Source organism: Primulina huaijiensis, chromosome 5 (assembly GCF_012295235.1).
Source record: "Primulina huaijiensis isolate GDHJ02 chromosome 5, ASM1229523v2, whole genome shotgun sequence".
NCBI lineage: Eukaryota > Viridiplantae > Streptophyta > Magnoliopsida > Lamiales > Gesneriaceae > Primulina > Primulina huaijiensis.
Genome location: NC_133310.1, coordinates 9,922,941 through 9,984,457, shown reverse-complemented (window position 1 = coordinate 9,984,457; position 61,517 = coordinate 9,922,941). Strand labels below are relative to the sequence as shown.

Here is a 61,517-nt window from a genome sequence, read left to right as displayed (position 1 = left end):
AAGACTGAATCAGAACCGATTCTGGATCAGAGGTATATGATCAGAGGAGGACTGAGACAGATTGTATAGACTGTATACTAATCCGTTTGATAATCAGATATGCCTCCTCGACGAGTAATGCAACCAGTAGCAGTCGGGCACCAGAACAGGGCAGTACATCCAATGATCCGATGGATGTGACCGCTACGCCGATGGAGACTTTGTTAAAGCGGTTTCAGTCATTTAGACCACCTACACTGAAGGGCACAGAGAATTCAGTTGAGTGTGAAAGCTGGTTAGATGACATCGAGATGTTATTTGATTCTCTTGACTACACTGAGGAACGACGAGTTAAACTGATTGGGCATCAACTGCAAGAAGTTGCCAAGAATTGGTGGCTTACCACAAAGAGGGCCTTGGAGCATCGTGGTACAGAGGTCACTTGGAAGGTGTTCAAGACAGAGTTCTATCAGCGATTCTTTCCCGTCTCATACCGAAAAGACAAAGGTGCTGAATTTGCCAACCTGAGACAGGGACAGCTGAACGTCGAAGAATATGTCGCTATGTTTTCCACATTGCTCCGATTTGCTCCCCATGTTGCTGGTAATGATGAGGCCGTTGCGGATCAGTTTATCAATGGCCTGAATCAGGAGATATTCACCTTGGTGAACACGGGACGACCCAACAATTTTTCTGATGCCTTGAACAGGGCGAAGGGAGCAGAAGCCGGGTTGCTTAGGCAACGAAGCACTTCTTATACCACTCAGACTGCTAGACCACCCCAGCCCTCGGGTCAGTATCAGCAACCACCTCCCAGATTCGAGACTGGTGGTAGCAGCAGCGGGAGGAAAGACAGTTTGAAAGCGAAGGCGAAACAGTTCAAGAAATCAGGGAGCAGTTCGTCGAGCTCCAATGGGCCGACACAGACAAGGTCGGGCCAGAGATCAGAGTATACAGGGGTTTACTGTAGTTCTTGTGGAGGTAGACATGCCACCGAGCAGTGTCAGGGCGTGATAGGTGGTTGCAATATCTGTAGACAGCAGGGACATTTTGCCAGGGTCTGTCCACAGAGAGGGGCACATCAAACTCAGAGTGTAGGAGCATCTGGCTTAGTAGCTCAGCCTGAGAGGCAAGCTTCATCTGTTCACTCCTTTCAGCCGCCACCTGCACAGACCCAATCCCGAGCCAGAGGTGGCCAGACAGTGAGCCAACCTCCTAGACAGCAGGCTCGAGGATTTGCACTGACAGAAGAGCAGGCCCAAGATGCGCCAGATGATGTGATTTCAGGTAACTGTTTTCTTTGCGGTGATCCTGCTTATGTTCTGATAGACATAGGTGCATCACATACATTCTTATCTGAGCGTTTTACATTGACATATGCATTGCCTATTGAGTCGTTGTCTACTGTAGTGTCTATCTCTTCTCCTTTGGGGACAGGGTTGATATCAGTGACATCTGTTAGTTCATGTTTACTACAGTATGATGGGCATGAGATAGATTTAGACTGTATTGTACTTGGGTTATCTGATTTTGATTGCATTATTTGTATCGACATGCTAACCAAGTACAGAGCGACAGTAGACTGTTTCCACAAGATTGTTAGATTCAGACCAGAGATGGCTGAAGAGTGGAAGTTCTACGGCAAAGGGTCTAGAGCTAAGATTCCTTTGATTTCAATATGGTCTATGACTCGATTACTACAGAAAGGAGCAGAAGGGTTCCTTATCTATTCAGTTGATTTACTGAAATCGAGTCCTACCTTGGCAGATGTGCCAGTGGTTAATGAGTTTGCAGATGTGTTCCCCGATGAGATTCCGGGATTGCCTCTAGTCAGAGAGGTAGATTTTAGCATCGACCTAGTACCAGGTACGGTTCCTATTTCTCGAGCTCCTTATAGAATGACACCGATAGAGTTGAAAGAATTGCAAGAACAGCTTGAAGATTTGCTGGCCAAGGGATATATCAGACCGAGTGTATCTCCTTGGGCGCACTAGTGCTACTCGTTCGAAAAAAAGACGGTTCGATGAGATTGTGTATCGATTACCGGCAACTGAACAAGGCAACAGTAAAGAACAAGTACCCATTGCCTCGCATCGATGATTTGTTTGATCAGTTGCAGGGATCCTCTGTCTATTCCAAGATCGATCTGAGATCAAGATATCATCAGCTGCGAGTCAGAGATTCAGATATACCGAAGACTGCATTCCGAACCAGGTATGGACATTTCGAGTTTATTGTCATGCCTTTTGGTTTAACGAATGCGCCAGCGGTGTTTATGGGACTGATGAATCATGTCTTTCAGAAATATCTGGATGAGTTTGTGATTGTTTTTATAGATGATATTTTGGTTTACTCGAGGAATGAGACTGATCATGCTGAGCATTTGAGAATTGTGTTGCAGACGTTAAGAAATGAGCAACTGTATGCTAAACTGTCAAAGTGTGAGTTTTGGCTGAGACAAGTTGTCTTCTTGGGTCATATCATATCTGGAGACGGTATTTCTGTTGATCCGAGTAAAGTTGAAGCTGTGATCAGTTGGCCGAGACCGACTTCTGTACCAGAGATACGCAGTTTCATGGGTCTAGCAGGGTACTATCGATGATTTATTAAAGATTTCTCCAGTATTGCGAAACCGATTACTTAGTTGACACAGAAGAATACTCCATTTGTGTGGTCAAAAGCCTGTGAGTCGAGCTTCGTAGAGTTGAAGAAGAAATTGACTAGTGCTCCAGTCCTAACGATACCTTCAGGTACGGGTGATTTTGTTGTATATTGCGATGCATCTCACAAAGGACTAGGATGTGTTCTTATGCAGCGAGTACATGTGATTGCCTATGCTTCGAGACAGTTGAAGCCACACGAGATTCGATACCCAATTCATGATCTTGAATTGGCGGCTATCGTTTTTGCCTTGAAGATCTGGCGTCACTATTTGTATGGTGAGAAATTTGAGATCTACTCTGATCACAAAAGCCTGAAGTATCTATTTTCTCACTCAGAGTTGAACATGAGATAGCGTAGATGGCCTGATTTATTGAAGGATTTCGATTTTGAAATCAAATACTATCCAGGAAATCGAATGCAACAGCGGATGCTTTGAGTCGAAAGGTATGTTCCTTATCCTTGTCGACGATAGGTGTTTCGAATATGATAGAAGATTGTTGCTTTTCTGGATTAGCATTTGATACAGATAGTAGGCCGTTGCGACTTGCCACTATTCAGTGTGAACCAGATTTGATTGTTCGCATCAAAGAGGCACAAAGAACCGATCAGAGTGTTCAGAAGTCGATTGATATGGTCAGATCAGGACATATTTCTGAGTATCAGGTACGTGATCATGCTTTGTATGTGAATAACCGTCTTGTGGTGCCAGATGTTTCAGATTTGAAACAACAGATACTGTCAGAAGCGCACTGTAGTCGGTTCAGTATTCATCCTGGTGGCAGGAAGATGTACAATGATCTGAAAACACAATTCTGGTGGAAACAGATGAAGACAGATATTGCAGAGTTTGTGTCTAAGTGCTTGAATTGCCAACAGGTGAAGGCCGAAAGAAAGAAGCCCGGAGGGTTACTTCAGAGTTTAGCTATTCCTGAATGGAAATGGGATCACATTTCCATGGATTTCGTTACGAAGTTACCACGATCATCCCGAGGCTGCGATGCGATTTGGGTTGTGATAGATAGATTGACCAAATCCGCATGCTTCATTCCGTACAAGATGACCTACAGATATGATCAGATGGCCGAGATATATGTCCGAGAAGTGGTCAGATTACATGGTGTGCCGAAGTCGATCGTATCAGATCATGATCCACGATTCACTTCACACTTTTGGCACAGTCTACAGCAGGCTCTAGGTACGACTTTACACTTGAGTACTGCTTACCATCCCCAGACAGACAGACAGTCAGAGCGGACTATCCAGACTTTAGAAGATATGCTGAGAGCTGTAGTACTAGATTTTTGTACTAGTTGGCAAGCTTCACTCGCTCTTTGTGAATTCTCGTACAACAACAGCTATCAAACGAGCATTGAGATGGCACCGTTTGAGGCATTATATGGGGGGAAGTGCAGATCTCCGCTGTATTGGGATGACATCTCAGAGGTACCAGACTCAGGGCCAGATATGATTCGTGAAATGACAGAAAAAGTAAAGATAATTCAGAAGCGAATGAAGACGGCACAAGATAGACAGGCGAAGTACGCGAACATCAGACGTAGATCGTTAGTGTTTGAGCAAGGAGACATAGTATTCTTAAAGATTTCTCCTTTCAGAGGCGTAGTCAGATTTGGCAAGCGTGGGAAGTTGTCTCCTCGATACGACGGTCCGTACGAGATTCTTGAAAAGATTGGCGATCGTGCATATAGACTTGCTCTTCCTCCTTCTCTATCAGGGATACATGACGTCTTCCATGTATCGATGTTGCGTAGATATATGCCAGATAGTTCTCATGTCATTCAGCCTGAAGAAGCCGAGCTAGATCAAACTTTGAACTATGTTGAACAGCCGATTCAGATTCTTGATCGAAAAGAGAAACAGCTCAAAACAAAAACTATTCCATTAGTGAAAGTTCAGTGGAGTTGTCATGGTACTGAAGAAGCGACTTGGGAGACAGAATCAGAGATGAGACAGAGATGTCCCGAGTTATTTTCATGATGTGAGTTTTATTCAGATTTTGACTATATTGCTTCGTTTACATGCTTTGATTGATTGCTTGCGAGTTCGAGGACGAACTCATATCTAAGAGGGGTAAAAATGTAATGCCCAGGAATTGTAGGTTGCTTCGTTTACATGCTTTGGTTTGCATGAAAGGAGACCGCACCCGCGGTCCAAGACATACCGCACCCGCGGTTGTAACTCATGAAACGTGAAGAATTACAGTAGGGTCACTGCACCCGCGTTCCAAGACATACCGCACCCGCGGTCGCTGTTTCTGAATTTTTAGATGGGGCTGCCGAGAGCTAAGCGCACCCGCAGTCAGAAGTGAGCGCACCCGCGGTACGACGTGTTGAGTGAAAAATAAAACATGTGTCCCAGCCATGCATATATAATGTGTACTTAGTCTCATTCCTTCGAGATTTGCAGCCAGGAATTGAGAGAGAAACCTCCATAGCTAAAGCTTCATTTCGCCTTGGATTTGTGATTGTACATGATCCGGCCATCCGATTTTCAATCAAAGTGTAGATTCTTGCTCTTCTCATTACTAGCTTCAAGAGGATGTAAGTATCTTTTAGTTTCAGCATGTTTGGGAGTTTACATATTGGGGAAATTCTGATATGCTTGTAATTATGTGTTCTCGAGATCATTGACATCGTAGAAACGTAAACGAATCGAGAAAGTGATACCGTATGTGATTGTTATGAGTTTTCAAGCATGTATTGGGTGGAAATGATGCAGATTTGGAGATTTTGATATATAGATTATGATGGTTGTGAGTTGAGGATTTGACTTGTTGATATATGTTGCGATTTGAGTTGATCTGTATTGAGAAATCATGCCGTTATGCCGTCGAATTGTATTGAGATTGAATAATGAGTTGTACAAGGCTTGCTTTGAGTTGTGTCTTGATAGATTATATCTCTTCATTGTCATTTCAGATTTGTTGTGATAAGCTTCAACATCGAGACCTCGAAATTTCTAAAGACTACGACGAGAAAGGTATAATTCAATGCTGATTCGGGAAAATACAACTCAAGCGAGATTCGACTTGAGTTTCCCTAAATCACATACTAGATGATTATTACCTTGTTATGCTTTATTTATTGATTTATCTTAAACCATTGAGATAGGAGAGTCCTTGGTAGATTAGCCAAGCCGGATGTTCGGTTGTGTCGATGGGCGTAGGAGAAGATTCACTCCTATTGTAGACATTCGATACAGAGAACCGAAGTCTGGGAATAAGACGTACCTCCACCCCGATTGGGAGAGTAGGTGGGAGACTTGTTACGTCTTATTCACCCCGGGATCCCTAGACTTAGATATGAGTCGAGTCAAAGAATAAGAGTCGAACAGTTTTATCTGTATTCACTAGTGTGTCATAATTACTGATTTATGTGTTATGATTTGGTATTTAATTGCATGACATGCATGTATACATGTTTTATACTGAGATTTGTTCTCACCGGAGTTTCCGGCTGTTGTTGTGTCTGTATGTGTGCATAACAACAGGTGGGGCAGGATTAGGGTCGAGACGAGGATGATTGAGAGATGATAGCGTGGTGATCACGAGCGTAGCAGAGTAACTAGTTGTTGTATTAGACATGTATTAATACTTTTTAATACTAGTTTGATGGTATGAATGAAACAAGACATGTATTTGCTTTTAAATGAAATACAATAAATCTTATGTATGTGTGTTATGTTAAAAGCAAATTTTTGACCCACATTTTCTAGCAAAGATCCATTTAATCCCAAAGATAATTGATTTAGAGCCCGGGTCCCCACATGCATGGCAAGGATACATGTTTTATTTTTCACTCAACACGTCGCACCGCGGGTGTGGTAGCTTTTCACCGCGGGTGCGCTCAGGTCACGGCATTCCATCCAAAATTCTAAAATCGTCGACCGCAGGTGCGCTCAGTCTTGGACAGCGGGTGCGCTGACCCTACTGCCACTCAACCGCAGGTGCGGTATACTTCCTTCCGCGGGTGCGGTCTCTCTTGTATTCAAAACTCTACTTTCTGCCCTTACACCGCGGGTGCGGTAGAAAATGGGGCGCGGGGGCGGTGGCCTTTCCATGCAAAACTTCATAATCTCCTCTTATTAACCTACAATTTTTGGGCATTACATTTCTCCCCCTCTTAGATATGAGTTCGTCCTCGAACTCGCAAGCAATCAATCAAAGCATGTAAACGAAGTAATATAGTCAAAAGCTGAATAAAACACACATCATGAAAATAACTCGGGACATCTCTGTCTCATCTCTGATTCTGTCTCCCGAGTCGCTTCTTTAGTACCATGACGACTCCACTGAACTTTCACTAATGGAATAGTCTTTGTTTTGAGTTGTTTCTCTTTTCGATCAAGAATCTGAATCGGCTGCTCAACGTAACTCAAAGTTTGATCTATCTCGGCTTCTTCAGGCTGAAAGACATGCGAACTATCTGGCATATATCTACGCAACATCGATACATGGAAGACGTCATGTATCCCTGATAGAGAAGGAGGAAGATCAATCTATACGCACGATCGCCAATCTTTTCAAGAATCTCGTACGGACCGACGTATCGAGGAGACAACTTCCCACGCTTGCAAAATCCGACTACGCCTCTGAAAGGAGAAATCTTTAAGAATATTCTGTCTCCCTGCTCAAACACTAACGGTCTACGTCTGATGTTCGCGTACTTCGCCTGTCTATCTTGTGCCGTCTTCATTCGCTTCTGAATTATCTTTACTTTTTCTTTCATTTCACGAATCATATCTGGCCCTAAGTCTGGTACCTCTGAGATGTCATCCCAATACAGCGGAGATCTGCACTTCCTCCCGTATAATGCCTTAAACGGTGCCATCTCAATGCTCGTTTGATAGCTGTTGTTGTACGAGAATTCACAAGAGCTAGTGAATCTTGCCAACTAGTACCAAAATCTAATACTACAGCTCTCAGCATATCTTCTAAAGTATGGATAGTCCGCTCTGACTGTCTGTCTGTCTGGGGATGGTAAGCAGTACTCAAGTGTAAAGTTGTACCTAGAGCCTGCTGTAGACTGTGCCAAAAGTGTGAAGTGAATCGTGGATCATGATCTGATACGATCGACGTCGGCACACCATGTAATCTGACCACTTCTCGGACATATATCTCGGCCATCTGCTCATATCTGTACGTCATCTTGTACGGAATGAAGCATGCTGATTTGGTCAATCTATCTATCACAACCCAAATCGCATCGCAGCCTCGGGATGATCGTGGTAACTTCGTAACGAAATCCACGGAAATGTGATCCCATTTCCATTCAGGAATAGCTAAACACTGAAGTAACCCTCCGGGCTTCTTTCTTTCGGCTTTCACCTGTTGACAATTCAAGCACTTAGACACAAACTCTGCAATATCTGTCTTCATTTGTTTCCACCAGAATTGTGTTTTCAGATCATTGTACATCTTCCTGCCACCAGGCTGAATACTGAACCGACTACAGTGCGCTTCTTACAATATCTGCTGTTTTAAATCTGAGATATCTGGCACTACAAGACGGTTATTCACATACAAAACATGATCACGTACCTGATACTCAGAAATATGTCCTGATCTGACCATATCAATCGACTTTTGAACACTCTGATCTATTCTTTGTGCTTCTTTGATGCGAACAATCAAATCTGGTTCACACTGAATAGTGGCAAGTCGCAACGGTCTACTATCTGTATCAAATGCTAATCCAGAAAAGCAACAATCTTCTATCATATTCGAAACACCTATCGTCGACAAAGATAAGGAACATACCTTTCGACTCAAAGCCTCCGCTGCTGCATTCGATTTCCCTGGATAGTATTTGATTTCACAATCGAAATCCTTAAATAAATCGAGCCATCTACGCTGTCTCATGTTCAACTCTGACTGAGAAAATAGATACTTCAAGCTCTTGTGATCAGAGTAGATCTCAAATTTCTCACCATACAGATAGTAACGCTAGATCTTCAATGCAAAAACGATAGCCGCCAATTCAAGATCATGAATTGGGTATCGACTCTCGTGTGGTTTCAGCTGTCTCGAAGCGTATGCAATCACATGTACTCGCTGCATAAGAACATATCCTAGTCCTCTGTGAGATGCATCGCAATATACAACAAAATCACCCGTACCTGAAGGTATCGTCAGGACTGGAGCACTAGTCAATCTCTTCTTCAACTCTACGAAGCTCGACTCACAGGCTTCTGACCACACAAATGGAGTATTCTTCTGTGTCAACTGAGTAATCGGTTTCGCAATACTGGAGAAATCTTTAATAAATCGTCGATAGTACCCTGCTAGACCCATGAAACTACGTATCTCTGGTACAGAAGTCGGTCTCGGCCAACTGATCACAGCTTCAAAATTACTCGGATCAACAGAAATATCGTCTCCAGATATGATATGACCCAAGAAGACAATCTGCCTCAGCCAAAACTCACACTTCGACAGTTTAGCATACAGTTGCTCATTTCTTAACGTCTGCAACACAATTCTCAAATGCTCAGCATGATCAGTCTCATTCCTCGAGTAAACCAAAATATCATCTATAAAAACAATCACAAACTAATCCAGATATTTCTGAAAGACATGATTCATCAGTCCCATAAACACCGCTGGCGCATTCGTTAAACCAAAAGGCATGACAATAAACTCGAAATGTCCATACCTGGTTCGGAATGCAGTCTTCGGTATATCTGAATCTCTGACTCGCAGCTGATGATATCCTGATCTCAGATCGATCTTGGAATAGACAGAGGATCCCTGCAACTGATCAAACAAATCGCCGATGCGAGGCAATGGGTACTTGTTCTTTACTGTTGCCTTGTTCAGTTGCCGGTAATCGATACACAATCTCATCGAACCATCTTTTTTTCGCACGAATAGCACTGGTGCGCCCCAAGGAGATACACTCGGTCTGATATATCCCTTGGCCAGCAAATCTTCAAGCTGTTCTTTCAATTCTTTCAACTCTATCGGTGCCATTCTATAAGGAGCTCGAGAAATAAGAACCGTGTCTGGTACTAGGTCGATGCTAAAATCTATCTCTCTGACTGGAGGCAATCCCGGAATCTCGTCTGGGAATACATTAGTAAACTCGCAAACCACTGGCAGCTCTGCCAATGCTGGGCTCGATTTCAGTAGATCTACTGAATATATAAGGAACCCCTCTGCTCCTTTCTGCAACAATCTACTCATAGTCAGAGCAGATACTAAGGGAATCCGAGATCTGGAACCCTTACCATAGAATTTCCATTCGTTAGCCATCTCTAGTCTGAATCTGACAATCTTCTGGAAACAATCTACAGTGGCTTTGTACTTGGTTAACATATCGATACCGACAATACACTGAAAATCAGCTAACCCAAGCACAATGCAATCTAAATCAATCTCGTGACCCTCAAACTGAAGTCACAGATATAAGACCACTTCCCAACGGAGAAGTAACAGACACTACTGCAGATAATGCCTCGACAGGCAATGCATGTATCAATGCAAAACGTTTTGATATAAATGTATGAGATGCACCAGTAACTATCAATACATAAGCAGGATAACCGCAAATAAAACAGTTACCTGCGATCACGTCATCTGGTGCATCTTGGGCCTGCTCTTCTGTCAGTGCAAATACTCGAGCCTGCTGACTGGGAGATTGGCTCACTGTCTGGCCACCTCTAGCTCGGGATTGGGTCTGTGCAGGTGGCGGCTGAAAGGAGTGAACAGATGAAGCTTGCCTCTCAGGCTGAGCTACTGAGCCAGATGCTCCTACACTCTGAGTTTGCTGTGCCCCTCTCTGTGGACAGACCCTGGCAAAGTGTCCCTGCTGTCTACAGATATTGCAACGACCCATCACGCCCTGACACTGCTCGGTGGCATGTCTACCTCCACAAGAACTACAGTAAACCCCTGTATACTCTGATCTTTGGCCCGACCCTGTCTGTCTCGGCCCACTGGAGCTCGATGAACTGCTCCCTGATTTCTTGAACTGTTTCCCCTTCGCTTTCAAACTGTCTTTCCTCCCACTGCTGCTACCACCACTCTCAAATCTGAGAGGTGGTTGCTGCTACTGACCCGAGGGCTGGGGTGGTCTAGGAGTCTAAGTGGTATAAGAAGTGCTTCGTTGCCTAAGCAACCCGGCTTCTGCTCCCTTCGCCCTGTTTAAGGCATCCGAAAAATTGTTGGGTCGTCCCGTGTTCACCAAGGTGAATATCTCCGGATTCAGGCCATTGATAAACTGATCCGCAACGGCCTCGTCATTCCCAGCAACGTGGGGAGAAAATCAGAGCAATGTGGAAAACATAGCGACATATTCTTCGATGTTCAGCTGTCCCTGTCTCAGGTTGGCAAATTCAGCACCTTTGTCTTTTCGGTAGGAGACGGGAAAGAATCGCTGATAGAACTCTGTCTTGAACACCTTCCAAGTGACCTCTGTACCACGATGCTCCAAGGCCCTCTTTGTGGTAAGCCACCAATTCTTGGCAACTTCTTGCAGTTGATGCCCAATCAGTTTAACTCGTCGTTCCTCAGTGTAGTCAAGAGAATCAAATAACATCTCGATGTCATCTAACCAGCTTTCACACTCAACTGAATTCTCTGTGCCCTTCAGTGTAGGTGGTCTAAATGACTGAAACCGCTTTAACAAAGTCTCCATCGGCGTAGCGGTCACATCCATCGGATCATTGGATGTACTGCCCTGTTCTGGTGCCCGACCTGCTACTGGTTGCATTACTCGTCGAGGAGGCATATCTGATTATCAAACGGATTAGTATACAGTCTATACAATCTGTCTCAGTCCTCCTCTGATCATATACCTCTGATCCAGAATCGGTTCTGATTCAGTCTTTGCAATTACATGCTGTAATCAACTCAGATAACAATACAACATATCATAGGGAAAGCAATAAATCATGACGTGTGCTAGCATGATATAAGCAAGGAAGACGACTCGATCTACCCCGCTCACTCTCTTCTATCTTAGTCTATACAGAACCTACTGCTCTGATACCACCTGTTGTGAGGACCCGGGCTCTAACTCGATTCTTTTTGGGATTAATTGGATCTTTGCTAGAAAATGTGGGTCAAAATTTTGCTTTTAACATAATACACATACATAATATTTATTGCATTTCATTAAAAGCAAATACATGTCTTGTTTCATTTATACAATCAAACTAGTGTTTAAAAGTGTTAATACATGTCTAATACAACAAGTAGTTCTTCTGCTACGCCCGTAATCACCACGCTATCAACTCTCAATCATCCTCGTCTCGACCCTGATCCTGTCCCACCTGTGATTATGCACACATACAGACACAACCACAGCCGGATACTCCGGTGAGAATAAATCCCAGTATAAAACAATATATACATGCATATACACCATATAAATCATGAACACGCTATCATGAATGTAAACAATAGGAATATGTTCCATAGTCTATGAAACAAAACTAATCTAAATCAGGCAACGTAAATCAAATTCATATCTTTGACTCGACTCTAAGTCTAGTGATCCCGGTGTGAATAAGACGTAACAAGTCTCCCACCTACTCTACCAATCGGGGTGGAGGTACGTCTTACTCCCAGTCTTCGGTCCTCTGTATCGAATGTCTACAATAGGAGTGAATCTTCTCCTACGCCCATCGACACAACCGAACATCCGGCTTGGCTAATCTACCAAGGACTCTCCTATCTCAATGCTTTAAGATAAATCAATAAATAAAGCATAACAAGGTAATAATCATCTAGTATGTGATTTAGGGAAACTCAAGTCGAATCTAGCTCGAGTTGTATCTTCCCGAATCAACATTGAATTATACCTTTCGTTGCACAGTCTTTGTCGTAGTCGAAGTCTCGATGTCGAATCTGTCAATATCAACTCTGAAATGATACATTCAAGATGCATTCTATCAATCTCTAACTCAAATCAACACATATACGAATCAATAATCAATCTCGATACGATTCGACGGCATAACGGCGTAATCTTGCGATACCGATCAACTCAAACAACATTAATCAATGACAATAACTCACATATCCATTTGAATATAATCTCAACAAGTCATACTCCTCAAGAACATAATTTACCATGCTGATATTTGCATAATCTTTACTCAATACCTGCTTGAATTTCACAATAATCTCATATCCTATCCGTTTTTCAATCCGGTAGCACATACATGTGTTCCATCATCTCAACAACATCTACTATCAAGCATATATGAATTTCTTCAACACACGAATATCAAAACATGCTGGAAAACATTAAAACATATACCCTTTCGAAGCCCTTGTCAAGAGGAGCAAGAATCTACGCTAGGATTCACTTTCGGCTGGTTGGATCTTGCAAAACCAACAATTTAAGCTAGGAAGAAACCTTGCACCTTTTCTGGAACTGCTCTCGGTTCTTCTGCTGGAATAGTGAGGAAATGAAGACACATACATGTTAAATGCATGGCAAGGACTCATGTTTTATTTTTCACTCAACACGTCGCACCGCGGGTGCGGTAGCTTTTCACCGCGGGTGCGCTCAGCTCACGGCATTCCATCCAAAATTCTAAAATCGTCGACCGCAGGTGCGCGCAGTCTTGGACCGCGGGTGCGCTGACCCTACTGCCACTCAACCGCAGGCGCGGTATACGTCCTTCCGCGGGTGCGGTCTCTCTTGTATTCAAAACTCTACTTTCTGCCCTTACACCGCGGGTGCGGTAGAAAATTGGGCGCGGGGGCGGTGTCCTTTCCATGCAAAACTTCATAATCTCCTCTTATTAACCTACAATTCTTGGGCATTACAAGGTGTTTCCAATTTAATAAAAGATTGCTGTTTGTCTGGATTGATATTTGAGACAGATAGTAGACCCTTGAGATTATATGTTGTTCAAGCCGAACCAGAGCTGATTTCGAAGATTAAAGCAGCTCAGAAAGTTGATTAGAATGTACAGAACTCGATATCGATGGTCAGAGCAGGGCATCGATCAGAATATCAGGTACGTGATGATGTACTGTATGTGAATAATCGTATTGTTGTGCCAGATGTTTCGGAGTTGAGACAACAGATATTGTTAGAAGCGCATAGCAGTCGATTCAGCATTCATCCTGGTGGCAGAAAAATGTATAAAGACTTACAAAGACAGTTCTGGTGGAAACAAATGAAAGCTGATATTGCAAAGTTTGTATCCAGATGTCTGAATTGCCTGCAGGTGAAAGCAGAAAGAAAGAAACCAGGAGGTCTACTGCAGAGTTTGTCTATTCCTGAATGGAAATGGGATCACATTTCCATGGATTTTGTGACGCAGTTACAGAGATCCTCCCGAGGTTGTGATGCGATTTGGGTTGTAATTGACCGATTGACCAAATCTGCATGTTTTATTCCATACAAGATGACGTACAGATATGACCAGATGACCGAAATTTATGTGAAAGAAGTGGTCAGATTGCACGGAGTGCCGAAGTCGATTGTATCAGACCGTGATCCTCGGTTTACTCGCACTTTTGGCAAAGTTTACAGCAGGCTCTTGGTACGAAGTTGCATCTGAGTACCTCATATCATCCACAGAGTGACGGACAGTTAGAGCGGACTATTCAGACACTGGAGGATATGCTGAGAGCTGTAGTGCTTCACTTTAGCACTAGTTGGCAAGATTCATTGCCATTTTGTGAGTTTTCGTACAACAACAGCTATCAGACGAGTATTGAGATGGCACCGTTTGAAGCATTGTACGGAAAAAAGTGCAGATCCCCTCTGTATTGGGATGATATCTCTGAGGTACCTGAGATTGGACCTGACATGATCAGAGATATGGCCGAAAAAGTGAAGCTGATTCAGAAGAGAATGAAGGCAGCTCAGGACAGACAAGCCAAATATGCCAATGTTCGACGTAGACCGTTGGTATTTGAGGCTGGAGACCGAGTATTTTTGAAGATTTCACCTTTCAGAGGATTAATCAGATTTGGCAAGAAAGGAAAGCTGTCTCCACGATATATTGGGCCATAAGAAATTCTTGAGAAGATAGGAGATCGTGCCTATCGTCTCGCCTTACCGCCTTCATTATCTGGGATACATGATGTTCTTCATGTATCTATGCTGCGGAAATATCTCCCTGATGATTCTCATATTATGCAGCCAGACGAGGCAGAACTTGATGAAAGTCTGAGTTATGTTGAAAAACCGATCCGGATTATCGATCGTAAGGAAAAACAACTCAGAACGAAGATGATTCCTCTGGTGAAAGTTCAATGGACTCGTCATGGTATTGAAGAAGCTACCTGGGAGACAGAGTCTGATATGCGGCAGTGATTCCCAGAATTATTTCACTGATGTGAGTTCTATTGAGCTTCTGTTACATTTCTTTCTAATATCTGATTTGATTGCCTGTGATTTCGGGGACGAAATCAGATCTTAGGGGGGGAGAAATGTAATGCCCGAGATTTTATTACTGTAGTCAGGCATTGATTAATTGACAAAATTGAGATTTCAGGAGCTAAAATAAGACGTGAAAGGAGAAGCCGGGAGTCGGTGTATTATAAGCCAAGATGTTGGACAGAACATCCGGCGCCCGAGCGGTAGTTTTTGACCGCCCGAGCGCCGATGTTGAACAAGAGGAATACTTGGACAGAAAGTGCGGCGCCCGAGCGGTAGTTTGTGACCGCCCGAGCGCCAATGTTCAATAAGGAGATGTCTCGGACAGAACAGCCCGCGCCCGAGCGGTAGATTGCAACCGCCCGAGCGCCGACTGAAATTCATGGAATTTTGCCACGTTTCTTCAAGCATGCAAGTATATATATATATAACAATTCTTCTTCAGAATTCAGTAGGAAGAAAGAAGAAAAACGGGAAAAAGGAACGAGAGAAGTTATAGAAAATTCTTACGCCTTTATATTTCGATCCGCCCGTTAGATTTTAAATCCGACTTCAGTACGGTGTTTCTATCGACGCGGGCTACAACTGGACGTAAGTTTTGTTACGTTTTGATATGATTTGAAATTATGATATTGTCAGAATCAGATATGATTGATATATGGTGTTCTTGACATATTAGACATCGTAAAATCGAAGTCAGATTGAGAAATGGATTTATTATGAAATTGTTATAATTTTTCAGAGTATATTGATTGATATTGGACAGATTTAGATTATTGATTAATTTCATATTGTATTGGATATGGGTTATGATTGGTAATTGATATCTGTTGATATGATATTTACGGGGATATTGAGATTGTGCCGTTATGCTGATGATTTGAATTAAATTCAGATTAATCAGATTCAGTATTGAATTGAGAATGGAAGGTTGATGTTATTATTCTCGATATGTCCTTTCAGATTTACAGAGACAATCTTGAGTTCAGAACTTTCGTTTCTTCATACCGAGACTACAAACGAAAGGTATAAGTCAATGTGGTATTGGGAGATCGACATAAGTAGGATATACTTGTGTTTCCCTAAATCACATACTATTTGTTATTATTTGAATTGATTTGATTTGATATCCTTGTTCTATTGATGTATAGAGAGCATGTGTTAGACGAAGATTAGATGAGTGATCTTGTGACAGAAGTACCTGATAGTGGCGGGGTCGCTACGGGAACATTGCACGATGTCACAAGATAGTGTATTGGCGATAGTGCCACAGTCTGTGACGGATAGGTCAAGACACTGGATGTTTGGTTATATCGACGTGGATAGAATCGGAGTTTCTTCTATTACTGTTGGTCGATATAGGAATACCAACGTCTAGAAACCGGGATCCCTAGACTAGGATTGAGTCTAGTCTGAGTCGTGGAGTCACGAGTATGATTGATAGTTTGATATTAATTATGTTTCAGAGTTTGATATATATCTGATATCTGCTTCTTGCTTTATATTAATTATATGATTGCATGTTTCGTTGATTTATACTGGGATTTATTCTCACCGGAGTTATCCGGCTGTTGTCGTGTTTGTATGTGTGCATGACAACAGGTGGGACATGTTCAGGGTCGAGGAGATGAAGAGAGAGATCGCGATTAGAGTGGAGACTACGGACTTGATCTGAGATAGGGTTGAACACTTGATATTTAGTAGTTGAACCTTAGTTTGTAAATGATTGTAGATAGTACAAGACTTGTACTTTACTTTTGTACTGATATGTATAGTAGAGTGATTCCATTACGTTCCGCATTTGATATTATATTTAAAAAAAAAAATTTAGACCCTGTTTATTATAATTGATTAATTAGTCCCAATGACGATTAAGAACATGATTAGCATCCGGGTCCCCACAATTTATCTACTGGAACGAACTGATCAAGTATTCGTATTAAGCAACTGAAGTATCACGTGAAGCATCAAGGCAACAGAATCTAGCCGAACTGAACTTTCGATGTTAACTGACTGATCAGTTAGAAACTGATCAGTTGAACCTAACTGGATTCCTAAAGACAGCTGACTGATCAGTTGGAAACTGATCAGTTGATTCACTCAGCGCAAGCTTATCAGCTACTTTCATCAGCTGATCGTTCAGCTTTAACACGTCATCAAATGAAAGGGATGTTCAACCGACATCAGTACAAGTAGACTGCAACTCGTAGTGGAACGCCGCATTTCAAAACCTACAGTGTACTATTGTCAGAAGAATATCGACGTGGCAAATCAACAGATATAAAATTCAAATATTATATCAAGTTACCATTGGAAAAGAAGCCTATAAATAGGTGAACAGAACAGCTGAAGCATACGATACACAAGAACTATTATTTTACTCAAGCTGTCACTCTGCTGAAATCAAAAGCTCACTCTCTTACTAAGTTCTATCTGTAGCATTCAAGGCTACCATCTTTGAGCTTGTTAAGCACACTGTAATCTCTGCTATATTGTTAAGTTGTGCTAAGATCAGTCACGAACTGAAATAGCCTGTTGTAACTAAGAGTTTCAGTTGTGGCATTGATAAGACCAAACTGAAGTGAGTCAGTACAAACATTATATTCGATCAAGGTCTTTTAGTAGAAATCCTATCTTCGTGATAGAAGGGGTGACGTAGGAGTTATTCCATTCTCCGAACATCCAGAAACAAATCGCGTGCTTTTTACTTCAGTTACCTTTTATTTTAGTTATTCTATCTTTCATTCAGTTTACTTCCGCAACTGTTTTCTCAGTTAAACTGATTGTCATTGACTTACGAGACATTAAGTTTCAGTTTGTCGTTAAACTGAACTCAACCTTCGAAAAACGAACATAATCTGTGAGTGTTTATTCAACCCCCCCTTCTAAACACATTTCACTTATTAACCGATCCTTTCACTATAACCTAGTCCGGTTCTATCTCCGATTGGCTTCTGCATTTCATGCATCCTGTTTAGAGAAACAGAGGACTTGTTCCATGTGTTGATTGTATTTATCAACCGTTTATTTTCGTTTATCGTTGCATGGAACAATCTTCGCAGGTCATCATTTTCAGCTGTTAGCAGAGTTAGCTTTACTCTCAAACTATTGACCTCTTTTTGCTGCGAGCAGCTAGAGAGAGTCAACTTGTTTTCCAAGTTTTTCTTTTCTGCTTTAGCTTCATTAAACTACTGTGATAGTCCTTTAAACTCATCTACCATGTCATGCAGTGCGGTGACAAGATCTTCACGTGTAAATTCTTCAGAGTAAAAATCAAATACCATCTCATCTGTAGATTATTGATCTTCTTTGGCCATGAGACATTCTACTATCTCATTTTCGCTTTCACTTGAGGATTCATCAGAGATGGATTTCTTTGATTCTGATTCAGCCCATTTGCTTTTGTCTTCTTCTGCAACCAACACTCGTTGATTCTTCTTTTTGATAAATTTCTTGTTGTCTTTAGACCGTCTTCTATCGCCCTGTTTCTTTTCATCCTTCCTTGGCCTGTTACATTCTGCAATGAAATGCCCTTTCTTTCCACAGTTAAAACAAGCTTGACCATCATCAGTATGGTCCTTGTTGAAGCAAGGTTTATTTATTTTTGATTGATTCTTTCGCATGAATTTGCTAAATTTTTTAACAAATAAAGACATGGCTTCATTGCTTAATTGCTTGGCCGATCTCTTACTCATTGATTCCTCGACAGGAAGAGTCACTGTAGTAGCTGCCAAGGCCTTTGTTTGTTGGGAGGTAGATGGGTCCTCTTCAGTTCGTATTCCTAGCTTGAACTCATATGCTTTAAGGTCGGCGAAGAGATCATGAAGTTCCAGTTTGTTTAGATCTTTGGATTCCCTCATTGCTATAGTTTTTACGTCCCATTCTCTGGGAAGAGCTCGCATAACCTTTAGGGCAATTTCTCTGTTGGAATATTCTTTTCCGAGTGAAGTAAGCTCAATGATAATGTTACGGAACCGCTCGTCAAATTCTGCAAGAGTTTCTCCTGGCTTCATCTTTACATTGTCAAACTTTTTAATAGCCACAGTCAACTTGTTTTCCTTAGTCTGATCATTTCCTTCGCATAGTTGAGTAAGTTTTTCCCATATTTCCTTTGCAGTAGTGCAGGTCTTGATTTTGGCGAACATATTCTTGTCTAAAGTTTTGTAGAGGATGTCTTTTGAAACGTTATCAAGATTTGCCTTCTTTTTATCCTCAGCTGTCCATTCAGATATGTGCTTTTCAACCATATGAGGAACACCTTCAGTTATTGTTGCAGCTGTATTTACCTTCAGAATTTTCATTGGCCCATCAGTGATGACATACCACATGTCGTCATCTTGAGCTGCTAAATGTGCCTGCATGCGAGTTTTCCAATCGTCATAATCTTCTTTAGAGAACATCGGAATTTGATTGAAAGAAGCCATAAGTGATTAAAAATGTCAATGTTTGAGAAAACCCTGCTCTTATACAAATTGTTAGGATCAAGAAAGAGTTTAGAGGGAGGGTGAATGAACTCTTTCAAATTTTTTATTTAAAAGTAAGTTTTCGACCGTTTTTTAGGCGGTTGAAAATTTTTTCTCAAACGGTTGGAAACGTAAACTACTGATTAGTGCGGATAACGGTTCACAATTCCCAATTGACAGTTAAAACTTGTTTAGCAAACTAAATAAATTACGGTTGGAAAAGTAAGAGCTTGCAAGAAGTAAATAACACAAGGTTTTATCGATGTTCGGAGATTGAATACTCCTACGTCACCCCTTCTGCCTTTTTCAAGAAGGATTCCACTAAAAGACTTTGGCTTTACAACGTATTTGCAACAACCCACTCCAATCAGGACTTATCACACTACATGTGTTGGAACTCTTAGTGATCACTTCACACTTCTGGGTATTAAGAACACTTAGTTCACCAGACACCAAGACTTTATCTAATAATTAAACAGTTTCTGATGTGAATAAACACTCTTAGAATGAGTAGCACAAAAATGATCCTAATATGATCAAATAATTTTCTGTTCAAGGCGTGCTGATTGAGCGAAGAAATATGTGATCTTTTAGAAGCGCTCGGAAATCTTTTGAAGTAAGCAAGCAGGCAGATATGTTTCGATTGTAAGCTTCGTGTATGTTCTGCTAGCACACTCTTCCGTTAATATGCACGATTTTCTTAACGGTCGGGAGGGACATAGCAACGTTAACCTGATTTTATGAACAGATGAGTCACTGTCGTCTTTATGAGCATTAAATGTTCTTTAATGAACGCATTTAATCTCCATTTTGCTCAGCACCGTTCTGAAGCGCTTTTCTTGAGGAGTTCCCTTTATAGTAACTGTTTTTGGCGACAGAACATGAAGTCTTTTCTTGGTCTCCCTTCTTTGGGATAGAGCCATAAATGCGGATCATTCTTGGAACAGATGTATATATGTTGACTTCAAGAGGTGTAATACTTTGAATGTTTTAAACCGATCAGAGAATGTCTTTGAGTAATAAATGGTCATTCTTAAATGATCTGGTTCTGATAAGCGGTTGAAACTCCTTTTTTAGAAAGATATACCATCATTTGAGCTGGATGGTTGAACTGGTATATGTTACACATATGAACAACAGAGCTATCTTGTTTTTGTCATACGCCAAAATTCTTTGGGAATAATATTTTCTTCAACAAAATGTAGTATATTCATTAATAATGACAATGATTGAACATTTTACTGGTAGATTCACTGATAATAGTGAACAAATTCGTACTTTATTAAGTAATCTAAAATGTAAAACACATACAGATTTTAGATGGTATAAAGATACATTTTTATCTCGTATTTATGAGATACCAGACTGTAATAATAGTCTTTGGAAAGCTAAATTTATAGATAGATTACCTTTTCTATTTGCTGAAAGAATTAGAAAAGTATTAAGAAAAGATGATACATATATCCATATGAAGATTATACTTATGGAAAATTAATAAGTATTTGTATTCAAGAGAGTTTATCTCTATGTAATGAATTAAAATTAAAAAATCAAATTAAAAGACAGAATTTACTTGAGAAAAAACAATTAGGTAAATTTTGTGATCAATTTGGTATGGACCTACCTAATAAAGGTAAGAAGAAAATAAAAGATAAAGTAGAAAAAGTTTATAAAAAAGACATTTGTCTGATAGACAAAAGGATATAAAGAAGAAAAGAAAAGAAAGCCGTGATTTACGGAAAGTAGAAAAATACAAAAATAAATTAATAATTTGTAGAAGATGTAAAAAGTCAGGACATTATGCTAATCAATGTTAGGGTTAAAAACAAAATTAATAATTTAGACATAGATGAAAATCCTAAAGAAACATTATTTAAAATAATAATGGATTCAAATAATAATTTTGATAGTGAATATGATAATTCTTCAGAATCATATGAATCAGACGAAATTCTAGAAATTGAATCAAATACTTCAGATCTAGAAGAATGTAATAACTGTATACAAGGAAAATCTTGTATAAATCATATAGATGAAAGTAATGATAAAAATGATGAGTTTTATAAACTTATGTCTCAATTTAAAGATTTAAATATTAATGTTTTAACAAACAATAATATTTTAGAATTTCTTAAAGTGATTAAAGATCTGATATTAAAATCTACAATAATAGATCAAATGGAAAATACTGCTTCAACTAGCAGTAATAACCTTCTTGTTAAACAAGAACAAGTTTATTCTATGAAAGAAGTAAAAAATCTTTTACAACAAAAATACAGTAAACAAAATCCAGTTACTATACAGTATTTAGTTAAAGAAATAGATAATCTTAAAGAATAAGTAAAAATTTTACAATACAATAATAATAGTTTAAATTATCGTATTTCAGTTATTGAAAATAATAATAACAATTCAATTAATAATTCTGAAAGTTTTGATAATATTCAAGATATTTTATTTCCCGATACTAATCAAAAACATTTATCTGTTTGAAGTATAATAATATCTCAAAAGTGGTATACTAATATTACTTTATTAATTGATAATTATTATGAGAAAAATTTTATTGCTATGATAGATAGTGGTGCAGATTTAAATGTTATACATGAAGGATTAATTTCTACTAAATAATTCCATAAAACTACTCATTCTCTTTCTCATGCAGGAGGAGAACCATTAGAAATAAATTATAAATTACATAAAGCTTATATTTGCAAAGATAAAAACTGTATTCATACCAGTTTTTTTATTAGCAAAAGATATTTCTAGCTAACTTATACTTGGTTTACCTTTTATCTATCAAATTTATCCTTTAATATATGTTGATGAAACAGGTATTATAGGAACCTATCAAGGTAATCCTATTTCATTTTAGTTTATAACTAAATATGTTCATAGAATTTTAAATGAATTACAAGAAAAGATTGATAGAAAAACTTTTCAAATTAATTCTTTAAAAGAAGAAATAAAAATTCTAACTATAGAAGATACATTAAAAAATCCTAAATTACAGGAAAAGGTAAAATTTAATTATAATAAATTCTCATTAGAAATATGTAATGATCTTCCAAATGTTTTTTGGAATATAAAAAACATATAATATCTCTTCCATATGAAAAAGATTTTAAGGAAATAAATATTCCTACTAAGGCTCGTCCTTGTCAGATGAATTCTGAGTATTTAGAATTATGTAAAAAGAAATTCATTCTTTATTAGATAAAGATTTAATAACACCTTCTCAATCTCCTTGGTCATGTACTGCTTTTTATGTTAATAAACATTTTGAGCAGGAAAGAGGAGTTCCTAGACTAGTTATTAATTATAAACCCCTTAATAAGGTTTTAAAATGGATTAGGCATTCTATTGCTAATAAAAAATATTTACTAGATAGACTAGTAAATGCAATTATATTTTCAAAATTTGATCTAAAAGCAGGATTTTGGCAGATTCAAATTAAAGAATCTGATCGTTATAAAACTGCTTTTAATGTTCCTATAGGATATTATGAATGGACAGTTATGCCTTTTGGTCTTAAAAATACTCCTTCAGGATTTCAACAAATAATGAATGATATTTTTTATTGTTATAACAATTTTATAATTGTTTATATAGATGATATCTTAATATTTTCTAATGACATTGATTCTCATTTTAAACATTTAGAAATGTTTAAAAATATTGTTATACAAAATGGTCTTGTTATTTCCAAATCTAAAATGATTTTATTTCAAATCAATATTAGATTTCTAGGTCATATGATTGAAAAAGAGAAAATTATTCCTATTCAAAGAAGTATTGAATTTATTTCAAAATTTTATGATATTATAACTGATAAAACTCAATTACAAAGATTTTTAGGAAGCTTAAATTATGTTTCCCCTTATATTAAAAATCTTACTCAAAATTCTGCTATCTTATATGATAGATTAAAGAAAAATCCTTTACCATGGACAAAAAAGCATACTAAGGCTGTTCAGATTATAAAAGAAAAAATTAAAAATCTTCTTTTTCTTATGCTTGCTAATCCCCAATTGGATAAAATTGTAGAAACAGATGCTTCTGATATAGGTTTTGGTGGAATTTTGAAACAAAAAGATCCCCAAATAAACAGGAATATCTGATTCGTTTATATTATGGGAAATGGAATAATGCCCAGAAAAATTATTCTATAGTAGCGAAAGAAATATTAGCCATTGTTATATGTATTTTAAAGTTTCAAGATGATTTATATAATCAAAAGTTTATTATAAAAACCGATTGTAAATCTGTAAAATTTATGTTTAATAAAGATTTTAAACATGATGTGTCTAAGCAAATGTTTGCAAGATGGCAGGTTCATTTAGCTCCTTTTGATTTTGAAATCATTTATAAAAAAGGTGAAGATAATCACTTACCTGATTTTTTAACTAGAGAATATTTATCCTAATGTCTTTATTTACAGATATGAATTCTCGAGGCAGAGGAGAGTCCTCTTATAGAGGGCGAGGTGGTAGGGGAAAACCCCCTAATATTATTGCACAACAAGGTAAACAAAGGCTAATAGCCCAGAACTTATCCAGTTCATCAGCCAGTAATACTGAGCTGAATACTGAGTTATACAATGAGTTTCAAGAATTTTTGAAACAAAAGCAGAGAAGTAATACTCATTCTCAAGCTTCAGCATCATATGCTAACATCATTAAAGATGATGAAAGTGATTCAGCTCTATATACAGAGACAAAACATCGTGAATTGATTCTTCTTAGTGAAGAAAAAGATATTCAATGGGAAAAAACTCCGTGGACTATCATGGAGAGATATTTAACCAATACATCATATGTATATGGTTCTTACAAACAAAGAGGATTTTATGAAAATCTTCTAATTTCTACAAAAAGTGTGGATATAACTCACTTTTTCAATAATACCCAGCAAAAAGGAAGTTATAACTTCTCTAAGTTCTTTATCAAAAAGATCATATTTATTGAAGAATGGGGTATCTCTCTATTAGTTGAAAAAAAAATTTTATCTGAAAGTCATAAAATGAGTTTTAAATTCAATTTTTGGGATTATATTGAGAGTTTTAATAAAACTCTATTTTATGAAAATTAAAAGTGGAAACATACATGGTTTCTAAAGATTTGTGAAAATGTTTTTCATCACCCTGTTCCAAATTTGTTTTTAATCTGGTGGAAAATATTTGGTCCATCAGCAAAGATTTTGCCAGAGGTTTTTATAAAACCCATGAATACTTGGTTAAATGTTCCCCAAGTATTAAAAAATCATTTTCTGAACACTGGATAGATGGAAAAACTTTATGTTTGTTTTTCATGGAATTTGTAATACCATGGATCTGGAAATGGCAACCAGAATTTGGGTACACTGATGAAGGTATCCCTTGCATATGGCGAGTTAGTTCCACTAAATTTTGGGACAATTTATTGAGAGATGATCCAGAAACAGAAAAGCCTTATGGCTATGACACTCTTCATCAAATGGAGGAAAACTTTTTGTTATAACATCAAGAATATAATAATCAACAAGAGAAGGAGAAAGCCTCTATGAGTCCATTTAAAAACCTCACTCAGAAATATTCTGAGATTTATTCAAAAGAAAAAATGATTGAGGTTTATATTGAAGAAATGAAGAAGGATCTTTATAAGAATATCGGATGCTCAGATTCAAAATCAGATAAATCTATGGCATCTGAATCCAGCGAGAATCAATTTATTCATTTAATGCATATGCATGATGCACAAGATCTAGACGATGATATTTCTCAACTTTATCAAATTGATGATATTTTTGAAAATCTCAAAATTTTTTTAAAAGATAATATTAAAGATGATTAGGATATTCATCTTTAATCAAGACATATCATCAAGGTGGCATATCACGACAAATGGCTGGCATATCACATCAATAGTTGGTAGTTGGTGGAATATCATTGTAGTTGGTGGAATATCATTGTATACATTTTGAATTTGTTACCATGTTACTATTTACTTTAAAAAAATATTTTACTGTTTATATTTTTAAATCCGGGGTTTGATGTCCGGCTCTTCCTTTTATAAATAGGTAGCTTCGTGTTCTTAGTAGGACACAGTCGAGTTTGCTCCCCTCTATTCCTCTCTTGTAAACAATCCTTCTTTATAAAAGCTTCAACCTTTTGCATAAAAGTTTCTATTCTGATTACAATTCTGTAAGTTTACTGTTTTTATTTTCTGTGTTTTTATTTACTGTTTTAATATTTATATTTCATAGATTAGCTTGAATGACATGCTAAATCATTCGTGCTAAATCATACTACCTTACTATGACATGATCTATATTTATTTGTAACTTGAAATGACATTGAGATAATAAAATATTTATTTAAATTTTTGGAATTTAATGTAATATAAGAGTCTTTAATTAGAACATAAGGTAAAAAGATGAACCAGGAAATTGTGAACACAAGGTTCGAGTAACCAAGAAATAATAAATTCATGTTGTAGCCTTTCAGCCTGCTTAGCTGAGAAATGGCGTTTAAGACGTTTATGGGTGATTTTTATGAATTTATGTTTCAAAGGTATCTCGGTAAAATCCTCTGTTGTTTAATTTCTTTGGTATATCTTTCATAAATTTATGTTTTGTAAAAGTTCTAAATAAGAATCTTATATTTATTATTATTCTGGAATTTAAATGTTTCCTTTTCTTAGCTCAGTTTGAGTTGAAGATGGAATATAGGCTGGAAACCAATAACCTCCATGTGTGCGAAAGCCACTAAGGAAAAAAGTAGTAAAACAACGCCACTTATCATATTCACTTTTATTCCAAGCCTCAGATGGTATGAGAGCCATGTAAATAGTTTGGTTTATGATTTTGCACTTTTATTCAATTAATATATTTGGTATGAAAGAAACTGTTCAAAACAGTTTAAATGAAGAATATAATTTACCTGAGAATTTATATTTATTGAATAAATGGACAATTCCTAAGATAGAATCTAAAATGATCTATAAGTTAGGAACCTTTAAAAAAATTGGTTTTAAAAAAATAGTTAAAACTACAGAATCATTGGTACCTCTTCTTAATGAAGAAATGATTATTAGATTGTTAAATAATAAAGATATTTCACCTTATATGAAAAATTATAGATTTATTCATATAGGTTTAATTCAAATTGCTTTTAGACATTTAACTTTAGAAGGTTTATCAGATAGCTTTATAACAGCTTTAAGAGATGATAGAAATTTGAATTAGAAACAATCCCTTATGGGAATAATTCAATCTAGTCTGGCACATGGTCCAGTATATTTTGATGTTCATCCTAATTTATCTTTATCTCTGTCTGATATAAATATATTAGATTCTTTAACATTAAATGTTAAAACTCGTGGTTATAATTATACTCCTGGAACAGAAGTTATATGTATCTGTTATCGTATTTATTATAAATCATTATTTACACTGAATCCTATGTGTAAAAGAATAGATAATTATTCAAAAAGTTAAAAAAAACTGATACTATTTCAGAACGTGATTTTAATTTCAATAAATTATACTAATTTATTGATATGAGAAAAATACAAAATAAGATGTGTATATTAGAATGACTTATTAATGTAAATTATTTTTTTAAAATACACATGTTGCATAGTTATCATATTTAAATATCTAATATGGCCTAAAATTACATAATTTGATATAACTGATACCTGATTCTTCTGTGTAGATACTCAAATTTGATGAGAAAATACTCGATCTTTGAGTGGACACCATAAACGAAGTTTGTGTTGTTGCCAAGGAAGATGGATTAAGATGTCTTGTTAATGTTATTAATATATTTAAATAAACATATTGCAATTATCATGAAATACGCTTACATACTTAATTCGACCTAAAAAGTACTTAAATTGATTTAACATATATATGATTTTTGCCATGTTAATTTGTCATAAAAAGTAATTAATTTGATGTTAGAGTGGTCACCATAAACGAAGTCCTCCTAGAGTTTTCATTGAAAATACATTAGGATGAATTATTAATTTAATTTAATACAAAAAAAACATGTTCTTCACTGACCATCGAACACGAGTAATTGCTTAAATTAACCTACAAAGAACTTAAATTAAGATATATGATTTGGCCTATTTGATATTCATATTTGTTTGAAAACACATTTTATATTTGAATGGTCACCAAAAATAAAATCTTCCTAGAGTTTCTATTGAATATACATAACGATAAAATATTCATATGATTTAATACAAAAAAAAAAAAAAACATATTCCTCATAACCATCGAACAAAAGTAAGTAATTAATATAACCTACAAAGTACCTAAATTGAGATGTCAAATACCTGATTTGGGATCTATTTGATACTCATATGTTATTTGAAATATATTTTATATTCGAATAGTCATCATAAACGAAGTACTCCTAGAGTTTTAATTGAAGATACATTATGATGAAATATTCTTTTGATTTAATACAAAAAATAAACCTGTTTTCACCATCAAATATGAGTGAGTACTAAATTTTAATTTAACAATACGTAAATTGGAATATCAGATACCCGATTTTGCCCATTTGATGCCCATTTTTGTTAAAAAATACACTTGTATTATACTTGATAATATTCATTCATAATATTTATTGTTATTCATGAAAATAATAAAAAATTATTTAATTTGATAATAATTCACAATTCCATTGGAAGACATCCATTATCAAATATTCAATCTTTATGACGTTTGGCGATTGTTTTCACGTGGATTGTTAAAGACAAGTACTTTGAAGGTTAATCTAAAATTCAGTTATTTATCTGTGATTATTTTTTACCAGGATTTTCATAGTTTATGGGTGAATATCACAACAATTACTTGTTTCAAAGGTTCTTTATTTCTTTGAATTGAGGGTGTGACTTCGTTTTATATTATGTTTGCATTTAACGTATGAAGAATCACATCATTTGGTATCAGTGCAATTTGGTTCATTTTGATTCTAGTAAGCATCTTATTATTATTATTAGATCTGCGCTATTCTTTTATTTGTTTTCAGATGTGTGATTTTATCGTTCTTCATTGTTTTGTGAATCTTGAAATTCTCGAAATTCCGTGAGTAGTTATTTTTTATTTTTTTTATTTTCGAGTTTCACGAATTCTTGTTGTGCATGTCTAAAAAAGAGTACAAAAACCCAAAAAATTGTGCTATTATTTAGCATTGAAATTTTGTTCTCGTCTCTTCGTGAGCCTTATTCAATTGTCTGTCTACACACCAAAAAAATAAAATAAAAATTCAAATTTCTTGGTTTTATGCAGTCCAAGTGAGACGGTTCCAAGTGTCCACGAGCTGAATCTGAAGTTTAATGCAAATACAAAGCTTAAGCGCACCTTCGAAAGGACTCTCAAATTTGAATGAAATATTTGGGTGCAAGCATTTATTCCTTGGAGTGACTGATGTATATTTGTAGTGAGCAGAAAAAAGTGAGAATCGAGTAAATTTTCTTTGGAGTGACTGTGAGAATTTGGGTGAGGAAAACTTTTGTTTTCGGAAAAACGCAGTTTGAGCAGTCCCACAAAAACGATCATAACTCACTCAATCGTTATCCAAATAATTCGAATTTTATATCCAATAAAAGGTTTCAAAAATTTCTATGTTTCATATGTTGAAAGTTCTCTCAAATTATAGACCAAAAAATCGCAGTTTTTAAAAGAACAACAAAAACGTGATTTTTTAGATCAAAAAACCTTCAAAATGCGATCTAAACAATTTCTGCTCAAACTTTACACATCACACATGTAGTTTTACGCACAATAAATAACACAACGCATAATATGACGAGATCGATGCATAAACGAAAGAATATACATGCCTTTTGATAATCGAAGATACCGAAACGACGATACCGACGCGGGAATGGAGCGAGAGATGATCCAGGACGAACGTGGCGCGATTTTCTTGAAGTAAAACCAACAAAAACTCGTTGGAAAATTCAGAGAGGGGCGGCTGCACTCTTTCTCTAGGAACCCTAGGTTTTCTTGCTCTCAAAATTTTAAATTCTGAAATGAAAATGTGTGTGTGGGTTGGTCGTATAGGTGTGTGTAAATGTGTGTGTGTGCGTGAGTTGTGTAGTTAAATTATGGAAAATTATTGCTTGATTAAATAATTAACAACTAATTAAAATACTAACACTCCTCAAACTTTAATAAAAATCCATAATTTAAAATAATGCATTTAAATAAATCGTGCATGGCTATTACTCAATTCAAATTTAGNAAGTGTTAAATCTTTAAAAGTTAAAATCATAAAAATCTCCTAATAAATAAATTAGGCTTTTAAAACGCTAAAAAATAAATAAACCATTTAAAATGCCCCTTCTTATCTTTAAAATAAAATACCACATTTTAAAATTACCAAAATCGTCACCGGTCTCTTCTCCTCGATCCCGAATCGAATAATCGCATGAAACATGAAACTCGAAAAATATTTAACGTGCATCACATAAACATAAATAATTTAAAATAATGCATTTAAATAAATCGTGCATGGCTATTACTCAATTCAAATTTAGATAAATGAATTTAGCAATTAAATAAATGCATGGGTTTTACGTGTACTGAATTTGGGCTCTTGTTCATACTTTACAAGTTTTGTCAAACACCAAAAAGAGATAAATTGTTGGAAACTTAATTTCGGTTGTTTGACAAACTAAGTGCTTAGTTGGACTAAAACTGATCAAGTAACTGAACCAAATAAATCAACTGGCAGTTGCCTAACTTAAGATTAATGTGCAGTTTATCGAAGGCAACTGAAACCAGCTGAACTGAACCTACGAAGTCAACTGACTTATCAATTAGAAACTGATTAGTTAATATATTTAGTTATGAGCTTATCAGCGATTACTTATCAGCTGATCATTCAGCTGTACACGTCATCATTTGTGGAAAAAGACACACAACCAACAACAGTACAAGGCAGACTACAACTCATAGTGGAACGCCGTATTTCAGAGATTACAGTGTACGAATGTCAGAAATTTTTGACGTGGCAATCAACGGATATAAAGATTGAAATTATATTTAATGTTACCGTTGAAGAGAAGACTATAAATAGGTGAGAAGAGCAGTTGATATATACGCATCTAATCGATCTATCTATTCTCTCAAGCTTGATGTTACCCTGCTGAATTTATCGCTCTTATTCAAGAATCAAAAAGTTCATGCTTATCAGTTATATTTGTAGCATTTGAGGCTACCTCTCAAGCTTGATGTTACCCTGCTGAATTAACATTGTTTTGTTGTTTATTTGATCTTTAACTAGGTCAGTTGTGCTAAGAACAGTCGAAGAACTGTGAGATATTTCGTAAACTAAGAATTTCAGTTTTAGCAGTGTTAAGTCCAAACTGAAGTGGGTCTGTACAAATTTTGTATCGATTAAAGTCTTTTAGTGCATATCCTATCCTTGTGATAGAAAGGGTGACATAGGAGCATTCAAAGTCTCTTAACATCCATAAATCTTTTTGTGTTCTTACTTCATTTATTTATTCTATTTTTCAGTCAGTTTACTTCCGCAACTATTATCAGTTAAACTGATTGTCATTGACCGATGAGATTCCTAAGTTTCAGTTTGTCACAGAACTAACACTTCATTCGAAAGGATTGTAAAATTGTGAGTGTTTATTCAAAACCCCCCTTCTAAACAATTCCCAACCAATTAACCTATCCTAACACTAACGTTTATTGCAGGAACAATGTCTGAAAGAAAAATCCAGAAGAGGTAAGAGATGGCTCGAATCAAGAAATTTCCAAGGTTCAAATGGAGTAGGCTTGAATTTAGCACTAGTGGGAGTAAGAATATGCTTAAGAATTTTGGTAGAGGCGAGAACGAGAAAGAATATGATTTGAAAGACGATGATGAGAGTCAAAATGAGAACTGGGGAAGGAATGAATGTGATAGAGGATTCGAGAGAGTTATAAGAGAGGTAGTACAGGGTAGGTACAACGATGGGAGTAGGTAAGAAGGTAATGTGGGTAGTATTAAGATAAAGATCTAGTCGTTTTGTCGTAAATCTGACCCGGAGGCATATTTAGAAATAGAAAAGATGGCAGAATTTGTGTTCGAATGTCAACACTATTATGAACTTAAAAAGGTTAGGTTGACGGTGGTTGAATTTCTAGAATTGATTTGAATCCTCGAACGAAAGAAAGGCAAACACGATTATTTTGAATCGCGCCCTCAATTCAATAACGAATAAGGATCCGTGTTGTGATATTCCCGATCTTTTGAATCAAGTATTGCGTGATATTCACTCTAAACTACAAAAAGCTTAGCAACAAATAATCACAAGAAAACAATCGACACTCGAACGAAGCTTCAAAGAACTCGCCTTTGACAATCCGCGTAAGAACAATCGACAAACGCCACAAAGTATAAATTTTGATAAGTTTGATTTTTAAACAATGCAAAAGCTTTTATTGTTTGAGAGAAAAACTCAATAACAATATATTCTATTAATCAATAATCCGAATTGTGTTGAAAATTTATTCATATATTGTTTACAAATCAAAAAGATACTCAAAATCTAGTTACTAAAATAATTAGTACTCTAGAATAGGAAACAAGAATTTTTCTCGCAACTTGGCGTGCTCGGGCCGTAGGATTTGACCACTCGAGTGCCGAGGGTTCTTGAAATTTGGCGCTTGGGCGGTAAGATTTGACCGCTCGGATGCGAGGTGTTCTGAAAATCTTCATCTTGGATAGTAAGTGTGGCGCTCGGGAGGTAAAATTTGGCCGTCGGGCGCCGAGTTTTCTGGACTCATCATCTATCACTGAATAATGTTCCTATGACTCCAAAACTTACTCCTATGCATCACGAACCCTTTGGCACTTTGCACTTTTCTTGTAAGCCCTTCTTAATTGCTCATGAATCCATGTAGTGCCTCCTTGAATCTCTTTAGTCGTCCTCTCGTGATTGGCCCCTCCGGCAACTCTAAAGGATCTCATGCTTTCCTTGGAGCTTGACAATCCGTGATCCCATCATCCTCCCCTTCTTCAAAAGGATTTGTCCTCAAATCTTGTTCATCACATCACAAACATTAAAAGTAGAACTGACGTTATACTCACCTGACAGATCGAGTTTGTAGGCGTTGTCATTGATCCTTTCAAGGACTTGAAATGGTCCATCACCCGTACATAATAGCTTCGAACGTCGTTTCTCGGGGAACCTTTCCTTCCGCAAGTGTAGCCACACCCAATCACCCTTCTCAAACAATAGTCTTAGGCATATCATGCAACCTAACGACTTCTTTAAAGAACAAATTCGCAATTTTAGATGAATCATCAATTTTGTGACAAGCAATAAAATGTGCCATCTTTGAAAATCTATCAATAACAACAAATATTGAGTCCCTCACCTTCTTAGTCCTAGGCAAACCTAAAACAAAGTCCATTGAAATATCAACCCATAGTTCACTAGGGACGGGAAATGGTGTATACAGTCGATGTGGTTGTCTTCTAGACTTAGCTTGCCTACAAGTTATGCACTTATCACACACTCGTTCAACGTCACACTTCATATGTGGTCAATGGAAATGTTCATGTAAAGCATTAAAAGTTTTTGTCACACCAAAGTGTCCCATCAAACCACCGTCATGTGCCTCCCTAACAAGTAATTCACGAATTGATGATTTAGGAATGTACAACCTATCTTCTCTAAATACGAAACAATTATGCAAATAGAATTTGTCAAGTGGACCATGCATACATGTTTCAAATACACCCTTAAAGTCCTGATCTAGCACATATAACTCCTTGACAGGCTCAAACCCCAAAATTTTATATTACAAAGTAGAGAATAGTATGTACTTTCCTTAGATCTAGCACATATAACTCCTTGATAGTGCGTTGGCCACTACGTTTTCCTTACCTTACTTATATTTGATCATGTAGGGGAATGTCTTAACGAATGCCACCCACTTAGCATGTCTCTTGTTCGACTTCTGTTTCCCCTTAAGATGCTTTAGGGATCCATGATCCGTATGAATCACAAACTCTCTAGGCCTCAAATAGTGCTGCCTCGTCTCTAGAGTCCTCACAAGTGCGTACAACTCCTTGTCATACGTCTGTAGTTCAGCGCTGCTCCATTGAGCTTGTCACTAAAGTACACCATCGGCCGTCCTGTTGCATCAAAACTCCGCAAATACCTACACCTGAAGCATCACATTCAATTTCAAACATATTAGCAAAGTCAGGCAAAACAAGTAAAGGAACATTAATTAATTTTTGCTTAATAATATTAAAGGACTTCTCTTGCTCCTCGCCCCAATAGAATGGAACGTTCTTCTTTATCACCGCCGTCATCGGTGCTGCCAGTGTGCTAAAATCTTTACAAACCTCTTATATAAGCTTGTAAGGCCATGAAAACTTCGGACTTGACCAATAGTAGTAGGCGTTGGCCAATCTCGAGTTGCACTTATCTTGTCTTCATCCAATTGTATCCCCTAAGAGCTTACCGTAAAACCAAGAAAGGCAAGTTTTTTTTGTACAAAACTCACATTTCTTAAGATTAGCATATAAATGTTCAGCCCTTAGTGTGATTAGAACAAGCTTTAAGTGATTAACATGCTCATCCAAGTTTTTGCTATACACTAGGGTATCATCAAAGTAAACCACTACAAATTTCCCAAAGTATGCACGCAAGACATGATTTATTAACCTCATAAAGGTGTTAGGAGCGTTAGTTAAGCCAAAAGGCACGACCATCCACTCATATAACCCGTACTTGGTTTTAAAAGCTGTTTTCCACTCATCACCTTCCCTCATTCTTATTTTGTGATAAGCACCCTTCAAATCAATTTTACTAAAGATACAAGCACCATGAAATTTATCTAACATATCATATAGTCTAGGTATGAGATGCCTATACTTGATGATTATATTATTGACTGCCCTACAATCAACACATATACGCCACGAGCCATGTAAAGTCCAAGAATTTAATTTACGTAACCTGAATGCATGCAATCTAAGGTTTTATTTGAACGATGTGTTTATTTATTTTTATGCATTTAATGCATAATTATTGCATGATAGGATTCATTTCAAGATTATTTTAAAAGTTCATGCATTAGGGTGTCTAAATGCATTTCGCGCTTGATCGAGGAACGGAGACCGGGGAATTATCAGGAAAATTATTTTTATAATATGTTTAATTTTTATTTATTAATATAAGGTTTTTTAAGTGTATTTTTCAAGAAATGGGCTTTTTTGGGTATTTTTACTCGTCAAAGCATATTTTTAATCGGTATGCAAATTTTATCGATTCAGAGAACGTTTTGAGGGTTCGAGCAATATTTTCAAAAACGTACCAAAACGAAATATTTTTCGGGAATGTTTTCGGGTTTGTTGGGTTTGTTTTATTTCTGAATGGGCTCAAAATCATTTTTATCCTTTTAAATCATAATTAGGGTCCATTAGTGGTTTGTTTTATATTTAATTATCACTTTAACCTACCCTAAACCTAAAAGACATTCAGCAGCCGCCCTCCCCTCCATTTAGCAGCCTCCACTCGGTTTTCTTCAGCTAAAGGCTTCGGCCATTGGTGTTCCTTCAAGAAAGATCATTTCCCGCCTCTTCGGTGCCTCCTCGACGTGAAATTCTTCAAGATTTCGTTCATAAATCATCAAGGCACGCCATGTATTTTCTTTTACGCATCATTCACGTCGATATTAAGCTGTCATGTGTTCTATGTTTATGTATTGATCAATTTTTGCATGAACAATTGTTTATGGTTTCGGTTTTTTTTTCCCATGATTCACGCATATATATTTTAGCAACTCACGTTTCTTGTTTACATGGTGCAAGGGGCTGCCAAGCAAGGGTCTTTAGTGGATGAATATGTCGAGGAGTATGCTGTCACTGGGCTGGAGTCACGATCTGGTGCTGTACGCTAGAGGCCGTGAGTCGTAGGTGTTAGAGTAGATGCCCTGTAAGCCAACTGTTGGTTGGAGAATTTATTGACTCAAGTGTAATAAACAATCTTTATTTTAATATAATTTACTTTTTAATGGTTTCGTTATACTTTATCTGTATACCCATGCAAGCAGCATAGATAAAGTCCTTGATTAGGTTTTAATACAAATGAATCGTAATTCGATGTTGAAACTCATTTGTAAACACTGCATATTCTAAATTCGTTCCTAGTCGATTCAGCCGCCTAAAACAGGGATAAAGGTCGCTTGAGCTCGAGACTAGCGTCTGTGATGTTGTGTACTGCATTTCTTGGTAAGGGCATAAAGATGTCCAAACATGCAGATGGGTAGTCATATGATGATTATACCGAACAGCCCTCCCTCGGACTTTCCAAGTGGTTATCATTCATCGAGCGGATAAGTCCGTGGTTATGATTGTACACCATTAGTCCTTACGACATGGGACAACACCAAGGCTCTATATGCTAGGACTGTGCTTTGACTCGTTTACCGGCTCCAGGAGAGTCATCAGGTGGCGAGGTTGGGTACAGTTGCGACACATATAGGAGCCAGTGCATTGTAGTCGGGGATTCACCGCTCACCTGCGGGTGTGGATATCCTATGTGATCTGATGAAATAAGAGTGCGTGGAATCTCTGGCCAGAGTATGAGATGTACGTTGGAGAAGGAGTTCTCCAATAGTACATGCGATGCCACTATTATATGTGTCACGTAGTTATCGAATTGATATGCAACCCTCGATGAACCAATGGTTGCAGATTCGATCGGGATATATGAGATGAAGGGACCGTACTGTACGCTAATCATAATCGACTGGTTCTTGCAGGCACTATCAGTGATACCTAGGGGATCATGGGGCGATGCTACTAGACGCTCTTACCATGATCCGATGGGTGCAATCAGAAATGAGTTCTGACATTCTTGATCAATGTGTTGATGAAAAGAATGGGGCTAACTAGGGTAAGCCCGAATAAAGGATTATGTCCTGAATCACAAAGAGTTGTGAACCCACGGCTAGCTGTATCCCTGAACCATTGAGGGTCACACAAGCACTGGATCGTTTGTTCCCGTTGAGAGAATAAATTCAAGAAGTTGAATTTATATTATATAGTAAATTCAAGGAGTTGAATTTATGATAATTAAATTTTGAGAGAATAAATTCAAGGAGTTGAATTTATAAAATTTGAGAATTTAATTTATTAAACTCAAATGATGGGTTTATTAAATATTAAATTTTGGAGGTGATAAAAATTCAAGGAGTTGAATTTATAATTTAAATAATAAATTCAAATGTTGAATTCATAATGTATTTAATTTATTAAGCTCAAAAGTTGAGTTTATTAATTAATAAATTAAATAAGGAGGGTATGTTTAATGGGCTTGTAAGAGTACAAGTCCATCATAATAAATAATTAAAGTTTTAATAGGCTTTGATTAAATTAATTAAACTAGTTGGACTAGCCAGATTAATTAAATCAAGCCCATTAATGTTAATTATGTGATTAGGCTTTGGCTTCATTATAAATAGGATTGATCAAGACAAAAACCCTAGCCTCCACAACACACTAATTTTCNATTTTCTAGTGCAAATTGGAAGAGGAATAAATCATCTAGTCGTGGACCTGATTAGAAGGAAACAAGCTTTTGAAGAAAGTTCGTAGGGATTTCATCAAGAGCTATCTCCGCTAAACCCGGAATAGTTGGAGCCATGTGATTAATTCACCTAAGGTATGAAATTCCAACGCCCTATGAATGTTTATGATAAAACCATACGAGTGCCCAAATATAAACATATTTTGATTGTCAAAATAAAAAAAAATTTTAAACTTCCGCTGCGTTTGGGCACATAGAAAACCGAGATCCAACAGTGGTATCAGAGCCAGGTTCTCTATATCGTATGGTTTTAAATCATATTGAATAATTTATTTCTAACCACACAAGAAAATTTTTCAGAAAATTGATGCACCATAAAAATTTATTTTTCCAGAAATAAAAAAAAAAAAATTATTTTCGAATCTGTTCCGGGCAGTCTGTGCGCGCGGCGTCTAGCACGCTAGCGCGCAGCGCTCGTGTGCGGAGTCGGGCGCGCAGTGCGTAGCGTCCCGCACGCCAGCGGGCAGCGCGCGCACGGCGTCTGGCACGCCAGCGCGCAGCGTGCGCACGGCGTCTGCACGCCTGTGCGCGTAGGGCGCGCCCGCCAGTGCCCGATACGATCGGGCGGTGGGCGGGCGGCGCGGGCGGCTGCCCGAGAAGGTCTCAGAAACTGTGCTGATTATTGGGCTTGAATTGTTTGGGCCTAGGGTGCGATTTTCTGATTTTTCAAAACTTTGGATTAAATTGATATTTTATGAAAATTAGTCAAATTTATTTTTGAAAAATTAATTTGTGAGTTTTACAAGAAATCAATTATTATTGATTTAATTGGAAATTAAATAAATGTGTTTATTTAATTTATTAAATGCTTTAATAATTGTGGTGGTTAGTGATAAAATTATAAGATATATGATTTATCAGTTAATTAAATTTGTTTAATTAATTGATGTTAATATTTGATATTAAATGCATGAAGGATGATCGAGAGCCTTGACCAATGTGTTAGGTGTATGTTAGGATATTTTACTGTTTTTATTCATTTTTATAATATTTGATATTATTAAAGTTGGCCTGGTTTATGGCCCGTTCCCACCCCCATGAGATTTATCCCTTATGTGCCATGGCTATTCAAATGTAATTATTAGAAATAGTGGGAGATCAAGAATGGAAGATGGTGGGCCCGATGATCAAGATGAAGACATGTAAAATATTGGAAGCTTTTGTAATAGTTGCATTTGCATCCCTGCATTCACCTAGGTTTTGGACCTGGATCCATGTATGGCTCACATGGATCTAATAGTGTTGGCGATCGATCATCCTTATTTATTGTTGAATGTCATATTATGATATATATGCGATATATAGTAGTATGCATGTATGTATATTATTAGATAATATAGTTGCATGAATCCGGCAAACATACAAACTCGTGGCACGCGATTTTTAAAATTAAAATGATGAGACAATTTTAAATTAAAATCCCTCATTTTGAATATGATTCAAAATTTATATCAAACCGTAAAAGTAGAAATTAAAAGAGTNCTTATTAAACGTGAGGCAAAACACGCGGAGGTTGCATAGGGATGCAATTGGATTCTACCTTTTAGAAATTATAATTGGCTGATATTATTTGGGATTATAATTGGCTAATTGGACTCTACGTGCCCACTAAGGAAATACGATTTCCCTTTTTTCATCAGAGGGTGGTGGAAATGTCAAAATAATGGGAGGGAGATTTATAAAATAAAATCCATATTTTATATCTTAAAATTATTTTAAATAATCAGCAACAATTATTCTGTTTCCATATCAGTATATTTTCGATTTCGTCACGTAATACATTTTTGTTATTAACTAGCTAACCGAACCTAACTTTCAAGACTGGTTGACAAATTGTTCTGAATTCGGAGAAAATGCATACACACTAATGTCAGTCCTGTTGAACTGACAAAGCAGGCAAGATGGTAGGACCATAGTATGCAAGCTAAAGTGTAACATGCTCGTTTTTATGTCAAATGAACTGTAGGGACAGTTTGAGGAAATGTTGAATGCTGTTGACATTCGAATGCACTTGCAAGTGTTGCATGGTGCATGAAACTCATATAATGATGCACACCACTTTCAAGGAGCTCATGACTACACGTATGCAAGATGGGGCTTTGGTCCATGAGCGTGGTGTGCGTATGACTGGGCTTATTGAGAATGTGGTGGGCCTGGAATATGTGATTCCTAACGAGTTACTTGATGACATTAATCTGTTGTCTTTCTCATCCTCATTTGACGGGGTTATGGTGAACTTCAATTTGAATAAGATAGATGATATCCTTGAAGAGCTAGTCAATACGCTTATGACTTATGAGATCACCATAAAAGAAAAAAAATGTTGTTTTTCTAATGGGCCTCTCGTCAGACGAAAAATGGACCACAAAGTAAGGGAAAGAAAGGTTCTGTCCCTCAGAAGAAAAACAAACCCAATAAGAGGCAAACTCTGAAGGACACTTAAAGGGCCTACAAAGCTCGATAAGTCAAAACATATTTATTTCACTGCAAGAAGTCTGGACATAAAAAATTATATACGTCAGAAATGTTCTGAAAATGATAAGTGAATGTCCAAGTAAACAGGATTTCAACAACAAACAAAAGAAAGTTAGATGATCCAAATCCCGCACAAATATGGCACGCTAGACTAGGTCATAATTCTCAAAGAAGGATGCACAAGCTAGTGGGAGAAGGCATGTTTGACTTGTGAGACATAAATTCTATACCTACTTGTAAGTCATGTCTAAAAGGAAAAGTGACCAAGACTCCATTCGATGGAAACATGGAACGTGCACATGGTCTACTGAATTTGATCCATTTAGACGTTTGTGGCGCGCTAAATGTTAGCACAATATTTGGGCAATCCTACTTCATTACCTTTACTGATGACCATTCGAGGTATGGGTATGTTTATTGAAACACAAATATGAAACATTTGAAAAGTTCAAAGAATTCAGATCTGAAGTAGGAAATCGGCTAGAAAGGAGTATTAAGACACTTCGATCTGATCGAGGGGTAGAATACTTGAGTGCTGATTTTTTGGGTTATCTAAATGAGAATGAGATTCTCTCACAATGGACTCCACCAGCAACACCACAATTGAATGGTGTTTCTGAACGTCGATATCGAACTTTGTTGGACATGGTTCGATCCATGATGGGATTCACTGAATTGCCTACATCGTTTTGAGGCTTTGCGCTTGAAACTGCGGCAATGTTGTTGAATAATGTCCATATTAAAGCAGTGGATAAAATACCATATGAGATATGGATGGGAAAACCTCCCAAATATTCTTACTTGAGAATATGGGGATGTCCTGCTTACGTGAAGCAGACAGTGGGAGACAAATTGGATAGTAGATCCACTTTGTGCTACTTTGTAGGATATCCAAAGAATTCTGTTGTATATTATTTCTATCATCCCAATGAAGCAAAAGTGTTTGTTTCAAGAAATGCCACCTTTTTGGAAAGGGAGTTCCTATTAGATAGAAAAGATAAGATGATAGAACTTGAAGAAATTCAAGATACTCCCTCAACTATAGTAGTTGAATCTAATCCCCAACAACTAGTAGTTGAAGTACAAGCTCCTAGAAGGTCTGATAGGGTTATTAGACCACCTGCAAGATATACACTTCTTCATGAACAAGGCCATGATGAGCCTTGTTTTGGATGTGATCCAATGAATTTCAAAGAAGCAATATCTGATACTGATTCAACCAAATGGCTTGAAGCCTTGCAGTAAGAAATGGGCTCTATGTATTCAAACCAAGTCTGGACATTAGTGGATCCACCTGAGGGAATTGTTCCCATATGATGCAAATGGATCTACAAAAGAAAGCTTGGGGCGGATGGGAAGATAGTGACCTTCGAAGCAAGACTGGTTGCAAAAAGGTTATACTCAAAAGCAAGGAGTTGACTATGAGGAAACTTTTTCACCAGTTGTTATGTTTAAGTCCATTAGAATACTACTAGCCATAAAAGCATGGTATGACTATGAGATATGGCAAATGGATATAAAGACTGCATTCCTCAATCGATACATGAAAGAAGAAATTTATATGTCTCAACCTGAGGGATACACATCAGTAGGAAGTAAGCATAAGGTATGCAAACTTCAGAGATCAATATATGGTCTCAAGCAGGCGTCAAGGAGATGGAACCTCAGATTTGATAGCACTATCAAAGAGTTTGGTTTTGCTAAGAATCGTGAGGAACCATGCGTGTACAAGAAAGTTAGTGGGAGTGAAGTGACATTCCTAATACTTTATGTTGATGACATACTACTCATTGGGAATGATGTAGGATTACTGCAATCAACTAAAGTATGGTTAGCAAGTAAATTCTCCATGAAGGACATGGGTGAAGCATCTTATGTATTGGGAATACAGATCTATAGAGATAGATAGAAGAGGATGCTGGGACTCACCCAAGTCACTTATATCGATACCATTCTGAAGATATTCTCTATGGAAGAGTCCAAGATAGGATACTTACCAATGTGTCATAGTGTTACTCTATCTAAAGCCATGTGTCCCAAAACTGATGAAGAGATAGAGATAATGACACATATTCCATATGTGTCAGCTATTGGTAGTATCATGTATGGTATGATATCGACATGTCATGATGTTGCTTACGCTCTGAGTGTTACAAGAAGATATCAGGCGAACCCTGGTCCAATGCATTGGAAGGCCGTGAAAGATATTCTTAAGTACTTGAGAAGAACTAAGAACTTGTTCATGGTCTATGGGGGTGGAGAATTGAAATTGGAAGGCTACACTGATTCTATCTTCCAATGTGACGTAGATGATTCGAAATCGACCTCTGGTTTTGTATTCATGCTTAATGGTGCGGATGTCTCTTGGAAGAGTTCCAAGCAAGACACCGTTGCGGATTCAACCACTGAAGCTGAATACGTTGCTGCATCAGCTGCAGCCAAAGAGGTAGTTTGGATGAGGAATTTTGTCAAAGAGTTGGGCGTCATTCCTAATGGAGTTGATCCAGTCCCGGTGTACTGTGACAACACTGGTGCCGTCGCGCAAGCAAAGGAACCAAGGTCTCATCAAAAATACAAACATATACTGAGGAAGTTCCACATCATCCGGGAGATTGTGGGAAGAGGAGATATATCAGTTGAAAGAGTCCCCTCTGCAGATAATGTTGCTGATCCACTTACAAAGCCCTTGACAGGACCATTGTTTGAAAAGCATCGCGAAATAATGGGATTAAAGTTTATGGGTAGTTGGCTCTAGGGCAAGTGGGATATTGTTAGAGTAGATGCCCTGTAAGCCAACTGTTGGCTGGGGAATTTATTGACTCAAGTGTAATAAACAATCTTTATTTTAATATAATTTACTTTTTAATGGTTTCGTTATACTTTATCTGTATACCCATGCAAGCAGCATAGATAAAGTCCTTGATTATGCTTTAATAAAAATGAATCGTAATTCGATGTTGAAACTCATTTGTAAACACTGCATATTCTAAATTCGTTCCTAGTCGATTCAGAAGCCTAAAACAGGGATAAAGGTCGCTTGAGCTCGAGACTAGCATCTGTGATGTTGTGTACTGCGTTTTTTGGTAAGGGCATAAAGATGTCCAAACATGCAGATGGGTAGTCATATGATGATTATACCGAACAACCCTCCCTCGGACTTTCCAAGTCATTATCATTCATCAAGAGGATAAATCTGTGGTTATGATTGTACACCATTAGTCCTTACGACCCGGGACAACACCGAGGCTCTATATGCTAGGACTGTGCTTTGACTCGTTTACCGGCTCCAGGAGAGTCATCAGGTGGCGAGGTTGGGTACAGTTGCGACACAGATAGGAGCCAGTGCATTGTAGTCGGGGATTCACCGCTCACCTGCGGGTGTGGATATCCTATGTGATCTGATGAAATAATAGTGCGTGGAATCTCTGGCCAGAGCATGAGATGTACGTGGGAGAAGGAGTTCTCCAATAGTACATGCGATGCCACTATTATAGGTGTCACATAGTTATCGAATTGATATGCAACCCTCGATGAACCAATGGTTACAGATTCAATCGGGATATATGAGATGAAGGGACCGTACTGTACGCTAATCATAATCGACTGGTTCTTGCAGGCACTATCAGTGATACCTAGGGGATCATGGGGCGATGCTACTAGACGCTCTTACCATGATCCGATGGGTGCAATCAGAAATGAGTTCTGACATTCTTGATCAATGTGTTGATGAAAAGAATGGGGCTAACTAGGGTAAGCCCGAATAAAGGATTATGTCCTGAATCACAAAGAGTTGTGAACCCACGGCTAGCTGTATCCCTGAACCATTGAGGGTCACACAAGTACTGGATTGTTTGTTCCCGTTGAGAGAATAAATTCAAGAAGTTGAATTTATATTATATAGTAAATTCAAGGAGTTGAATTTATGATAATTAAATTTTGAGAGAATAAATTCAAGGAGTTGAATTTATAAAATTTGAGAATTTAATTTATTAAACTCAAATGTTGGATTTATTAAATATTAAATTTTGGAGGTGATAAAAATTCAAGGAGTTGAATTTATAATTTAAATAATAAATTCAAATGTTGAATTCATAATGTATTTAATTTATTAAGCTCAAAAGTTGAGTTTATTAATTAATAAATTAAATAAGGAGGGTATGTTTAATGGGCTTATAAGAGTACAAGTCCATCATAATAAATAATTAAAGTTTTAATAGGCTTTGATTAAATTAATTAAACTAGTTGGACTAGCCCAATTAATTAAATCAAGTCCATTAATGTTAATTATGTGATTAGGGTATAATTTAATTATAAATAAGACAATCAAAGAAAAACCCTAAACCACCCACCTCAAAACTCACGAGACTTCACTTTCAAAGAAAAAAAAAATTCGGCCACTTGCTTTTAAGAAAAGAATTATTGTGCCGTCTCTCAATTATTTTCTCTACTACGCAAAATATCTTCCAATTTTCTAGTGCAAATTGGAAGAGGAATAAATCATCTAGTCGTGCACCTGATTAGAAGGAAACAAGCTTTTGAAGAAAGTTCGTAGGGATTTCATCAAGAGCTATCTCCGCTAAACCCGGAATAGTTGGAGCCATGTGATTAATTCACTTAAGGTATGAAATTCCAACGCCATATGAATGTTTATGATAAAACCATACGAGTGCCCAAATATAAACATATTTTGATTGTCAAAATAAAATAAAATTTTAAACTTCTGCTGCGTTTGGGCACATAGAAAACCGAGATCCAACAGTAGAGACAAGTGTGGTCCGATTTTGTGAAGATCGCATGAAAGGGGTTCGAGCTGGCAGTGCAAGGGCTGATCCAAGGCTTGGACCAGACCCTGGTGGGTCTAAGACATGGCTTAGGATGGCTCAAACGCTGCTGGAGCCATCCCTGAAGCCGATCGATCGTGGAGTAGGGAGGTTGGTCGCGGGTGGGCTTTCCTTGGGAACTAGCAAATGTAGGCGAGTTACGGCTTGCATGGGGGTGTGGCCATGGGTTCAGCAAGTCCAGAGGGATCCTAGGGTGGTCTAGGTGTGGTTGGTTAGTGGCTGGTCCCATTGGCTAAAGGCTAGGATTGATGGTTTGGGAAAGGTGGCGGCTAGGGTTTCGAGTTGTGATATACAAAATTTTTCCAACAACTTCAGCTAGGTTTTGGCCATCTTTGGAGGGTCTTGAAATATTGGTTTAGGGGCTGGATTAAGGGATTTAAGTTATGGTTTAAGTTTGGAATAATTTAGTTAATTTTAGGGTCGATTCAGGCTAAAACCGGGACTTCGGTCCAAGTTTTAAAACGAATCGAATAAATTTTGAAACGGTCTCGAGTTTACGTCTAAGAAATACTTTTAATTATGTTTGGGATGTTTTAAGGATTTTGGTAAGCTTCGGGTCGAAATTTAGAGGTCCAGAGGTAAAAGGTCATTTTGGGTTTCCAGGGGCAAAATGGTCATTTTGCACCCGGGGTGAGTTTTTGGTCCTGACAGTTCCCTGAGCACAAATTTATCATGTTTTTAAATGTTTATGCATCATGATCATGATTTTTATGAAATTATGAAATATACGTTGCATTCTTGATTTTAAGAAAAATTTACCCATGTGCATGATTTTGACAAGTGATGAAAATGATGATGGTTTGAAGGATGTGAATTAGTTGTGACTGACGATGTATATGTAAAAGCTTAAGATGTATATGTAAATGTTGATGATGAGGCCTAGGCACAGTGGATGGGTAATATTTTCAACGATGTCCGACAGCCGCCGGATACCACGGTTCTATGTAAATGGATCCATCATATAATTATGAATGATGTTACGAAAGTTACAACTAATGAACTGAATTCAATAAAAGAAATGATGTATAAGTATGTGATGATAATGATGAGCTGTTTTGACATGTTATGATTTCATATGACACGTTTACATTATGCTTTGAAAGTTCACGAAAGGTAAGTTGATTATAGTATATTTTCACTGTTGTGTTCTATGTATATGTACTTACTATTTTTGGTACAGGTGCGTTGAGTCTTTAGACTCACTGGGCGTGTATGATGCAGGTGAGCATGTTTATGATGGGACTGGAGTTGCCGAACTCTGAGTCGGTGGGACTAGATGTGCGTGCACGACCTGAGGACCACATTTCTTCAACACATAATATTTTATGAGTTCTGAGAGGAGATGAGCATTTTTACACATTGGTTTGTTACGATGATGATTTTATAATTCTTACTCGTTATGTTTACGCATTTTCTGTTGGTCGAGTTTGGCCATTTTAAACTGCACTATTTTAAATTGCTAAATATTTACAGTTATTTTTAAATGATATATTTTTTAGTAGGGTTGCATGCATACAAAATATTTAAATGATATTTAAGAAAATGTGAGCTTTTCCAAAAAAAAAAAATATATTTCCGCATCTTAAATCAGTAGATGTTTCAAGCAATCTTTCTTAGGAACTAATCAAACAGGTACAACACAAGGAGACATGGACTCACGCGCAAAACCCTATCTAACAACTCACTTGCCTGCTGTTGAAGCTCCTTAGTCTCCTCCAGATTGTTCCTATTTGCGGGACGATTTGGCAATGTACTCCCAGGCACGAAATCGATTTGGTGCTCGATTCCCCTCAATGGTGGTTGTAATTCCCGAGATTTTATTATGTTAATAGGAGATTAATGATTATGACTTGTTGCGATTATAGACGGACCACTCCGAGACCAGAATTGGAAATGCATGAGTTGACATTTGTGAGCTACAGTAGGTATCACGCACATGCGCGTCAGAAATGCGCGCATATGCGCGCAGGGTCATTGCCGAGGCAGAGAACCTTGTGCATATGCGCGAGCTGGTGGACTTGAATTCTGCGGAGACCGTAGGTCTCGCGCATATGCGAGAGAAGAGGGCGCGCATATGCGCGAGCAGAAGACAAGTGTTGCGCCGAGACAGTAGGTCTCGCGCATATACGCCGAGCATGGTCGCGCATATGCGCGAGACGTGCAGTACATACATGAAGCCACTTGGTCCTTGGAATGCAAGATATATATAACAAATCTTTTCATTCCTTCAACTTCAGCAGAAAGAACACCGAGGAAGCTCCAGAGAAGAATTGAATTCCTTTATGTATTAGCATTCGAGTTGCGAAAGATCCGTCCGTCCGATTTTCAATCTGAGTTTATTTCTGTGATCCTCGTGTCAATGGCTTCACACTAACGTAAGTTTTAAGAAGTTTTGATATGATTTACAAATATGAGATTGAATGAATAAGATATGAGTAATATATGGTGTTCTTGATATGTTAGACATCGTATAATCGAAACCGGATTGAAGAACAGATACCGTATGAAAGTGTTTTGATTTTTCAGAGTTGATTTGATTGAGATTATACGGATTTGGTATCAGATTATGGTACAAATTGAGGTTATGAGATTTATATGATGTTGTGATATTGACTCGATTGATGATTGAGTTGTCGGTAATTAAAAATGACGCCGTTATACTGTCAAAATGTACCGAGAGTGAATATTGATCCTTACTTGGCTTACATGGACTGATATTTTTATATTGTGCTACTCGACATTGTCATTTCAGATTGGTATGGACAGCTCCGACATCGAGACTTCGACTTCACCAGATCGACAAGAGAAAGGTATAAATCAATGTTGAATCGGGATGATATAACTCGAGTTAGATCTGACTTGAGTTTTCCTAAATCACATACTTTATTTTATTGCATTGATGTTTGCAATTTATGAGATTGATATGCTTAGTCTATTGAGTTATAGCCAAGCATGTATTGAGTCAGGGCGGAGGTGCCTAGTCAACGGCAGAGGTGCCAAGTCTTTGGCGGATATGCCAAGACACTGGAGGCGTGGTTTATATCGATGTTGCGTAGGAGCGGATCGGCTTCTATTGCGGAGATTCGGTATTTTATGCCAATGTCCAAGAATCGGGATCCCTAAATTAGAAATGAGTTGAGTGTGAGATGTTGAGTTACGAGTTTATTTACAGTTTTATATTGATTCATGTCTTTCAGATTACGATACATGTTATTGATATCTGTTGCAAGCTTTTATATCGATTCATATGATTGCATGTACACATTGTTTATACTGGGAATATTATTCTCACCGGAGTTATCCGGCTGTTATTGTGTCTGTATGTGTGCATGACAATAGGTGGGACAGAATCAGGGTCAAGACGAGGATGAGAGAACAAGATTAGCGTGGAGATTCGGACCCAGCGGTAGAATATGTTTCATCACTTAATATGTAGTTGTTGAACACTAGTTTGATATGGATCTATGTTGTACAAGACTTGTACTTTTAACTTATGTATATCAGATTGATTACATTATGTTCCGCATAGTATTTTAAAAAACAATTTTTAGACCCAATTGATTTAATTGATCCAATTATTCCCAAGAATAATTAAGAAATGAATTAGCGTCCGGGTCCCCACAGCAGGTGGTATCAGAGCAGTAGGTTCCTTTAGCCTGAGATAGAAGCTAGTGAGCGTGGTAGATTGAGTTTTCTTTCCTACTTCTGTGTGCTAGCATGTTTACTGCTTTGGACTATACATGTTTACCTGATTATCTGATTTTATTGGTAACCAGTATTATTGAGAATGAATCAGAACCGATTGTGGATCAGAGGTAAGATGATCAGAAGGGGACTGAGACAGATTTGTCAATTATGATTGCTAACCCTTTTGATAATCAGATATGCCTCCTCGAAGAATCCCAGAACAAAGCAGTACCTCTGCGAATCCGATGGATGTGACAGCAACACCGATGGCAACCCTGTTGAAGAGATTTCAGTCGTTCCATCCACCGACTCTGAAGGGTACTGTGACGTCAGTTGAGTGTGAGAGTTGGCTAGATGATATTGAAATGTTGTTTGAGTCATTGGACTACACAGATGAGCGGAAAGTTAAACTGATTGGGCACCAATTGCATGACGTTGCAAAGAATTGGTGGATCACAACGAAGAGAGCATTGGAGCATCGAGGTACAACTATCACTTGGAAGGTCTTTAAAGATGAAGTCTATCAAAGATTTTTCCCAGTATCATACAGAAAAGACAAGGGAGCATAGTTTTTCAATTTGAGACAGGGTCAGTTGAATATGTGGCCAAGTTCTCTACTTTGTTGCGGTTTGCTCCACATGTTTCTGACAATGACGAAGCTGTTGCTGATCATTTCATCAATGGACTGAATCACGAGATCTTTACACTGGTAAATACAGGGCGACCGAATAATTTTGCTGATGCCCTGAACAGAGCAAAGGGAGCGGAGCTGAAGCCGACCTGATTAGGCAGAAAGGAGTTTCGTATGTTGCCCCAGCACCGAGACCACAACAGCCATCTACTACTCAGTTCCAGCAACCCCCTCTCAGATATGAGAGTGGTAGTGACAGTGGAAAGAAAGTTCAGTTGAAAACTAGAGGGAAACAGTTTAAGTAGTCTGGCAGCAGTTCTTCTAGCTCCAGTGGTTCTAGACAGAGTTATACCGGGGCTTATTGCAGGACTTGTGGAGGGAGACATCCCACAGAGCAATGCCAATGAGTACTTGGTAGTTGCCGCATCTGCAGACAGCAAGGATATTTTGCTAGAGTATGTCCACAGAGAGGTTCCCAGGGATCCCAAGGAGCAGAATCAGCTGGATCAGGGGCACAGCCTGATAGATGAGCATCTGCTGTTCACTCGTTCCAGCCAGCACCTACCCAATCACAGCCAAGGCCAGGAAGAAGCCAAACGGTTAGCCAGCCTCAGACACAGGAGGCCAGAGTATATGCTTTGACTAAGGAACAGGCCCAAGAAGCACCTGATGATGTAGTTGCAGGTAACTGTTATCTTTGTGGTTATCCTGCTTATGTATTGATAGATACGGGTGCATCCCATACATTTATATCTGAGCGATTTGCATTGACACATGCCTTTCCTGTTGAGTCATTATCTGCTGTAGTATCTGTCTCTTCTCTTTTGGGTACATGATTGATATCATTGAAATCTGTTAAACATTGTATGCTACAGTATGATGGCCATGAGATTAAGTTAGATTGTATTGTACTTGGATTATCTGATTTTTATTGTATTATCGGTATTGATATGCTGACCAAGTACAGAGCAACCGTTGATTGTTTTCATAAGATTGTGAGATTCAGACCAGACATGGCTGATGAATGGAAATTCTGCGGTAAGGGTTCTAGAGCTAGAATTCCTTTGATATCTACCATGTCTATGACTCGATTATTACAGAAAGGAGCAGAAGGATTCCTTGTGTATTGAGTAGATGTACTGAAATCGAGTCCTTCATTGGCAGATTTGCCAGTAGTATGTGAGTTTGCTGATGTCTTTCCAGATGAGATTCCAGGTTTGCCTCCAGTCAGAGAGATAGACTTCAGCATTGAACTTGTGCCAGGTACATCACCTATTTCTAGAGCACCGTACAGAATGGCACCGTTAGAATTGAAATAGTTGAAAGAGCAGTTAAAAGATTTACTGGCCAAGGGGTACATCAGACCGAGTGTTTCTCCTTGGGGTGCTCCAGTACTGTTTGTTAGAAAGAAGGACGGATCAATGAGACTTTGCATTGACTGCCGGCAACTAAACAAGGCTACAGTAAAGAATAAATATCCTTTGCCTCGTATCGATGATTTATTTGATCAGTTGCAGGGTTCTTCTGTTTATTCCAAGATTGATCTGAGATCTGGATATCATCAGCTGAGAGTCAGAGATTCGGATATCTCGAAGACAACTTTCAGAACCAGGTATGAACATTATGAGTTTATTGTCATGCCATTTGGTTTAACAAATGCTCCGGCTGTATTTATGGGTTTGATGAACCGCATATTCCAGAAATATCTCGATGATTTTGTGATTATATTTATCGATGATATCCTGATATATTCGAAAAATATGATTGATCATGCTGAGCATTTGAGAACTGTATGGAAGATTCTGAGAACTGAGAAACTGTATGCTAAGCTGTCGAAATGTGAGTTTTAGTTGAGACGGGTTGTATTTTTGGGTCACATTATATCTGGAGATGGGATTTCTGTTAATCTTAGCAAAGTCGAGGCTATGATTAGTTGGCCGAGACCGACATCTGTACCAGAGATACACAGCTTTATGGGTTTGGCAGGATATTATCGTCGGTTTATCGGAGATTTCTCTAGTATTGCTAGACCTATTACTCAGCTGACGCAGAAGAATGTACCATTTGTTTGGTCTGAGGAATGTGAATCCAGTTTCTTGGAGTTGAAGAAGAGATTGACTAGTGCTCCGGTGTTGACTATTCCGTCAAGTACTGGTGATTTTGTTGTTTATTGTGATGCTTCTCACCGAGGTTTGGGTTGTGTTTTGATGCAGCGAGGCCATGTCATTGCTTATGCCTCGAGACATCTAAAGCCACATGAGACTCGCTACCCAATTCATGATCTTGAATTGGCTGCGATTATATTTGCATTGAAAATTTGGAGACATTACCTCTACGGTGAAAAGTTTGAGATTTATTCTGACCACAATAGTTTAAAGTATCTGTTTTCACAGTCAGAACTGAATATGAGGCAACCAGATGGCAAAGATTTATGTCAAAGAAGTTGTCAGATTGCATGGAGTGCCGAAGTCGATTGTATCAGACCGTGATCCTCGGGTTACTTCGTACTTTTGGCACAGTTTGCAGCAGGCTTTATGTACGAAGTTACATCTGAGTACCGCATATCATCCTCAGACTGATGGACAGTCAGAGCGGACTATCCAGACACTGGAGGATATGCGAGAGCTGTAGTGCTAGATTTTGACACTAGTTGGCAAGATTCTTTGCCTCTTTGTGAGTTTTCGTACAACAACAGCTATCAGACGAGTATAGAGATGGCACCATTTGAAGCGTTGTACGGCAAGAAGTGTAGATCCCCTCTTCATTGGGATGATATTTCTGAGGTACCTGAGATTGGGCCTGACATGATCCGAGATATGTCAGAGAAGGTGAAGCTGATTCGACAGAGAATGAGAACAGCTCAAGATAGACAAGCCAAATATGCCAATGTGCGACGCAGACCGTTGGTATTTGAGGCAGGAGACAAAGTCTTTTTGAAGATTTCACCTTTCAGAGGCGTTGTCAGATTTGGCAAGACCGGGAAATTGTCTCCACGATATATTGGGCCGTATGAGATTCTCGAGAAGACAGAAAATCGTGCCTATCGACTCGCATTACCGCCTTCTTTATATGGCATACATGCTGTCTTTCATGTATCTTTATTGCGAAAGTACATTCCCGATGCTTCACATATTCTTCAGCCAGATGAGGCAGAACTTGATGACACTCTGAGCTATCTTGAGAAACCGATTCAAATTCTTGATCGTAAAGAAAAGCAGCTTAGAACGAAGATTATTCCTCTTGTGAAAGTTCAGTGGAGTCGTTATGGCATTGAAGAAGCTACCTGGGAGACTGAATCAGACTTGAGACAGAGATTCCCAGAGTTATTTCATTGATATGAGTTTCATATTTAGCTTCTGTTATACATTTCTTATTTGATATGATTTGTCTGCCTGTGATTTAGGGGACGAAATCGTATCTTAGAGGAGGAGAAATGTAATGCCCGAGATTTTATTATGTTATTCGGAGATTAATGATTATGACTTGTTGCGATTATAGATGGACCACTCCGAGACCAGAATTGGAAATGCATGAGTTGACATATGTGAGCTACAGTATGTATCAAGCACATGCGCGCAGGGTCATTGCCGAGGCAGAGAACCTCGCGCATATGTGCAAGCTGGTGGACTGAATTCTGCGGAGAACGTAGGTCTCGCGCATATGCACGAGAATAGGGCGTGCATATGCGCGAGCAGAAGACAAGTGTTGCGCCGAGACAGTAGGTCTCGCGCATATGCGCCGAGCATGGTCGCGCATATGCGCGAGACGTGCAGTACATACATGAAGCCACTTGGTCCTTGGCATGCAAGATATATATAACAAATCATTTCATTCCTTCAACTTCAGCAGAAAGAACACCGAGGAAGCTCCAGAGAAGAATTGAATTCTTTCATGTATTAGCATTCGAGTTGCTAAAGATCCGTCCGTCCGATTTTCAATCTGAGTTTATTTCTGTGATCCTCGTGTCAACGGCTTCACACCGACGTAAGTTTTAAGAAGTTTTGATATGATTTACAAATATGAGATTGAAGGAATCGGATATGAGTAATATATGGTGTTCTTGATATGTTAGACAGCGTATAATCGAAACCGGATTGAAGAACAGATACTGTATGAAATTGTTATGATTTTTCAGATTTGATTTGATTGAGATTATACGGATTTGGTATCAGATTATGATACAAATTGAGGTTATGAGATTTATATGATGTTGTGATATTGACTCGATTGATGATTGAGTTGTCGGTAATTAAAAATGACGCCGTTATACTGTCAAAATGTACCGAGAGTGAAGATTGATCCTTACATGTCTTACATGGACTGATATTTTTATATTGTGCTACTCGACATTGTCATTTCAGATTGGTATGGACAGCTCCGACATCGAGACTTCGACTTCACTCGATTGACAAGAGAAAGGTATAAATCAATGTTGAACCGGGAGGATATAACTCGAGTTAGATCTGACTTGAGTTTCCCTATATCACATACTTTATTTTATTGCATTGATGTTTGCAATTTATGAGATTGATATGCTTAGTCTATTGAGTTATAGCCAAGCATGTATTGAGTTAGGGCGGAGGTGCCTAGTCAATGGCGGAGGTGCCAAGTCTTTGGCGGATATGCCAAGACAATGGATGCTTTGTTTATATCGATGTTGCGTAGGAGCGGATCGGCTTCTATTGCGGAGATTCGGTATTTTATGGTAATGTCCACGAATCGGGATCCCTAGATTAGAAATGAGTTGAGTGTGAGATGTTGAGTTACGAGTTTATTTATAGTTTTATATTGATTCATGTCATTCAGATTATGATACATGTTATTGATATATGTTGCATGCTTTTATATCGATTCATATGATTGCATGTACACATTGTTTATACTGGGAATATTATTCTCACCGGAGTTATCCGGCTGTTATTGTGTCTGTATGTGTGAATGACAACAGGTGGGACAGGATCAGGGTCAAGACGAGGATGATAGAACAAGATTAGCGTGGAGATTCGGACCCAGCAGTAGAATAGGTTTCATCACTTCATATGTAGTTGTTGAACCCTAGTTTGATATGGATCTATGTTGTACAAGACAGGTACTTTTAACTTGTGATATGTATATCAGATTGATTACATTATGTTCCACATAGTATTTAAAAAAAAATTTTTGACCCAATTGATTTAATTGATCCAATTATTCCCAAAAATAATTAAGAAATGAATTAGCGTTCAGGTCCCCACAGTGGTAATCCTTGAGGTAGCTCCTCCGGAAACACAACTTCAAATTCCTGAAAAAGTGAAACGACAATGTTCAGAAGGGACTCGGCTATATTACTTGTGTTAAGGGAATCTCCATGTAAAGAACCAACACATGTGGATCATGTATGTGCAACAATTGCTTCAACTCACTCTTTTAGGCCATATATGTTTTCTTTTTTACCTATTTCCTCTCATTTTATTTCCTCTCTTTTTTATTTTGTATGGTCATCTCACTCTTTTGATCACTCTTTTTTTTTTCAGCCATTTCATTTTTGCTCTCAAAGGCCATCTCACTTTTTTGTTCACTATTTTTTTGGGCCTCATCTCTGAATCTTTTTTTTTCTTCAATTGGTCTTCTAACACTTGCTTTGGTGACAATGGAAATAAAAAACAGGTTTTTTCTTGAGAACAAATGAATACCTATTCCTAAACCCATCATGTGTCACTCGCCTACCATATTGTCACGGTCTTCCAAACAAGATATGACACGCATGCATTGGCACCACATCACACAATACCTCATCAACATACTTCCCAATCGAAAAGAAACCAACACTTGTTTGTTGACCTTCACTTCCGCACAATCATTCAACCATTGAAGCCTATATGGTTAAGGATACTTTAATGTAGGCAAACCCAATTTTCCTACCATCTCAGTACTAGCTACATTAGTGCAACTTTCCCCATCTATGATGAAACGTCCCGAAAATTTGAAGGTTCACGTGAACCAGATGCATGCAAATTATAAAACTTCTTATGTGTTTTATTAAATTTTTTAATGCGTTAAATACATGTTTATTGCATGAATATGTGTTTTAATTCTTGGTTTATTAAAGTTTCATGCATAAGGGCTTTTAGTGTTTTTCGCGCTCGAACGAGAATCGGAGACCGAGGATAATTAGGAAAAATATTTTTAATAAATAATTATTTTTAATTATTTAATATATGGTGTAAATAAGGGTGATTTTTGAAAATGAGCTTTTCTAGAGTATTTTTGCAAAGGTTTTGACAGATATATGTGTTTATCTTGTGTGCAGTCTTCATGTATTTGTGCAAGGGGCTGCCGATTTTTATGATTGTAAGGGGCGTGTATGCTGTGAATTAAGATGACTTGATGCTGGAGTCTAAGGGATGCACGGTTTAGGTCAAGGCCTAAGGGATGAATATAGACGACTAGGGTTACGAAAGGTTTTGGTGAAGGGTTTTGGTAGGCTCAGTTGAGGGAGGGCTGAACCAGGCCAAGGTGCGATCCAAGAGGGTCCAACCAAGGTCTAAGGGAGGTCCATACTCAGCTGGTATGCGAGAACCCGGAATTTCCGAAGCAAATCCTGTAAGAAATAAAAACTCGAAACTAAGCTTATACTAAGCTCAAAACTTGCATTCTAACTATAAATCTCAAAATATGAACTTAAATTTTCAGCTAACTTGACTCAAAGAAATAGCTCAGAAGCTCGACGCGTAGCTTTGCTGTAAGAAGCCACATCAAACAAAGAGTCGTCATCGGGGAAGTAAACCCCCAGCTCAAGGACTAAATCTTTCAGCTCAATGAAGCTCAACCATGCTTGTCCTAATAGGACCAAAAAGGGAGCTAAAGGAGGAACTAAGGGAATGGACAAATTTATTGAGCAAGAATTTGTCCATAAGTTAAAGGTTTGGACAAACTAATGTTGCAAGAGATGACCATTAAATTAACCAAGAAAGGAGCTAAATGAGCTAAAGTTTGGACAAATTTATTATGCAAGAAATAATCATTGAGTTAACCAAGAAAGGGAGCTAAGAGTTTGAACAAATTTATTATGCAAGAAAAGTCCCTTTAGAAGATCTAGATGACCTTTGGTGCTTGAGATGACTTTGATCAACTTTGAAGGCAACTCTTGGAGCTCAAGATTTCGGCCATAAGGAATGAGAAGGGCCACCATTCACCTATAAATATGGCATGCAAGGCTAAAAGAAATGCACAACAAAAAGCTACAAAATTTTCGGTTTTCTTCCCTCCCCAAGGCATCCAAATTTCGGCGAAGGCTAGAAACGAAAGAGGAAGAAAGCTTCGTGCAATCCAAGTGCTCAGAAGATACGTCAAAGTGCTGCTAGATTGACGTCATTAATCTAGGCAAGGTGTTGCCAAAATTCGGTCACCATCAGACCAAGATTCGTACGTCCAAGCTCGACAACTTTCGAACTACGCCTTGAATTTCTGAAAGTGGGTTTTTGTTACGTATTCATTTGTAAATTTTAAACTTGGATATATATATTATTACATGCATGTATGTGTGTCTTCATTTTCGAAAATGTGATGTTTGTCTGTTAAAAATTTCGATCGAAATTATGTTATTCTTGTTTTCGATATTCTTTGATTCCGCGGTATTCGTTCGAAATTTTGAAAAGATCTGTTTGATAAAAATATGAATTATGTGATACACTGTTACAACTCGATTTGAAATGGGACGAGAATTGTAGTTCTGTCTGGCCCCCATTGGTGGATATAAAACCATGTTCTGTCTGAACCCCATCGGTGGTTATAAAACCGCGTTCTGGCCTCATCCCTTAGAGGACTAACATATTGGGGACAATTTGACCATAGAAATGAGGTGAGTAACAGTGTTGTGTTTGTTCTTAATTGTTCTGATTTGCCTCTGAACTGCTCTGATTTGTCTGATAACTTCTGTCTCATATTTGATTCGTTTCTGTTATAATAAGTTAAAAGTAATAAGATTTGAAAGTTTGTTAAAGAGATGTTTCAAGAAAATTAAGTTCTATATGTATATTTGGAAATCGATCGACCCCACTTGCTGAATGTTTCCCAAAACACTCACCCCTTACAAATTTTAGATAAAAATGAAGAGCAACTGAATGAGGAGGAACAAGGAGCTTTCTGGGGATGGTAATCGATGAAAAAGATCAAAAATAAAGATTTTTACTTTCCTTTTGTTTAGTTCCCGCTTCCACAACTCTGATGTAATTTTGATTCTGTTGTCAATGTAAAGAAAATATTAATTTATGAAAAAAATTTGTTTATTTGGCTTTTCAATACGAGGCTTATTGTTTTCAAGTAATTGTTAAACAATGCCGGATTTAATCAACGCTTCGGTCTCGGGGTGTGACATGGTCTCGAGGAGAAGAGAGGTACCAAGGCTAGAAGCCGATCTTGCTTCGAAGGAGGGTTGGGCGTGCGTTTGATTGAGGTTTCGAGTGGTGCATTGCTTGGAGCTGAGGGCTCAGCTTAGGTTGGTCTAGGGGGGTTGTAAGAGGGAAAGGGAGGGATGGGGCAAGGCTGGTCTTCGAGGGTTAGGTCTAGGGTTGGCAAAACGACGAGTTGGTGCGACTAGGGTTGGAGGAGTACAAGTGCCGATTTTTCCAGCAGCTTGTAAGGGCTGTTCGAAGGGTTTAGTGGACTGATCTAGATGGTTTAAGGATTGTTATGACGTGTATAAGGTGTGGTAAAAAGTTAGGAGGAATTCAGTTAAGTTTTTGGTCGATTCAGGTTAAAACCGGAACCCCGGTCTAAGTTTTAAAACGAATCATTTAATTTAAGAAACAGGCTCGAGTTTACGTCTAAGAAATACTTATAAATAGGTTTTGGGATGTTTTAAGGAGTTTGGTAAGTTTCGGGTCGAAATTTAGATGCCCAGGGGTAAAATGGTCATTTTGGATCCAGGGGTAAAATGGTCATTTTGGGTTTCCATGGGTAAAATGGTCATTTTGGGCCCGAGTCGATATTTTAGTCCTGGCAGCGTCCTGAGCACAAATTTATCATGTTTTTAAATGTTATGTATCATATATATCATTTTTACGTAATTATGATAAATATGTTGCATGCTTGATTTTAAGAATAATTTACGTATATGTATGATTTTATTAAGTGATGAATATGATGACATGTTCTGAATGATGATAGTTGGTTGTGTCTAATACGATGACCCGATGACATGCAAGGCCAAGGCTTAGTGGACGGGTAATGCTGTAGCTGATGTTTCTGCCGCCTGGTACCACGGTTACACGTAGATGGATCCATCGACTGAAATGATAATACAAAAGTCACAACTAATGAACTTAATTAAATTAAAAGAAATGAACACGTATATGATGTTATGTTGAATTATGTTTCAACACGTATGCTTTATTATGTTTAAGTTTACGCTTTAAAGATCATAAACTGTATTTTTATTATGGTACTTTCACTGTTTCATGCTATGTATATGGATTTGTTATAACGTTACATGTGTATTGAGTTTTACACTCACTAGGTATAAATGATGCAGGTGAGCATGTCAATAAGAAGGCTGGAGGTACCGAATTCTGAGTAGGCGGGGCTGGGTGTGCGCACATGACCTGAGGACCATACCTTCCGCACATCACGTTTTTATGAGAACCATACATTCCGCACACCACGTTTTTATGAGTTTTGAGTAGACATGATCAGTTTATACGTTTGTTACGATATGTTGGTGTTTTTCCAGAATTTTTACTTGGTTTTATTCTACGCACATAATTGATGGCCGAGTTGTCAACGTTTTGAAACTGCAGTAACTTATTTGTTATTGAATTACGATTATTTTCAAATGTGTATTTTCCAGTAGTCTTGCATGCATGCATAAGTTAGTAATTTTCAAAGTCGAGCTTACCAAAAAAAATATATTTCTAGCAGTTTTTAAGTAGTAGATGTTTCATATGATTAGATTGCAAACCTTTTCGTTTGCAAAACACCTACATGGAATAAGTTCTCTCTTTGGTTCATCTCCTATACCTTGACTTTCATTATCCGCTTAGTCACTAGTGCTTCACCTACAACCGCTTCATACCCCTCATCAGGATCCTCTAACGCAGGCATCTCATCATCATCACCCTCGTCATCACCATCATTTTGAGACTCATATTCACCTTAACCTTTCAATATCATTACCCTCTTATTAGGACATTGGCTAGCAATATGACCAACCCCTTGACTCCTAAAAAATTAATATCCCTAGAACGATTAAGAGGAGTTTCTGATTTACCTTGCACTCCTATTTTAGGCGTCTCTTGCTCGGTATCAGTATTGGGTTTGGTAATCATCTTACTTTCTTCACGTTTCACAACACCTCAAAAAAGATGATGAACTCTCAGTTTGATTGGTCCAGCCAAACTCTCGCCTCTTGAGTTGTTGCTCTGCCTTTATGGCCATTTGCACCATCTCTTCTAGATCCAAGTATTGCTTAAGCTCTACTTGATCTTGAATCTCCATGTTCAAACTACAAAAAAAACGTGCCATCATTGCCTTTCTATCCTCCTCTATATTTCCTCTAATCATGACTACTTCCAACTCTTTATAGTAGTCATCGATACTCTTTACTCCTTGTCTCAAAGTTTGTAGCCCCTTAAACATCTCTCAATAGTAATGATTGGGCACAAATCACTTCGTCATGAACTTCTTCATCTCATTCCAAGTTTCAATGGGTCTCTTATTATATCTCCTCATAGTGGTCACTCGTTGTGTAACGCCCCGAAAATTTTAAGGTCCACACGAACCACATGCATTTGAATTATTGAATTCTTTTTGTATTTTAATTAAATGTTTTAATTGCCTGAATTAATTATGTTGTGCATATTTGCATGTTTAAAAATATATTTTTCTACATGGTTGCATTAAAATGTATTTTTAAAGGTTATTCGAGTTGCGATTGAAGAACGGAGACCGATGGCTGAAAAAAATAGAAAATGTTTTTATTGGTTAATTGTTTTTAATTATTTAAAATATGGGTGATACTTTTTTTTATTTTTGAAAATAAGGGGTTTTTAGGTGATTTTATACGCCGGACCGTAATTTTTATCGGTGATGGATTTTCAACAAAAATACGAACGTTTTGACAACTCGGCTAATAAATTCACAAGGTTTATTAATCAAAATTATTTTTAAATCTTTTAAATATTTTAATTAATTACTATTGGGCCTAATTTATTAGATTAATAGGCCTAAGCCTTATTTAGGGAATTAATTAGTATTTAAATAAGATAATCACCCCCAACCCTACACTTTGCTACACGCCTCAAATCTTATATTTTTCTCTCCCAAAACTTCTCAAAGTGCACGGCTCAAACACACCACAATTTAAAGAAGAAAATCGAGAATTTCAAGGTAGAGTTCAAGCCAAGGTTCTTGCCCTGTTCTTCGTCAATCGTCAACAAATATTCGAGCGTATAATACGCAAAGGCACGCCATATTCTCTCTTTTACTCATCATTCACACCATAGTATTTATTTAAAATTGGATTTGCATGAAAAATAAGTTGCAACATGAAATATTTTCGGTTTTGTGTCATATGAAAATTTTTAAGGCTTGAATTTGAGGAAAAATCATGTTTGTTATGTGGTTAAAGGGCCTGCCATGATTAGGAATTATTAAGGGATGATTTACGCATGTTTTAGAGTCATAAAAATCACTACAACGTTGCACAAACATGAATAATACAAAGCTGGTAGGAAGTTGCTGTCATAGTGGGAAAGGGGTTTTGGTTTTGGGGTGTGATGGTTTGGCTTGGTCGGGGCTTGGGGCCAGGGCAAGATAGGGTCTGTTTTGGGTCGAGGGAAGAGTCCTAGCCATGCTAGGACTCGAAAACCAGGAGCTGGGAGGAGTCCTTACCAAGAAGGACTCTACCCGAGCAGTGGAAGGGAAGTGGCGCAGGTATAGCAGCTTGTGCAGGTGGTTAAGGAGCTCGGCCAGAGGGCTTGGGCAGGGGCTAGGCTAGGTTCTTAGGGTCCTAGGAGGGTGCACAAGGGCTGGGCTAGGGGCTGGTATGCGTTGGTTCAAGAAGGGCCGAGCAAGAAAGATGGAACCGTGAGGAAAGCAATCAAGCACGCAGGTTGCTGTCATCTGGTTCAGAGCTTCGCTGCTTGGGTTCAAGGGGCTGGGTTGGTATGGGCATGGTCTGGACATGGTCCAAGGGAGGTTAGGGTCATGGGTGGTCGGTGGTTAAGGGCTAGTAGCGTCCTAATGCAACTAGGAGTCCTAGATAAGCTAGAAAACAATCACACACAGCACATGCAAATTGTTCTGCTGTCAGCACGTTTTTGAGCTGGCCAGGGCCGGGTTTTTTGGCTGGGCTTGCTGCAACTAGGCCTTAGATGGGTTGGCTAGGTTTTGGTTCAAGGTGGCTCGGGCGTGGCTCGGGTAAATTAGGAGATGGCTCGGTGTGTTCGTCGAAGGGCCAAAAACAAGATTAATTAAGCCAAAATTGATTCCATGGGTTCACGGGGGTGTCTCAAGACTTGTAAGGGTAGAATAAATATTAAAAATGTTATGTTTAAAATTTGGGATCAAAATAACGAGTTTTAGATTTATTCGTAATTTAATCGCCGCGCGAAACGTCAATTAACGAGTTCATTGAAAAGCCTAGTTTTAAGCTTTGTAAAATTATGAAAAATTAGGTTTAAGCTTAAATAATTATTATAAGTCTAAGTTTTTAATTTGGGAATTTTACATTAAGGTTTGGTTTAATTCGAGATTAAAACGCATTAATACGTCACATTTAAAGATTAATTTAAAAGTCCTCAATTTAGGCTAAATAAAAATATGAG

General features: G+C 37.8%; 1 protein-coding gene across 1 annotated transcript; it reads right to left on the bottom strand.

The window, feature by feature from the left end:
• Positions 1–18,304: 18,304 nt before the first annotated feature.
• LOC140977628 (uncharacterized) lies at positions 18,305–19,432 on the bottom strand. The gene has a single exon (XM_073442377.1). The coding sequence runs from the start codon at positions 19,430–19,432 to the stop codon at positions 18,305–18,307; it is 1,128 nt and encodes a 375-aa protein (XP_073298478.1).
• Positions 19,433–61,517: the final 42,085 nt, after the last annotated feature.

Coding starts and splice junctions, on each gene's coding strand:
- LOC140977628 (XM_073442377.1), bottom strand. CDS start 19,432: ATGGCTTCTTTCAATCAAATTCCGATGTTCTCTAAAGAAGATTATGAC.